Raw genomic sequence first — 62,757 nt, 5'->3', positions numbered from 1 at the left:
TGAGGCCGGTGACTTTGACATATGGCACAAAATGGGGGGGGAAAAACTGTGGGAGGAGATGCGCGGCAAAATAAAGTTTATCTAGAATAAAGTCGGTAGAGTACTATAGTCTGGTTGCCCATTAGGGCAACCACACTAAAAAGGCTTTAATATCATGTAGTTTCAGGATGGCCAAGTTTACAGTTTACTGACTGCTATTTATTTCTTGTTAACTAGCTTGAAACTATGTACTGTACTTGTGTACTAATGCTCTTCCTATTGTTCGACCTCCATCAATTGAAAATGTCTTTCCCTGGATGGACGAACTGACTGACAGACAGACAGATGGATGGACGGACTGAGAAAGATATATCGATAAATGAATGATTGATAGATGTATTATTTAGCTTTGTTGATAAATTCTGTCCGGTTGCATGAAGCATCATCATTTAGGATCTTTCTTTTAAAATGCATTTAAGATTTCTTTAGAAAACATACAAAGTTAACTATCAGAAAAACAAAGGTTTTGTGCACCTGGACTGATCTTTTAGTCCAAGCCCCACCCACATTTAGCAAACTGTATAAATGTTTATTGCTGCTTGAACTTGTGTGAACACCTAAACATCTGGTCACCTTGTAATGCCAATAGGAAGAGGTAGGGTAGCTTGCTGCTAGCAGGCTAATTGTCTCCGCCAGGCCGAAAGGCATGGCGAGAGAGTATGTTTTACCCCCTGTCTGTCCGTCCGTCCGTCCGTCCGTGTGTCCGTCCGTCCGTCCTTGCATTTGTCTGTGAGCAGCTAATCTCCGGCACCATTGGCCCGGCCGCTGCGAAACTGTGCACACACACACTCCCTGGATGCCAATTCAGAACCTCTGCCCCAAATTTTTTACATGGGCCCGTTATAGTGCCACCAGGAGGCAGATTTGTGCAAAAAAAAATGTTTTACTCCTACAGATGTTTGTCCAAACGTCATGCAAATCGGTACACAGTATCTTTATAGTCATGTGATCAACCCGGATCTGTCCGATTTCCCAGATTCTATCCTGATTGGTGGTGGCTTCCAAAGTTTGTATGTTTTGTCCGTTTTGAACAAAATGCCTCAAATCATGAACGCAGCTTGCGATTTCCGTGAAATTTCACACGCGCATTCCCACTAAGCCGAGGAAGAAATGCCACCCTTTTCGCATTGGCCTGTTATAGTGCCACCAGCAGGTCTAATTTAGAAAAACAAATTTTTGGAACAAAATGCCTTAAATCATGAATGCAGTGTCCGATTGCCGTGAAAGGCCTAAGAAGAAATGCCACCCTTTTCACATTGGCCTATTATAGCGCCACCAGGAGGCCACAATAAGTACCTGACCTGGCGGAGGCCTGTGCTCCGAGGAGCACTTTTTATAGTTTACAGATGATTCTCTGCTAGTTTGTTCCGAGGAGAACTGAACCTGTATAGAGCAGTGGTGCTTAGTTATGATCGATGGACATCCAGGCTTTCATTTCACCCAAACACTACAGTAGATCTCACTCATTAAATTAACACAGAGAGGCTGGATAATTAATTGGTTAGATCATCTGCAGTGATATTCTCCAGCTACTCAGGGTGTCATTCTTTTGCTCCGAGGGTCCTATTATGGTTAACGATAGTGTAGGCTTAAGTGTTGGGAGTTAGAGATGGTAGAGAAATTGAGAGAGAGAGAGAAACAGCGTTGCAATTTAAATGAATACAAATTTTGGATAACATTCAATATTCAATCATTTATTTGCCCAAACCAACTTACAGTTGATTTGGAATTAGTTTTATGTGTTTAGACGAGATAACAACACACAAGAAGAATGTGGAAGTAAAGCTTGCCATCAGGTGGACAATAGTTCAGTTCCCTACTGCATATTCAAGCATTAAACCCTCATAATGGGAGGCTTCATAATGGCCTAGTGGTTAAGGCAATTTACACATGCTCTAATTTCTGATCGCTAGTCATGGGTTCAATTACCGAGCCCGACGGTATTTCTGCTGTTTTCCTTTGTGTATGACAATAGTATACTGAATTAGTATCATGTCAATGACAACAACAAAAAATATATTTTAACATTGTTTATCTACAGTGAAAAAATGCTTTTAAATTGTGAAATTAAAATTAATCTCCAAGAGAGGCAGACCAATAGAGGTGACCAGGAGGGGGTGCTGTAGCTGTAGTTGTCACTCCTCGTCTAGAACGTTTTTCAGCTTTAGTACGATGTCTGCCGGCAGCCCCAGTTTGACCAGTTCCTCTCTAAGCTGGAAGTGATAAACGAAAACAAAAAAACACAATGTTTTTGATATGTGATAACTGTTGTGTCGGTTACCTTTCATTTCGTTAATCATTACAGTACCATAACCATTACTGTCCTGTCAAAGAGCTTGCAAGACTTTCTGACAAAATATGTTAAAGATGTTAAAGACAACATGAAATGACAAATATATTCAGGGGCGGACTTAGGGATCTGGAGGCCTTAGGCAAACCGTAGTATGAGGCCCCTGGCTCAGTGTCACTAACCCCGCCCTCAAGCCGGTTGTCTGGGGGGTCCCCCCCCCAGATTTTTTTTAAAGAGAGTATCACTTAGATCAACTGATTATGAACCAGGGACCACCACCCTGACTGAGAATCAACCTGGGGACCACTGTTGTGTTGGGAGTGGGGGTATGGGCGTCGTGTGGGGGGGGGAAGCTTGCAATTAAATAATGACTGTTAAGGGCTTAATTCAATTTGTTAATTTGAGGTGAATTATTACTATTACTTTTATTATTTACTGAGATATGCTAGTGGTCCAGAGCTAAAAAAAAGATTGAGAACCACTGATCTATTCCTTTCCCATGGTTGCCCTTATTCTGTTCTCTTAACCTTCCTTATTAAACTCATGTTAACTGATTCATTGCAACTGTATGAGCAAGCAGAGATTGATTGATTATGGGCACATTTCTTAATAATGGTGACTCAACCAGACAATCCGGTACAGTTTCCTTTGAGATTCTAACTTCGATTTCTGTGGAAGTTCTTGACATCCAACTTCCCAGTAACTGATAACATTGATGCGTCAACTGATAACATTGATGCGTCATCATACATCATACTGTTTCTCAACTAGTGGACGATAAAATAAAATAAAATACAAATCTTCAATTTTTTACATTACTAAATGCATGGTCAGGGACCACATGCAATACCTTCACGGGCCACCAGTGGTCCACGGACCACCAGTTGAAAACCCATGACTTCAGATGCATGGAATGTATGTGTACACTGTTTGTGAGACTGGAGTTTATCCAGACATAATATACATAAAGCGACAGTAAAAGTGTAAAACATTCCCACTCTCTCATTGATGTGAGAGCGAGAGCGAGACAGAGTGTTAGAGAGAGAGAGAGAGAGTCCATTCTCACCTTCCTACAAAAAACTATCAAATACCCTACTGCCATGGCGATTTGCATGTCAAAAACCCAAGGAAATAATTATGCAAATTTACATTCAAGGCTGACTTCACCCATTTTCAACCCATCTTCATATAATTGGTCCTCACTAATGCTGATGATATATGGTACCATTTTTGGTACGGTCTGTGTCTCAGAGGAGGGCTGTGGACAGTTCAGAAACCTGCCTACCAGTGAGCTAATAGAGATGGCAGGCTTTCTATTCCTGGAAGGTTCACATGCTATAATAGAATAGAAGCCATTGTTCTTGTGTAAAAATAAAAATAATAATTGAAATCTTGTTTGAAAAAGAAAAACCTGCCTAACGATGATGTCACTGGTAGGCGGGTTTCTGAAGTGTCCACAGCCCTCCTATGAGACAGACCCAGTAGAATTTTTTAAAACATTTTATCATGATTATTAGTGAGGACCAGATATATGAAGATAGGTTGAAAATGTGTCCAATAAATATCTCTCTATCTCTCACTTTCTCTGTCTTTCTTGTCCCCTAACCTTGCCTAGTGCAAAGACCGCCCCTGAATATATTGTTCACACTCCTAGAACGTATCCATGGTCCCAATGGAGATATAATTAAAATACACAACATGTTTGTGTATTTTTACATCAGCAAGCCCCTATGAATAATCATGAATCATGATTTCATTCACTTATGTGCTTCGCATAGCTCAGTGTTATTTTTTCAATAAAAGAGTACAGGACAAGTCATATCCAGGAATCAAAAGTGCTGCCATCTAGCCTTTAAGTTATCTATTCTACTTAACAAGAAGAACGACAAAGAGTAGACTGCATAGCCATTTTACACTGCCTCATGCCTCGAAGGGTATGCTTGTTTTCTTTGGCAATATGGCAATATAGACTCTCTCTCTCTCTCTCTCTCTCTCTCTCTCTCTCTCTCTCTCTCTCTCTCTCTCTCTCTCTCTCTCTCTCTCTCTCGTCTCCTGCGTGGAAAGCCAACATCCTCACCACTAGCCTAAAGGGGGAATTCACACTGGGGATTCTTTGGCAATATGGCAATATAGACTCTCTCTCTCTCTCTCTCTCTCTCTCTCTCTCTCTCTCTCTCTCTCTCTCTCTCTCTCTCTCTCTCTCTCTCTCTCTCTCTCTCTCTCTCTCTCTCTCTCTCTCTCTCTCTCTCTCTCTCTCTCTCTCTCTCGTCTCCTGCGTGGAAAGCCAACATCCTCACCACTAGCCTAAAGGGGAATTCACACTGGGGAGTACGCTTTTGGTCATCAGGTAGACGCTCTAAGCCACTCTGCTACTGTACACTTATCTGCTAAATTATCATGTCTTAGTTTGATTACAGTAGCCTACCTTCGGCAACACAATATTCTCGATGTCTTCATCGGTTAAAGATGTCTCTGAGGAAATAATATAGGTAAAAAATGAAGGTCAAATATAGGCTATATTTACTAACCACTGCTCTTAACTTAAACTTCATAATGCAATCGTCATATAAAGAAATATAATTTATATAACAGAATTCTTCATACTCACTGTAAGCATAATATGTAACAATCAGTAACATGTAGTAAAGTATTCATTTTGACCAAAACATATATAAACATAAACAGGGGGTACAGTATTTCATTCTCCTAAAATACTTGAACCCCTGCAAACTTATTCTGGGGGAATCTTATCCAACAATTGCCGATCCTCAAGCTCAGAAGTGAACCTGTCGCGTTGCGAGCTTGTAGATCGGCTAGATTGGCTGTTCTTATATCACCAGTATACAACCCAAGGTCTACCAAAGTTCAACATCAACTAATTAGCCTCATTAATCAAAATATTTGCCTCAAGCCTCTACAAGGTCGACGCTGCGTTCACTCTATGCCAAATGCACTGTAGTGTTCTTAGAACCTAGGTAAGATGTCTTCCCCAGTGGCTCTGTGGTGGAAGCTGAATCAGGAACTGAGATGACTTCCACACTAAGTGCTGAATTGAGACTGACACTTTTAACAAAAAAATCACACTTACGAGATCCAGGGTTGTTGGTTGAGACATTTGTTTTGGGTGCCGGTGGGGTTGTTATGGGTGGATATGTTGCTGTAGTAGCTGGTGTAGTGGTAGGTGTAGTAGTTGGTGTAGTAGTAGGTGTAGTGGTAGGTCTAGTAGTTGGTGTAGTAGTAGGTGTAGTGGTAGGTGTAGTAGCTGGTGTAGTGGTAGGTGTAGTAGTTGGTGTAGTAGTAGGTGTAGTGGTAGGTCTAGTAGTTGGTGTAGTAGCTGGTGTAGTGGTAGGTGTAGTAGTTGGTGTAGTAGTTGGTGTAGTGGTAGGTCTAGTAGTTGGTGTAGTAGTAGGTGTAGTGGTAGGTGTAGTAGCTGGTGTAGTGGTAGGTGTAGTAGTTGGTGTAGTAGTTGGTGTAGTGGTAGGTGTAGTAGTTGGTGTAGTAGTAGGTGTAGTAGTTGGTGTAGTAGTTGGTGTTGTAGTAGGTGTAGTAGTTGGTGTAGTAGTAGGTGTAGTAGTTGGTGTAGTAGTAGGTGTAGTAGTTGGTGTTGTAGTAGGTGTAGTAGTTGGTGTAGTAGTAGGTGTAGTAGTAGTAGGTGTAGTAGTAGGTGTAGTAGTTGGTGTAGTAGTAGGTGTAGTAGTTGGTGTAGTAGTAGGTGTAGTAGTAGGTGTAGTAGTTGGTGTAGTGGTGGGTGTAGTAGTTGGTGTGGTAGTAGGTGTAGTAGTAGGTGTAGTAGTTGGTGTAGTAGTAGGTGCAGTAGTTGGTGTAGTAGTAGGTGTAGTAGTAGGTGTAGTAGTTGGTGTAGTAGTAGGTGTAGTAGTTGGTGTAGTAGTAGGTGTAGTAGTTGTTGTAGTAGTAGGTGTAGTGGTTGGTGTAGTGGTAGGTGTAGTAGTAGGTGTAGTAGTTGGTGTAGTGGTAGTTGGTGTTGTAGTTGGTGTTGTAGTTGGTGTTGTAGTAGGTATAGTAGTTGGTGTTGTAGTTGGTGTAGTAGTTGGTGTTGTAGTTGGTGTTGTAGTAGTTTGTGTTGTAGTTGGTGTTGTAGTTGGTGTTGTAGCAGTTGGTGTAGTAGTTGGTATAGTAGTTGGTGTTGTAGTAGGTGTTGTAGTAGTTGGTGTAGTAGTAGGTGTTGTAGTAGTTGGTGTTGTAGTTGGTGTTGTAGTAGGTGTAGTTGCACCAGCAGTAGTTGGACCAGTTGTAGTTGCACTAGCAGTAGGTGTACCGGTTGTAGTTGAAGCAGCAGTAGTTGGACCGGTTGTAGTTGCAGCAGCAGTAGTTGGACCGGCTGTAATTGCAGCGGCAGTAGGTGGACCGGTTGTAGTTGCACTAGCAGTAGGTGGACCGGCTGTAGTTGCACCAGCAGTAGGTGGACCGGCTGTAGTTGCACCAGCAGTAGGTGGACCGGTTGTAGTTGCAGCAGCAGTAGTTGGACCGGCTGTAATTGCAGCGGCAGTAGTTGCACCAGCCGTAGGTGGACCGGTTGTAGTTGAAACAGCAGTAGTTGGACCGGTTGTAGTTGAAGCAGCAGTAGTTGGACCGGCTGTAATTGCAGCGGCAGTAGTTGCACCAGCAGTAGGTGGACGGGTTGTAGTTGCAGCAGCCGTAGGTGGACCGGTTGTAGTTGAAACAGCAGTAGGTGGACCGGTTGTAGTTGCACCAGCAGTAGTTTGACCGGCTGTAGTTTCAGCGGCAGTAGGTGGACCGGTTGTAATTGGACCAGCAGTAGGTGGACCGGCTGTAGTTGCAGCAGCATTAGGTGGACCGGTTGTAATTGCACCAGTAGTAGTTATACCGGTTGTATTTGCAGCAGCAGTAGTTGGAACGTTTGTAGTTGCAGCAGCAGTAGTTGGACCGGCTGTAGTTGCAGCGGCAGTAGTTGGAACGTTTGTAGTTGCACCAGCAGTAGTTGGAACATTTATAGTTGCACCAGCAGTAGTTGGAACATTTGTAGTTGCAGCAGCAGTAGTTGGAACGTTTGTAGTTGCAGCAGCAGTAGTTGGAACGTTTGTAGTTGCAGCAGCAGTAGTTGGAACATTTCTAGTTGCAGCAGCAGTAGTTGGACCGGCTGAAGTTACAGCAGCAGTAGTTGGACCGGCTGTAGTTGCTGCAGCAGTAGTTGGACCGGCTGGAGATGTTGCAGCAGCAGTAGTTGGACCGGCTGTAGTTGTTGCAGCAGCAGTAGTTGGACCGGCTGTAGTTACAGCAGCAATAGTTGGACCGGCTGTAGTTACAGCAGCAATAGTTGGACCGGCTGTAGTTTCAGCAGCAGTAGTTGGACCGGCTGTAGTTGTTGCAGCAGCAGTAGTTGGACCGGCTGTAATTTCAGCAGCAGTAGTTGGACCGGCTGTAGTTGTTGAAGCAGCAGTAGTTGGACCGGCTGTAATTGCAGCGGCAGTAGTTGCACCAGCAGTAGGTGGACCGGTTGTAGTTGCAGCAGCCGTAGGTGGACCGGTTGTAGTTGAAACAGCAGTAGGTGGACCAGTTGTAGTTGCACCAGCAGTAGTTGGACCGGCTGTAGTTTCAGCGGCAGTAGGTGGACCGGTTGTAATTGGACCAGCAGTAGGTGGACCGGCTGTAGTTGCAGCAGCATTAGGTGGACCGGTTGTAATTGCACCAGTATTAGTTGTACCGGTTGTATTTGCAGCAGCAGTAGTTGGAACGTTTGTAGTTGCAGCAGCAGTAGTTGGACCGGCTGTAGTTGCAGTGGCAGTAGTTGGACCGGTTGTAGTTGCACCAGCAGTAGTTGGAACGTTTGTAGTTGCAGCAGCAGTAGTTGGACCGGCTGTAGTTGCAGCGGCAGTAGTTGGAACGTTTGTAGTTGCACCAGCAGTAGTTGGAACATTTGTAGTTGTACCAGCAGTAGTTGGAACATTTGTAGTTGCAGCAGCAGTAGTTGGAACGTTTGTAGTTGCAGCAGCAGTAGTTGGAACGTTTGTAGTTGCAGCAGCAGTAGTTGGAACATTTCTAGTTGCAGCAGCAGTAGTTGGACCGGCTGAAGTTACAGCAGCAGTAGTTGGACCGGCTGTAGTTGCAGCAGCAGTAGTTGGACCGGCTGGAGATGTTGCAGCAGCAGTAGTTGGACCGGCTGTAGTTGTTGCAGCAGCAGTAGTTGGACCGGCTGTAGTTACAGCAGCAGTAGTTGGACCGGCTGTAGTTACAGCAGCAATAGTTGGACCGGCTGTAGTTTCAGCAGCAGTAGTTGGACCGGCTGTAGTTGTTGCAGCAGCAGTAGTTGGACCGGCTGTAATTTCAGCAGCAGTAGTTGGACCGGCTGTAGTTGTTGAAGCAGCAGTAGGTGGACCGGCTGTAATTGCAGCGGCAGTAGTTGCACCAGCAGTAGGTGGACCGGTTGTAGTTGCAGCAGCCGTAGGTGGACCGGTTGTAGTTGAAACAGCAGTAGGTGGACCAGTTGTAGTTGCACCAGCAGTAGTTGGACCGGCTGTAGTTTCAGCGGCAGTAGGTGGACCGGTTGTAATTGGACCAGCAGTAGGTGGACCGGCTGTAGTTGCAGCAGCATTAGGTGGACCGGTTGTAATTGCACCAGTATTAGTTGTACCGGTTGTATTTGCAGCAGCAGTAGTTGGAACGTTTGTAGTTGCAGCAGCAGTAGTTGGACCGGCTGTAGTTGCAGTGGCAGTAGTTGGACCAGTTGTAGTTGCACCAGCAGTAGTTGGAACGTTTGTAGTTGCAGCAGCAGTAGTTGGACCGGCTGTAGTTGCAGCGGCAGTAGTTGGAACGTTTGTAGTTGCACCAGCAGTAGTTGGAACATTTGTAGTTGTACCAGCAGTAGTTGGAACATTTGTAGTTGCAGCAGCAGTAGTTGGAACGTTTGTAGTTGCAGCAGCAGTAGTTGGAACGTTTCTAGTTGCAGCAGCAGTAGTTGGAACATTTGTAGTTGCAGCAGCAGTAGTTGGACCGGCTGAAGTTACAGCAGCAGTAGTTGGACCGGCTGTAGTTGCAGCAGCAGTAGTTGGACCGGCTGTAGTTGCAGCAGCAGTAGTTGCAGTAGTAGAAGGTGTAGTAGGCAGGGTTGTCGTAGTGGTCTGTTGGGTGGTTGTGCTTGGTTGTGTTGTGGTTGGGGTAGTGGTTGTAGTTAGTGTTGTCGTAGTGGTCTGTTGTGTAGTAGTAGGTGTAGTAGTTGGTGTAGTAGTTGGTGTAGTAGTAGGTGTAGTAGTTGGTGTAGTAGTAGGTGTAGTAGTAGGTGTAGTAGTAGGTGTAGTAGTTGGTGTAGTAGTTGGTGTAGTAGTTGGTGTAGTAGTTGGTGTAGTAGTTGGTGTAGTAGTAGGTGTAGTAGTGGGTGTAGTAGTTGGTGTAGTAGTAGGTGTAGTAGTTGGCAGTGTGGTCGTCGGGGTTGTGGTTGTAGGTTCTGCAGGTGGAAATAATAAACATACATTTATTGTTAGCCTCCTCACACCAGATCTTCACTGATGGAATGTGAAATATGATACAGTGGTGAACATGTGTGGCTTCACGTACCATTTGAGACACTGACAATGACACAGCGAAGCTCTGAGTCATATCTGGCTCCGCCGAGAAAACAAACACGTTTGAAAAACATGACTTTTGTTGAAAAAAAACAAAAAAAATACATAAATGTTTCTGCAACAGTGACATGTGTCTCATGACTGCAGAGATAAAGTTTATACATTAGAACAGTTTGGACAAAATCTGTAGAAGTACAGTAATAGCAACAGCAATGTTTTGAAGAAAATGTGTAGTTGCATCGTGATCCAAGAAATCCAGGGGAAACATTTTTTTTATCGGTTCAACTATTTATTTTATTTATTTTTGTAAGTGGAAGTTGATTAAGGTTATTTGCTGGGGTGTTGTGGTAATTGTGGAGTGCACTTATGACACACAAGAATGTGTAGCTCCAAGCAGCAGTAACAACCAACAACCAACGTGTGCATAATGACCCCGGGTGATGGAATGGACAGAATCATCATGACATCACCACAACCCAAAAAAATATTTCCGGGTAGATAACACCAGCAACGTTGCACTGGAGCAGTATTATTCATTAACCCTTCCATTGTGTTAAGGTCTTTTTTGACCCGTTTTCAAGTTTGAATAGGTAAAAAGTACCCTTTACATTTCTTTATTGGAACGAGGCTTCATGATATCCTCAGAAATAGCCATTTTAACGCAACAAAATTATTTATCATCATTTTAAATAATTCTGATGGTCTCAAAAAAAATTAAGTGACACTTGTGGTGTTAGGGTCCGAAATGACCCGGCAAAGAAGTGTGGCTCAATTCCCCCCCAAATTGTCAATATTCAATGTTTACATGTTTGAGAGTGAGAAAGACTTGTCCTCAATTAGTATTTGCTATCAGGAGTAAAATAAAGTTTGAGTTTATGAAAAATAAATGACTTTTTACCTTCTATGGTATACGGGTCATTTCGGACACTAACACCACTAGTGTCACTATTTTTAATAATTAAAAAAAAAAATTAAGTTATAGAACAAAAACAAGTATTTTTTTTTTTTTGCAAGTGTGTTCTAATTATTATTCTTAATTATTATATTATAGCTGGATAACATCATTATCCATTGCCTTCATTATAGGAAATTTAATGAGTGAATTTTAACATTTTTATAATAGAAAACGACATATATTGAAAGATGAAACCCGCCTAGCCCTAACCCAACATAATATTTTAAAAAGTGTTTACATGGATATGAATGCATTACATGTCAGCTATGTGGTGGGAGAAAAAAAAAATGAAAATACTTATTTTCGGAGTATTTTGGGCTGATTTAAATCACGGGTCAAATTTGACCCGCTAACACCACAAGTGGATGCAGTTTTCTAACACAATGCAAGGGTTAACCTTATATCTGGAATAACAAGAAACTTATGATATTGTTATTGACTATTGGAAATATTATTTTTAAACTACACAAAGCTAATGCTGGTTACTTTATTATTATTACATTTATATTATTATTTATTTATTATTATATTATTATTATATTTTGAAAATGCCATGATATTCTACACCAGAAATCCCTGTTTGTTTACAAACATTCAAACTTTCAGATCTGGTCTATACAGCAGATAATGTTATGCGGTAAGGTAATGTTGTACTACAGTAGGCTGCATAATTATATACTGTAGAGTGTGTCCAAAATATGACTATGTATGGGGTTGCCACTGCACTGTGGTTGGTTGGGGAAATGAAATACTTCTTATACTGGGTACACCGACGCGTTCCTCCAGGCTTTTATTTTTTAGCAAAACTAAACAATAAAAGTCTGGAGATCGAGGCTAGGTAGGTTATTGTGGGCCAGCAATGTTCGGAATTCGCCAATCAGGATGGAATATAAAAAATCGGACAGATCCATCTTGATCACTTGACTATAGAGATAATGTGTTCCGTTTTGCATGATGTTTGGACAAAATTTGTAGGAGTAATATAAAAAAGAAACATCGGCGTCCTGGTGGCGCTATAATAGGGCAATGTTAAAAGGGTGGCGTTTGTTCTTCAACGTAGTGCGAATGTGCGTGCAAAGTTCCACCGCAATCGGACGCTGTGTTCATGATTTGCGGCATGTTATGCCTTATTGGCAATGTTAGCCAATCAGGATGGAATATGAAAAATCAAACAGATCCATCTTGATCACATGACTATAGAGATCATGTGTACCGATTTGAGTGAAATTTGGATAAAATGTGAAGGCTTATTCTAAAAAAAAAAGTTTTACATAAGTTGGCCTCATGGTGGCGCTATAAAAGGCTGATGTGAAAAATGCAGGGCAGATGTTTTTCCTTGGCCTCTAGGGAGTATGTGTGCAAAGTTTCACGCAGATCGGTGCAGTGATAGTTAAAAACGCAAATCGGCCCTTTATAGCGCCACCATGAGGCTGATTTGAACATTTTCAAGTGGCATTTCTTCCTCGGCCTAGTGGGAACGTGCGTGTGAAATGTCACAGAAATCGCAAGCTGCGTTCATGATTTGAGGCATTTTGTTCAAAACGGCCTCAAATCGGCCTCCTGGTGGCGCTATAACAGGCCCATGTGAAAAATTTGGGGCAGAGGTTCTGAATTGGCATCCAAGGAGTGTGTGTGCACAGTTTCGCTGCAATCCACCCAACGGTGCGGGAGATTAGCTGTTCACAGATGGACACACACACACACACACACGGACACACACACACACACACACACACACACACACACACACACGGACGGACGGACGGACGGACACACGGACGGACACACGGACGGACGGACAGGGGGTAAAACATACTCTCTCGCCATGCCTTTCGGCCTGGCGGAGACAGTAAATAAATACATAAACAAACTAGAAAAAGTGCTCATCGGAGCACAGGTCAGGTACGTTATTGTGGCCTCCTTGTGGCGCTATAATAGGCCAATGTGAAAAGGGTGCCATTTCTTCTTAGGCCTTTCACGTTAATCGGACACTGCATTCATGATTTGAGGCATTTTGTTCCAAAAATATGTTTTGCTAAATTAAACCTGCTGGTGGCGCTATAACAGGCCAATGTGAAATGGGTGGCATTTCTTCCATGGCCTAGTGGGAATGTGAGTGTGAAATTTCTCGGAAATTGCAAGCTGCGTTCATGATTTGAGGCATTTTGTTCAAAACGGACCAATCCTGCAAACTTTGGAAGCCAACCTTAGCCAATCAGGATGGAATATGGGAAATCGGACAGATCCGGGTTGATCACATGACTATATAGATACTGTGTACTAATTTGCATGACGTTTGGATAAAATCTGTAGGAGTAATATTAAAAAATGAGTTTTGCACAAATCAGCCTCCTGGTGGCGCTATAACAGGCCCATGTGAAAAAAAAAAAATTGGCATTGAGGGAGTGTGTGTGCACAGTTTTGCAGCGAGCGGGCCAACGGTGCCGGAGATTAGCTGGTAACACACGGACAGGACAAACACACGGACAGACGGACGGACGGACGGACAGGGGGTAAAACATACTCTCTCGCCATGCCTTTCGGCCTGGCGGAGACAATAAAAAGGTAGCATAGTAACTGAATTCATGACACAGTAATACAGCACAATATAATACATTTTAAAAGGTTATATACTGTCGACACAGACATACCCCAAGGTAGCCTGAGCGACAAAGCAGACAGGGTGATGCTGTCCATTCTCTGACGGCGATGGCGTCCATCTCAGGGTGAACGGTCCCTGTCCTGACCCAGTCAGGTCCATGTTGTGGGGTCCACTGAACCACAGATTAGATACCCTACAAAACCACCAAAGATGGTCTTAATCTACATCTTCAGACTTTCAGAAACATCATAGGACAACAAAACGGCAACTAAATGACTTCAATTAGTAAATCAGATGTTCAGAAACCCTTTCGACTTACACTAAAGGACAACAAAAATTACATAATTTGGCACATTAGAAATTCAGACACCACATGCCAAGAAAAGACAATTCAAATGGCTTCATCTGGATGCTGCAAGAATGAATAAAGAAGTTGCCACAAGAACCGATCCAGGGTTATGGTTCGGGCTCAGTGATGACAAAAAGAATTCCCAAGTCCTGGGAAGGCAAAGTATTCCTGTCTGGCTGCATAGTAGGCTCAAGTGGAAAGAGATACTGTAGACATTCCTGTCATTAGTGAAACTTGAAAGTTGGCAGTGGAATACTGCTTACACACAAAATCACACGCACACGCACGTACCCACCACCAATTACAGGTTTTGCTTACTGTACTTTAGAATGTCAGTGCTGATGGCAAATTTTGTTAGCCACTGTGAAAACACTGTGTTGGGTGGTTCATTGCTGAGTGCTCCAGTTTACTGCCATCAAACTAGAGGCCTCAGTCTTGTTGTGTTCTACTCACGTGGAGGATGTTGCAATTGTGTTGATGGTGATTTCCAGAGTCTGACCAACAGGGGTGTAGAGCTGTGCTCTGTTAGCCGGGGTAGGAGACAGGAACCTGGGTAGATACTGTCCCTCTGTACAGCTGGGTACTGTTCCATCCACTGGGCACAAAGGGGAAATTAAGTTACTGTATGTCATATTATTTATGTTTAATTTAGTTTGGTCATGTATCTATGTTATTTATTAGCAGCTCCTATGAAAATGGACCTGCTTGAGTGTGTTCATGTACATGAACTGAGGATTTAGTTTTGTACCCCTGACAAGAAACTGTAGAGGTATTTTGCTGAGAGCGTTGCTTGCAGTTCTACTGGTCTGAGATCCATCAGTTTGTGTGAGGGTGATAGACTGGTTGGGAAAGTCTTCCATATACAACTGGACGACGTAGCGATGACTGTTGCTGGTGGAGGCAGCATACGACAAAGTGCAAGACTGAATAAAGAGAGAAGGGAGAAGAAAGGACACAAGGCTGGAGAAAAACTGTACAAACTAAATATATCAATAGATTAATTAATTGATTCGTTAATAGATTAATACAAATATATTCAGTTGTTTATTCAAATTAGTATTAATATTAGAGACAGTATTTTAGAGTCTGTCCTTTTCTAAAAAATAAATGTATTAGACTCACGGTTGAGATGCTGAGAACAGAAGGTGGAGTGCAGGGGTTACACTCATTTCCTGTACCAACCCTGCATCTAACCTGGTCTCCATCCGGATCAAATGCCAACAAGTTGAAGTTCCTTGCACAGTTCGAAGGGATTCTGAGAGACAAAGATAGAGAGTGTGAAAGAAAAGAAGGAAGGAAAGAGACAGACAATGGGCCTCATTCACTAAGCTCGGGTCCGCACATATTTGGTACTTTTCCGCAACATTTCCGCAACTCCCCACGTTCAGAGACTGATTCATCAATATTGTTTTGTCCGTGAATTTGGGCAGACATACACTCAAACTTATGTCTGCTCAGAAGCAGACTTATATGCCTCAAACCATATTTTATTAGAATGCCTTATTCTTCATGCAAAATCAATTAAAATAGTGCCCAACCTCAGATAAAATATGTATGTGCCCAACATTACTCAACAAAAGAAAAAATATGTCAAACAATCTAATATTGCTTGGATGTATATTATAGACATGATGCAAATTCAACAGATTTTTATGTATTTTCAATTGATGCATTTAGACCTGTAATTAGATCACTCGCCGTGTTTGCCACAAGCATCATGTTGCAGGAAGTAACAGGCACACCTCCAATGTCTGCGATCTGGTCCATAATCTATCGGATCTCGGTGTTCCTGGATTCCAGCGTCTTAATGTTACCTCTTTACTTCCTTCTACAGGTGTGCGGTGGAGAGCATCCTTTCATCCTGCATCACAATGTGGCAAGGAAACTGCTCTGCTGCGCATAGGAAGGCTCTGTACAGAAAATCACTGGAAACGGCCTACCCGCCATCAGTACAATTTTCACCAGCAGGTGCAGGAAAAAGGCTACTAGCATCATGAGAGATGCCCCGCCCCACCCAGCACACGGTCTGTTTGCCCCTTCTCCCTTTGGGCAGGAGGCTGCATAGTATTAAAGCCAGAATCACAGGCTAAAGAATAGCTTCTTCCCTGTAGCTGTTTATTTACTCTAGACCATGAACTGTGATCATTGCACTAGTGATCTGATCTGTAAGATTACTCATGAACTATGCACTATGAACTGAACTGTGACACATGTTTTTTTTTATGTTGCTGTTTTTTAATACAGTTTTTTAGGGGGCAAGTTTTATGGAGTGTTTAGATGTCATTTATTCTGCCCTGACCAGGACCTGTGTAACACATTTTGTTCTGTACCTGCATGGAATGACAATACAACTCCTTGAAAAGGCTTCTATAATATCCTTTCCACATTTTCTTAGCCTATTATTTGGTGGTGGGGTAAACTTTGTTAACTTCTTATTCTCATCATTACACATGAGAGCATTACTTTATTAACGTTCAGTTGATCCATCATGCTATCGAGCGACTCACTTCCAGACCAGGATATGTAGGCTACGGTATTTACGACCAGGCCCAATGAGAGAGAGTGAGATTCATAAATAGGCAAGGCTATAAATGCTATTACTGAGTATAAGAACAAAAGGGAAGAGTTCTACGTTACCGTAGTGACGGTATGATGGTGGTCTGAGGAGACCTGTTGGCTTTCCCAGTGTCAGATCTGGTCCTGAGGTCCACCAGCGTTACAGCTCTCCAGTTCCCAATGCCATTTATGTTAGTCATCCAGCTGCCACCTGCTAATCTGTGGAAGATAAGGTTATAGTTGTGGTTTGGTTTAAAAACCAAAGTTGTAGCCTACTGTAGGCTATTTAAAAAGTATATATATATATATTTATATTTTGGTTTTTCTTATGACTTTATTGATATATATATATTGAATGGGGAGATGGGGAGTGACATGCAGCAAAGGCCATCAGGCTCGGGACTCAAACCTGCGACGCGCTGTCGGGCTACATTGAGCCTAGGTGCCTGGACCGCTATGCCAGCCGTCCAGGTCAATTCTTATATTCTTATACTGACTCAGATAAAGTATTTGAGAAACAAAACTTAAACCTAAATAATATTTAGGTTTAAGTTTATGAACAAATTTGTACATTATATAACACAGGATATAAGTTACCACATGACACATCAATGGACAAACTGCCTGTTTCAGGGATTGAACCTACATAGAGCTTTAATCTGGCCTGAAAGGTTGAGCTACTGTGTAAAAGATGAAAATCCTGTTTAATTATTTTTTGCTGTGTCATGCATCCCTCTTCACTCACTCCATCTGGAAGGGAGCGTTGCTGTTAAGCAGTCGTTTCATGATTCCTTCTCGTTGACACCACTCTGTGGCGCTCTGCACCGTGTTCACCTCCAGGGTCTCACTGCCACACAACGACCCGCTACTGCATCCCCATGAGTCTGCGTCTGAGCATGAATGAAAGCTTGTCTTATACCGCAGGACCACCTGTAATTATAATAATAATTACCATGATGACATAAACTTTATATATTACATGATGAACACTCCACTGTTCTATCTGTTTACAGTAAGTTGTTAGGACACATAAGTAATACATTTAGGAAGTTTCCCTCATTCAGTAAAACACTGAGAAGAAGAGAGAATGTCAGATCAGCGATTCCCAACCTGTGGGGGCGGGGCGCTGTTCTGCAGCCTGTGAATGATCCAAGCACCAAGTCACATAAAGTGATATACAAGGTGTCAGATATAGACGAATCCACAGACACGCTGCCTGTAGCTGCCTGTAGGCGGCCATTGCTGCGGTGTCGAGTCCGCGGAGTGTTGACACCGCAGCAATGGCTGCGCGCAGGGCAGCGCTCCGTGGATTTGTGTATAGTATAACTTACTAAACAACACTTAGGACCTAAATACTGTAGGCTACTTACATAGTTTCATGAACGCACAAATCAAGATATTAAGGAACAAGTGATCAGAAACACACAGAGCTTGCTGTGTCTGACGTGCTGACCTGCGTGTGTCAGCACGCTACTGACTAAATAGGCTTGTCAGTGGGTAATACGATGCCAGGCCACCAGGCGTCGCTGGCGGGCTTTCTTGCACAGCCGCCCCCGAATGTCTATCGGACATTTGCAACCACCGAAGAAGAGTACACCCAGAAATCACTTGATCACAACAACAAAAAAGATTGCCTGCTTCCATGTTAAAGGGTTTCCAAAAGTACATTTTTCTCGGATTTCTGTTGTTTTAAAGTGTTTTTAAAAAAACATTCAAACGGCCAAAGGTCTGGAATGGAGGATCGCGGCCGGCTATTATTTTTCCCCCGACGCTACCGGATCCCTGTGCGTGCAACGAGACGATTTTTGCTGGCAAGGGTACAGTAGACAGAAAAAAATATGAATTCATTCATGGCAGTGAAAGAATTAAGATTTTCACGTGGCCTCTGATCCAGAAAAGGTTGGAAACCAATGAATTACAAAATAGCATGCAATTTTCCCACTAGGCTGAGGAAATGCCACTTGAAACTTTTCAAATCAGCCTCATGGTGGCGCTATAACAGGCCAATTCGCATTTTCACCTGCACCGATCTGCGTGAAACTTTGCACGCACACTCCCTAGAGGCCAAGGAAAAACCATTGCACTGCTTTTTTTTTTACATCTGCCTTTTAGAGCACCACCAGGAAGCTGACTTCTGTAAAACAGTACTTCCAGCCAAATTCCACCTTTCATTCTTATCCACCCAGGCAAGCAAATATACTACATGTCCCACTATGTACCACCACCAGGGGGCAGTTTGCCATAAAATATAATGGTGTTTCACTATGGAATGCCCACTTCCATTAGCCTGACACTTTAGCCTGACACGAATTTTCATTTCGTTTCACTCCATTATTCAGTCTGAAAGCCCTCTCAATGCAGCGGAGTTCTGAGATGGGGGCGTGGCCAAAGTGGGACTCCACTATGAACCAACGCGATTGGTTCATACTGGATTGTCCCGATCCCGATTCGTCGTACAGATTTTCAACCGAGAAACACCCGCCTTCGAAAGCGTCACCAGACCCTGAATGCTAGGCAAAGGATTCAGGGGGTGGAGCCAGGCTACACTTCCATCTTAGTAGCTACCACATCCTCCCTACCTACCTACCTACAAAAGAAGCCTAATACGTAAATTGAATACCTGAATGGGTAACTAGATGATAGGCATCCATATTGTCACGCATAGATTTTCTAATTATCTTAATTTCAATTTTTTTGCTTTGTCTTTTCTGCTCAGTATGTACTTTATATTTATTGTTTGTCCTATTTTCTTTATCACATGTTTTTATATTTTTATTTTTTTTATTTTATATCAAACAATTCATTTGTACGTAATGTAAAACGGTGAGGTATTCCCCTAGGTTTTCTTACCTCACCGGCACATCAAACAATTCTTTTGCTATTACACCTTCAGATTCTGTCTAAAAATCCTGCAAATGGTACACAGTATCTCCAGTTATGTGATCAAGACGGATGTGTTCGATATTTCATATTCCATCCTAATTGGCTAACATTGGCTTCCAAAGTTTACAGGATAGGTCTGTTTTGAACAAAATGCCTCAAATCATGAACGCAGTGTGCGATTGCCGTGAAAGGTCTAAGAGGAAATGGGACCCTTTTCACATTGGCCTATTATAGTGCCACCATTCGGCCACAATAACCTACATGACCTGGCGGAGAACTGTGCTCCGAGGAGCACTTTTTCTAGTTTGTACAATGAAGTCACAAAATAAACACATTTACAGTAGTGTGAAATAATGAAAACATTAATTACAGAAGGGATTTAGTATGGAGAATTGCAAATTAGATCAATATTAATATAGTAGATATTAAAGTTAGTTGAAAAAGACACCCTGTACCTACCGAGACAGATCCATCTGGGTTTGGGTCCTCTGGGTCAAAGGTTATGACCGTTCCATAAAAGTGGGTCGCCTGAGCTCCACAGAGCAACAGCAACAGGAATAGTGTTGAAAAGAGACACATGATTTGGTGAGTGAGTGTAGTGAGTGAATGTAGCTGTGTTGTCTGTGTTGTAGCCCCAACACAGACGTTTTTTGTAATATAGCCTGCAGCTGGTATGAGGAAATTTCTGTTGAAGGACAGAACACCCAAGCCACAAACCATTGCGGTAACGGGGAACACCTGAGATACCTAACAGCAAAGGGCTCTTGTTTCCGGCCAATGATAGAGCACTAAATGTGGACGTGGCCTTAACCCATTAAGACCGGGAACGCATGTGTCATTTTAGATTTGAGCTATAACCATTATTTTATACTTTGGTTATTAAAAAATAGCAGATCTACAAGCTCATACTAGCGTGACACCGAGTGCCGCGCTATGAGCTTGTAGATCTGCTATTTTTAAAAAAATCCTGAACATTTGTGCGAATCTTTGAATATATATATATATTTTTTTTAAAGCGAAAACTTTTAACTCAAATCTTTGCTTCTGGGGATTCTACAAAATGTCTTTTTTTTGAAAAACGTATGTTTCTATATCAGTGGTTCTCAAAGTTTTTCATGTCAATGCCCAATATTATATGTATTTTGCCAGGGACCCCCAGAGATTTGAGTCAAAAATGTTCCCTTTAAAATAATGTATTCAAATATTTTCACACATTTTCACGATAAAAAAAAAAAATGCAGATCTACAAGTTCATAGCGCTGCACTCGGTGCCGCGCTATGAGCTTGTAGATCTGCTATTTTTAAATAGCCAAAGAAATCTTGAAATGAAACACAGATGCGTTCCCGGTCTTAGGTCAATAAGTGTCAGATAAGACATTGTCTCTGTGCTTGATCACTTGTTCTTCGTTTGAGAAATGCTGCACATGCTATGTAAATGTGACCTGGGGTGGCAAGGAATATACTTTTACATACTAGATGATGTCCGCCGCCACCTTGAAGATGTTATATCAAGGAAGAGCATTTCTATAAATTGGGTTCTCCAAAAACACAGTTAAGATAATGAGACTTTGTGACCAATAACATAGAAATACAATTCATCTAAGTTTAAATTAGCTGACATCTTATCTTTAGACAGCAGAAGGAGAATACCGTACACTAAAAAAATTGCGTTTACACCTCAAAATCTGTTTTTTGTTGAAAACTTCTGCTGAGATGAAATGATCATTCTATCCTTCCATAGGCAGAAAGAGGACCCTACTGAGCATGTGCACAAGAAGTCTCACCCCTCTAGCTTATTTCTAATTAGAATTATTGAGTGTGTTACTTTTGCCCCCTGTTACTTTTGTCCCGGTCTCAAGCCCTCCAAACCAATAACAAAGAACATTTTCAAGTGGCATTTGTTTCTTGGCCTAGTGGGAATGTGCATGTGAAATTTCACGGAAATCGCAAGCTGCGTTCATGATTTGAGGCAATTAGTTCAAAACGGACCAATCCTGCAAACTTTGGAAGCCAACCTTAGCCAATCAGGATGGAATATGGAAAATCGGACAGATCCGTGTTGATCACATGACTATAGAGATTCTAGCCCTCATTTATCAACGCGGTGCAGACCAAATAATGGGCGTACGGCGAGATCACCGCAACTTTCGGCATTTATCAATATATCCTGCATGATGTTGGCTTCATCCTACCGTACGCTGAAATCTCACGTCTGGTAGAGAGCAGTTGTTGACTTTGCCTGCGCCCGTTTATTCCATTCTAGACCTGCGGAGCAGCATTGTCTGACTGTCTGACAGGCATCTGGACACATAATCCACTCCTAAACGTATATCTACACTAATAAATAATCCCTGTGAAAATATAACATTTTATAAAGTAATGTAAACAAACTGCTTTAACAGTCATTCGGTTAAGCTTGCAGATCTGGCTGCATTGGCTATTTTAAAATAGCAGATCTGCAAGCTCACAACGGGTCGCATCGCGACGCATTGTGAGCTTGTAGATCTGCTATTTCAAAATATACGAGCGCTTCTGCGAGCGCATTTTCGGGACTCCCGAACATCTTTTCATGGACAGTGAGGTGTACAAACTTGTCCTATGGTATGGAGTTATGTCATAGAGAGTTATGAAGACTACAACCTGGCTGGGTTAAGGATATAAACCCGACGCTCCAATCTCTTATTACAGTTTTTCACAATTGTTAACACACAAAAAGCGGCACAATTTTCACAACCTTAACTTCATGTACTAATCGCTCGACCCAATTTGGCACTACTTCACACTCCCTTATCTGCATTACACTCTGACTTTCCTTCTTTACACTCTGATGTCAATTAAATTATCACCTTGTTGTCCAAACACTACACACAATGTTCAGTTGTTGCACACACTTCTCACATAAAATCTCAAAGCATCAATCTACAACACACCTTGTTGTCCAAACACTACACACAATGTTCAGTTGTTGCACACACTTCTCACGTAAAATCTCAAAGCATCAACCTACAACACACATAGTCAAATCTCTAAACATTCAGGTCTGGTGAGCAATTTGCACCACCGGGCTGCTCCAGTGCGTGAGTGGTTCCAGGACCACCCACATTTTTATTCTCCTTTCCTGAATCCCATTGAGGAGTTCTTTTGAGCTTGGAGGTGGAAGGTATATGAACGGAACCCACAGAGCCGGGTCCCACTGCTCCAGGCCATGGAGGAGGCTTGTGGCGACGTCACTGTTAGGGTGTGAATCTTCTGCTATCTCACGATTCGATTCGATTCCGATTCTTGGGGTCACGATTCCGATTTTTTCCCGATTTTTTTCAAAAAAACGATTCTCGATTAGTAAAATAAGATTTTTTTCCAATTACAGTAAAAGTCGAAAAATGTCATTATACAAAAATCGTGAAAATCGATTGCAGCCCTAGTCACTGTGGCTTCATGCGCCACTCGAGGCGTTTCTTCCAACGCTGCTTGGACAGGGAGAACATTGCCTATGATGTGGATGAGGCCCTATGGCCAGACATGAACCGGAGGCATGATACCTAAATCATGTAGAGAAATAAAACATTTTTGGCTGCATATTTGTGTTTTGTTTTATGTTTGACTATGAAAAAAGTAGGCCTACACTGAGTCATTTTACAAAATGAGAAATGGCTCATTCTCCAGAGTCATTGTCATTCATATGGTGTGTTCCATTTATATGAATGTGTTTAAAGTTTTGCCCTGCAGTGTGCTGTAAATGCTTGGTAGTGTGCAGCACATGCTTAGTTGTGTGTACTGTAATGAATGATTTGTGTGTCATTTGAAAATATGGCTGTGTGTACCAAATGAAAACACAAGTTCCATTTTGTGAACAGTTAAGAGATTTGATGGCAAAGAGTAATCTTGCGAAGGGAGTGTAGGGTTTAGCATTTTGTGTGTGAGGTTTTCAGTTTTGTGTGTGCAGTTTTGAGAAAGCCGTTATTGTTTTGAGAAACGTGTGTTAACAATTGTGAAAAACTGTAACGTGGCGTGACGGAATCACTGAGCCTGCCCAAGTCTGACTGCTTTACTTTAGTGTAACTTGAACGCACACTGCTCGGTATGGGGTAAATAAATTAATATGCAAACGTATTCCATTCATGGCGATGTGATTGGTATCATAATATGTCATTCATGTAGGCTACAAGCCTACGTGACAAAGATTGTGCCGCTACGGATTACATGAAAGACACAGTTGGGTGTGTGTGTGTGTGTGTGTGTGTGTGTGTGTGTGTGTGTGTGAGAGAGAGAGAGAGAGAGAGAGGAGAGATTGAGAGAGAGAGGAGAGAGAGAGAGGAGAGAGAGAGAGAGAGAGAGAGAGAGAGAGAGGCGTGTGCGTGTGTGTGTGTGTGTGTGCGCGTGTGTTTGACTTGACAGGCAGCGAGGTGAGCCGGCGAAACTCTTTTCTTTTCGGTTCTTCATGTCGTAAAATCGGGGTGTTTCCAGAATATTTAAGGGCGTGTTATTTAAATGACGCTCGGTTTCAGCCGTGACATTTATCAAGGCTGGGACCAAATGTACGCTCGGATCGGCTGTGTAGGATTCGTTGATAAATGTGACTTTGACGTTGGCGTACGGCCGAATATATGGAAAAATATACGGCGGTTTATACACTCCGTTGATAAATGAGGGCCACTGTACTGGTTTGTGTGATGTTTGGATAAAATCTGTAGGAGTAATATGAAAAAATGGGTCTTGCACAAATCGGCCTCCTTTGATATCATGTAGCTTCAGGATGACCAAGTTTACAGTTGACTGACTGCTATTTATTAATTAATTAGCATGGAACTGGGTACTGTACTTGTGTATTATTCCTATTAATATTGCTCGGCCTCCATCAACTGGAAATAAAACTGAACATGTCTTATAAATAAAGTACTGGGTGATCTATTTCCCTGGATGGACAGACGGACGGAATATATAGATAAACTAGAAAAAGTGCTCCTCGGAGCACAGGTCTCCGCCAGGTCAGGTAGGTTATTGTGGCCTCATGGTGGCGCTATAATAGGCCAACGTGAAAAGGGTGCCATTTGTTCTTAGGCCTTTCACGGCAATCGGACACTGCATTCATGATTTGAGGCATTTTGTTCCAAAAATATGTTTTGCTAAATTAGACCTGCTGGTGGCGCTATAACAGGCCAATGTGAAAAGGGTGGCATTTCTTCTTCTGCCTAGTGGGTATGTGTGTGTAAAAATTCACGGAAATCGCACACTGCACGCATGATTTGAGGCATTTTGTTGTAAACGGACCTCTCCTGCAAACTTTGGAAGCCAATGTTAGCCAATCAGGATGGAATATGAAATATCAGACACATCCGTCTTGATCACATGACTATAGACATCATGTTTACTGATTTGCGTGAAATTTGGATAAAATCGGAAGGGATAATATATAAGTCGGCCTCCTGGTGACGCTATAACACGCAGATGTGAAAGATGCAGGGCAAAGGTTGTTCCTTGACCTCTAGGGAGTGCGCATACAAGTTTTACACAGATCGGTGCAGTTATAGGTAAAAACACGAATCGGCCTGTTATAGCGCCACCATGAGGCTGATTTGAAAATGTTCAAGTGGCATTTCTTCCTCAGCCTAATGGGAATGTGCATGCAAAATATCACGGAAATTGCATGCTGTGTTCATGATTTGAGGCATTTTGTTCAAAACGGAGCTAGACTGCCCCAACGCTCCTGATTTCGTGTATAGAGGGGCGGGTGTATAGAGCCGGCGAGAGATTGCGGCTGATCCCATTGGTTCACCGATCTGTCCGTCAACCCCCGCCCCGTTAACACAACATTACGAGCGACGCCCACTGCACTCTGGTTGGTTGGGAAATGAAACACTTCCTCATACCGAGTACACCGACTCGCTGGGCCAGGCTTTTATTTTTTAGCAAAACTAAACAATAAAAGCCTGGAGATCGAGGCTAAAACGGAGCACTCCTGCAAACTTTGGAAGCCATTTTTAGCCAATCAGGATGAAATATGAAAAATCTGAAAGACCTGTTTCGTTTAATGACTATAGAGATACTGTGTACCGATTTGTAGGAGTACTGTCAAAAAATATGTTTTGCACAAAGCGGCCTCCTGGTGGCGCTTTATGGCCCATGTGAAAAATTTGGGGCAGAGGTTCTGCTTTGGCATCCAGGGAGTGTGTGTGCTCAGTTTCGCTGCGATCAAGCCAACGGTGCCGGAGATTAGCTGTACACAGACAGAATGACACACACACACACACACGGACGGACACACGGACGGACGGACAGGGGGCAAAACATATACTCTCTCGCCATGCCTTTCGGCCTGGCGGAGACAATAATGTTTTATTGTGTTTTAATTTGTCTGTCCGTGTGTCCGTCCGTGTGTCCGTCCGTGTGTCCTGTCCTGTCTGTGTGTTACCAGCTAATCTCCGGCACCGTTGGCCCGGTCGCTGCGAAACTGTGCACACACACTCCCTGGATGCCAATTCAGAACATCTGCCCCAAAATGTTCACATGGGCCTGTTATAGTGCCACCAGGTGGCCACAATAACCTACCTGACCTGGCTCCGAGGAGCACTTTTTCTAGTTTTAAATGATTCTTAAATGTTTTACAATGTTATTATAAATGATTTCATAATCATTAACCAATGTATATACATAGTTTGTCTATGATTAGTTCTTTATCTACAAATAGCTTGTATTATATAACATCAGATACAAATGATTTAATAATCATTTACAGATGTATATAAATGGCTTATTCATGAATAGTTTACTACTTACTGTAATACCTTATAAATGATTTGTAACCATAGTTGTACATGCTTTAGTAATCATTTACAAATGTCAGCAAATTGGTTGCTAATGATTTATTAATAGTCTACAAACTGCTTATAAACGTTTATAAATGCTGTATAACGGGTCATTATTGTAAAGTGCTACCACACTTTGTTTTCAATTGCTAAAGCATTTTTTAAATCATCATGATATGTTTAGTAAATTATTTTAAATGAATGGTAAAGTAGTTTGTTTCTAGGGTTTCTACTGGTTCTACCGAGTGAAGAAGACCCGCCCTCGCTGCGGTTGCAGCCAATAGCATTAATTTCCGGTAGCATTTCAAACCGGATATAGAAAGATGGCGGATTTGAAATCGCTGAGAAACAGGCTTTAAAACAGGTCTGGGGAAACCAATGGCTTCACTTTGTCCATTCTTTTTTACAGTCTATGGTTGGAATGCTACTGGCTGAAACATTTGAAAATGGTGTGAAGGTCAACTGTGTGTCTATTTTTATTTTTTACAAATCTTCATTTATAATAATCATGATTATACAATACTATAACTCAATACAAACACAAACAACAAACACAAACAAATACATTATTAATACATCAATACAACAACATCAGAGCCAGGGGGATTTACAGAAAACATTAAAGAGTGAACACAAAAGGACAGTTCTTGCAGCTTTCTTATTTTTTGAGTATTAGAGTGTGTCTAGTTAGACAATAACTAGCCTCGATCTCCAGGCTTTTATTTTTTAGTTTTGCTAATGTAATCCTGAAGGATACTTGCTTAACTTATTATTTAAGACATAGTGAAAATGAGACACGGAGACAGGAATTTCATTCAACTCTCTTTGTTGATCAAAGCATTCCCTCCATTTCAGTCTACACGTCACAACTGGTGTCACCTCCTCAAAGGTCTGACTATATCCCAAAACCAAAATATATGTTCCCCCTTATCCCTTACAGTGTGAGGTAATGCCCAAATCATTCCCATTATTACCCAAACCTCCAACAAAGATAAATCTCCTTACACTAACTTATAATCCACTATAATTATTTGAAAACCTTATTTACTATACTATACTACTACCTGTTGATTTGGATTATTATTATAAAACATGCATTAACCACTTCAGCCTTATATACATTTCGGCCATTTGAAAAAGGCCGATCTACAAGCTCACAATGTGGCGCGAATGCGACACATTGTGATCTTGTAGATCTGCTATTTTCAAATGATTTGTATTCATTTAGAAATGGGACATTCTGCATAATGAGTACTTTCTACTTTTGGTACTTTAAGTACATTTTGATACCAATACCTTTGTACTTTTACTCAAGCATTTTTTTTATACTTTAACTTGTAACAGAATATTTCAACATTGCAGTATTGATACTTTTACTTAAGTAAAACATTTGAGTACTTTTTCCACCACTGCTCGTGTGTGTGGCATTGTTGTGAACCCCATTTTGTGTGATTCCGGTTCTACCTGAGACATTGGTGCCCCCCAGGCCAATCAAAGGCCACAGCATTCTCTTCATATCATTTCTAGCTAGAGCATGGATCCTGTTAAGCTGGAAGAAGGCTGTGGCTGTGATGACATACCTAAAAGCATGATGCACAACCAAATCAGGCGTATGATGCTTTTTGCATCCCGATTCACTGTCAACCCTGGCTGTGGACGAGGACCTATAGATGGTTGTCACTCGTTTTCCAACATGCTGGATGTCTGCAACTCCAGAATGTGTGGACATCAGGTCAGACTGGATAATCTTGGTGGTGTAGGTCCCTCATTCTCAACGTAGGGAACCTATTTGACCAGGAGCACGCGCAGGCACACGCATAGATTTAAAACAACTTTAAATTCACACTTCAACAAAGTTTACAAAGGCTCCCGACTCACACCAGGTGGATTAACATAGGAATGAGCCTAGATGCATAACAATTACCATTGTGTGACCTGTAGTGTACAGTGGTTAGCACTTGATAACGGCAGTAATACCATCTGAGTGTGGTGCCAATTTTTTTTTAGGTGTAGTGTGGCTGATCGGCCACGATGTGGCGCATGTGAGTCCATGAACCCTACAGTACATTATTAGCAACAGGGGAAGGGTGAATGCATTTCAAAGTGATTGTTATTTTTATTTTTTGTAAACATAGAAAATAATACAGTCCTTAGGATGAATTCAAAAGCAATTGTTTCTTTAAACACAACTGTGTTTCATGGTAGAAGAAGTACACAGACATTTTACTTAAGTAAAAGTAGCAATACCACAATATAAAAATACTCTATTACAACTAAAAGGCCTGTGTTCAAAATGTTACTTGAGTAAAAGTACAAAAGTATTGGCATCAAAATATACTTAAAGTACCAAAAGTAAAAGTACTAAAATGTTTGAAAGTAGCCGTTCTACAAGCTTGTAGATCGGCTATTTTCTAATGGCCGTGGTATAATAGGGCTAAAGTGGTTAATGTATATGTTTTATAATATAATCATTTATATCTACAAAGTAGCCTAACTAGTAACTAAAGTTTTCAAATAATTGTAGTGGAGTAAAAGTACAATATTTGCCTCTGCAGATGTAGTGGAGTAGAAGTAAAAGTACAGTAATACCCCAGTAAAGTAAAAATCACCTCAACATTATTCACTGAGTTCTAGGCGCCGCAATCTGGAATCAAACCCTGTTCTGCAACTTGAAAGGCCACTCTCTACTCCACTACACTACTGGTGCAGTGATAAGTGTGTGGGGTCAGGACGTGTGTCGTTCTCTATGTTCTGTGCACTACTCCAAGTCAGAGATAAAAAAGCGTGCAGCTCCCAAAGCTGCTACTGTCTGAGAGCAGTAACTAGTAACTATAGTAGTCAACTAAAAGTAACATTTCAATAAAATGCATTATAAACTACTGTCCGGCACAATTATATTGTTGTAGAATGTGAAACAGAGTTAAATGAACACAGGAGAGTATAATGTACTAACTAACTAAGGACCCCAATTTAAACAAGCCATATGGCTTTCTTATTCCTATTTAGCAGCCAGCTTCCTATTTAGTCGACCTTGGATTTGAACTGTACTTTCATGTGCTTTTTGTCTGCAAACCTCTAAATAAAGTATTCAATCAATCATTCAAAAAACTTTTCATGGTTGGAAAAACAGAGAGAGAATGAGAGAGTTTTCATCTGAAGAATTGCTGGGGATCCACAGAAAATCTCTGATATCAGTCTGTCTGTCAACGACATGCAATGACATGCAAATTAACTGGTTTAACACCTTGGCCAGGGTCTTTTGTTTGTCTCTAGCCAAAATCCCAATGGACTCAGGAGCCCAGGAGTCGTGCCCTCCCCCCCACACACACAAGCACACTTTTATTTTTTACTACATGTTTTTTTTTTGCCGTTTGTTTTCATTTGATTTTTAAGTGGATTTGCTAGTTTAGTTTTTAGTTGTGAAAAGGCTTAGTTTTAGTTGAGTTTTTAAATTAGTTTCAGTGTTAATTTTAGTTGTATTATTGTAAGGGTAGTCAGGGGCAATATTCGACAAGCTCAGAATAGTGAAAATGGCAGATCTACAAGCTCACAACACGTTGCATTGCTACAACTGCTGTTGTCATCGGCTGCCTGGAGACAGATTTGAAAACTGATTCTGAATTTTTGCTTAATCATTCTGAATCAGCTTTGCTTAATCATTCATCAAAAGTTATGAAAGTTCTAATGAAGGAACGGGACTCAAGCATCAGAAAGATTCATCAGACTTACAAACATCCCATCAGAGAGAATTAGATGCATTTGGGGTTGACCTTAAAAAGGCAGTCAATGCCCAGTTAGTACTGAAGAGAGAAAAACTCACTAAAAATGTAACTAAAAAACATGTAGTCAAAACAAAAATACAAATGTGTGCGTGTGTGAGGATAAAATTCTCTGTTGATTTATCTCTGAGAGTGTAGCCTAAAGATGTATGTATCCACTAGTAAAGTTACTCTGGTTTGGTAACAAAACTCGCAGTCAAGAGTCCATTGTGGCCTAGGTCTGGCTAGAGACAAACAAAAGCCAAGGTGTTAAACCAGTTAGGGCGGCTTCACACTGGATCTGTTTGCATTCGAACCGTTCCCGAGAACGAATGCTGGCCTGCATTCACATTGGCCAAGATCCTTGCGCACCAGAGAACACTTGCATATATACCCCCGATCCTATAGGTGGCGGCATGCACATAGTGGTTCCGGCTGTGGACACAGACGTCATCAACTATGCGACAATGTTTGTGCTGGTCGCGCATAAATATAGGGTTGCGGCTGGGGATGAGTCAATGCACTGAGCGCTCAGCGCAGTGAGCGCACAGAAGTCAAGGCACAGACTGCTGTGTTGTTGACGGACAACGGATGTACGCTTATGAGAAACAACACAAATAAAACCTGGTGAAACACTTGTGTGCAAGATGAGGATGAGGATACAGGAAACATTCAGTATAAATGTCCAGTTTGCTAACCTTCACAACTACTACTACTTTTGCATTTGAAACTTTACATTTCTCTAAATATTATAAACTTTCACGACAGCTTAAGTACAAAAATATATCATTTATGAAAAGGCAACTATAGTAGCCTATACAGTGAAGTCGGACTGAATGATATATATATATATATATATATATGCGCCCTGTGCTCTTCTTTTTCTCTATGAAGAAAAGTACAAGTACAGTTGACACAAACGCATTCCGCAACGCTGCCTGTCTGTTGTTTAATCTGCGCATCCATGCATCACGTGCAGATCTCATCCTCTGGACTGCAAAGCCATAGCTGGTAATGTAGGAAGGTGTGCGATAGGATCGCGCTTGCCATAGTCTCCAAAGTAATAATAATAATAAGAGAAAGTTCACTTTTGGTTATTTAAAAAGAGTCTCCTTATTTTATGTATTCATTTATTAGCCCTACATGGGAGAAACATTAACTTTAGAGCTTTTGGTTATAATTTAAAAAGACTGTAGAGCAGTTTGTGTGCAGACTCACCTTTTTATTTTTATTTATTTATGATTTGTGGGTCCAGCACTGTGTGTAAAAAAGAACTGTGGGGACGTGCATCTCCTGCCTTTGTTCATATTTAAAATAAAAATTATATTTTCCAATGCAAGATCAGTGTGGTTATCTGCTCTATATTGTAATATCAAAAATAGCAGATCAACAAGCTCAATGTGTCGCATTGCGCCGCATTTTCAGCTTGTAGCTTGGCTATTTTTGCTACTTTTGTGTGACACTGCATGACAATAGGGCATTCATTTATGATGAAAAAGCATTAAAAGTTGCAATATGGGATACAGGGTTTCTTCCTAACAGCAAAGATATGTAGTAGAGATGCGCGGATGGCCTCTCATGGTCATCCGAATCCGCATGTACAAATTAATTATCCACCCGTTATCCAACCGCAATAATTATTTCATCCATTTAAATATCCGCACCAACCGTTTCTCCCGTATGTCAAAATATTATTATTTTCTGGTATTCCCCGTTAGTTTTAGTAGGCTATTAGTTGTGCGATGCGATCACAAAATGCATTGATTTAGCCTATGGAATGTCGGTGCGTCTTTTTTCTTTTTTTCAAACCGGTGCTGCGCTGACAGACTCTGTGCGGCATCCAACATACAGGCATCCAACATACATGCGGCATCCAACATACATGCGGCATCCAACATACAGAGCGCACTGCTCTGCTGTGCTACTGCTTGGTGTGGATATGTTACGGCCATGGTTGAACCCCTGTGGATTGATCTGCGACGTGTTTTTGTTGGCTGTTTTTGTCGAGTTTATATACCATCACCTATTCCAAATAGTGGGCCACTTCCGTCTAACGGTACGCTTGCTTTCACATTGCAGCGTACCATACCCGAAAACGCATGATCCGGATCCGAGACTGCCTCCGGAGGTGGTTTCGGGTACGATACGGTTATCCGTTTCGGGGAACGATACGCAACATTCACACTAGCGCGACACCTGCCAAGCGGTCTGGAGTGCGCACCCGGGACCATAGTGTGAAAGCGCCCTTAATTTGCATGTCATTGCATGTCGTTGACAGACAGACTGATATCAGAGATTTTCTGTGGATCCCCAGCAATTCTTCAGATGAAAACTCTCTCATTCTCTCTGTTTTTCCAACCATGAAAAGTTTTTTGAATGATTGATTGAATACTTTATTTAGAGGTTTGCAGACAAAAAGCACATGAAAGTACAGTTCAAATCCAAGGTCGACTAAATAGGAAGCTGGCTGCTAAATAGGAATAAGAAAGCCATATGGCTTGTTTAAATTGGGGTCCTTAGTTAGTTAGTACATTATACTCTCCTGTGTTCATTTAACTCTGTTTCACATTCTACACCAATATAATTGTGCCGGACAGTAGTTTATAATGCATTTTATTGAAATGTTACTTTTAGTTGACTACTATAGTTACTACTCTTTGGTTTGATTTGAGATTTGTAGCACTTTGAGATTTCTTGCAAATGTAAAGTGCGTTATAAATAAAACCCATTATTACGGGGCCAGAGCTCAGCTCTGGACCTGTCTTATTATTGTAGGTATTCTGTTTCCGCCACTTTTCGCAGTTCTGGCTGAACCGTGCTGTCGCTTTTTACGAAACTCGGCCATATGGTAGATGGTCATGAAAAACTATCAAGAAATAATTCTCACAATCTTTCGTCAAAAGGTGGCGCTATAGCAAAATGCCAACTTTGAACAGGTACAACTCATGCCCTGTTTGACCTACAGCCATGAAACTTCAATATACATATGCGTCACCTCATGATCAACAACTTTCACACTCTGACTTTTGACCTCTGACCTTTAGATCTCCCACCATTTTGAATTATATGAAAAACAGTTAAAACCTATCTCCTCCTGGGATTTTTGAGTAATCTGCACGAAACGTTTTACACATGAACTTTGGACCTATGCCGACAAACTGATGCAAAAGATTTTCCATAAGTGAAAAAATGAAGCTTTAATGAGCCAATGAATATTGCAGTTTTATGACAATTATTCATCTGCCCCTAACACATACATGCAGACTCACATTTCTTTGAAACTTTGCGTTAATGTTGAGGGTCATTCCAAATATTACTGAAACCAATCTTACTCCAATTGGTCAAAGGGGGGCGCTATAGCGATTTTTTGAAAGTGCAAACTTTAAACAGGCAAAAGTCATGCCTCGTTTGGCCGACAGCCATTAAACCTGTTTACACATGTGCCTTGACTCATGAGGAACACATGTATCACGTTGACCAGTAAGCTCCGCCCTTAGATTGTCCGCAATTTTGAGCAGTTTGAAAAACACTTAAACCCAGGATTTTTCAGCTATTTGCGTGAAACTGTATCATCTGTGTGATCTCCTTTTTCACGGGTTCTTGTCTGTTGGTCCAATGGCTTCTCCCTTAAACGTGTGCCTCACAACCTGAAGGTTGCCAGTTCAAGCCTCACTTGATGCGGACTTCATTAAAGTTGCATTGCACACAACATGATTGTGTCAATTAGTACATGTGCAATTGTTAAACATAACCTGAAATACTTATTTGAGAGGGTATGTTTTTGCAATGTATGACATACTTCATTCTGAAAATAGCCGTTCTACAATCTCAAAACTTTTCAGATAGCAACGTGTTTCTGAGCTTGTAGATCGGCTGCTTTCACTGGTTCACTTTTATCTTCAACAGACAACCTCAGCCTGGACAAAGCTATAGCACTATAGGTAATGTTGCAGCCTGTCAATCCAAAGGTTGAGGGTTCGATTCCTGTTAATGGCAATAGGTTGACACGTCCAGTCAATCCATTCTGCTTCCATCCTTCTCTGTCTTCAATCTATTGTTTCCATGTCTCTCTCTCTTCAATCTATTCCGTTTCCATGTCTCTCTCTCCGCCCTTAGATTGTCTGCAATTTTGAGCAGTTTGAAAAAACACTTAAACCCAGGATTTTTCAGTTATTTGCGTGAAATGGTATCATCTGTCTGACCTCCGTTTTCACTGGATCAGGTCTGTTGGTCCAATGGCTTCCCGCTTAAGTGAATGTTTCACAACATCAAGGTTGCCGGTTCAAGCCTCACTTGGTGGAGACTTCATTTAAAGTGCATTGCAAACAACAAGACTGCATTAATGAATACATATGCAATTGATAAAGATAACATGAAATGCTTATCTGAGAAGGTCTGTTTTTGCAATGTATGACATACTTCATTCTGAAAATAGCCGATCTACAATCTCAAAACTTTTCAGATAGCAACGTGTTTCTGAGCTTGTAGATCGGCTGCTTTCACTGGTTCACTTTTATCTTCAACAGACAACCTCAGCCTGGTCGAAGCTATAGCACTATAGGTAGTGTTGCAGCCTGTCAATCCAAAGGTTGAGGGTTCGATTCCTGTTAATGGCAATAGGTTGACACGTCCAATCAATCCATTCTGCTTCCATCTGTCTCTCTCTTCAATCTATTGTTTCCATGTCTCTCTCTCTTCAATCTATTCCGTTTCCATGTCTCTCTCTCCGCCCTTAGATTGTCCGCAATTTTGAGCAGTTTGAAAAACACTTAAACCCAGGATTTTTAAATTATTTGCGTGAAATGGTATCATCTGTCTGACCTCCGTTTTCACTGGACCAGGTCTGTTGGTCCAATGGCTTCCCGCTTAAGTGAATGTTTCATAACATCAAGGTTGCCGGTTCAAGCCTCACTTGGTGGAGACTTCATTTAAAGTGCATTGCAAACAACAAGACTGTATTAATGAACACATATGCAATTGATAAAGATAACATGAAATGCTTATCTGAGAAGGTATGTTTTTGCAATGTATGACATACTTCATTCTGAAAATAGCCGATCTACAATCTCAAAACTTTTCAGATAGCAACGTGTTTCTGAGCTTGTAGATCGGCTGCTTTCACTGGTTCACTTTTATCTTCAACAGACAACCTCAGCCTGGTCAAAGCTATAGCACTATAGGTAGTGTTGCAGCCTGTCAATCCGAAGGTTGAGGGTTCGATTCCTGTTAATGGCAATAGGTTGAGATGTCCAATCAATCCATTCTGCTTCCATCTCTCTCTCTCTCTTCAATCTATTATGTTTCCATGTCTCTCTCTCTCAATTAATGCATGTGCAACTGTTAAAGGTAACATGAAATGCTTCTTGGAGAGAGTATGTTTTTGCAATGTATGACAAACTTCATTGTGAAAATAGCCGATCTACAATCTCACAACTTTTCAGATAGCAACGTTTTATGAGCTTGTAGATCGGCTACTTTCACTAGTTTTCGTTCCGAGGAGACACAAAAATGCCTTTATTGGTAAATGGTTTGTGAACCAGTGATCTAGAGTAGTTCGGGACACAGAGGCTTGGTTCATAATGGACGGAAATACTTATAAATATCAACAGACACTACCAGTAATTGTGTCAATTAATACATATGCAATTGATAAAGATAACCTGAAATACTTATTTGAGAGGGTATGAAGTATGTATGACATACTTCATTCTGAAAATAGCCGATCTACAATCTCAAAACCTTTCAGATAGCAACGTTCTTTCTGAGCTTGTAGATCGGCTGCTTTCACTGGTTCACTTTTATCTTCAACAGACAACCTCAGCCTGGACAAAGCTATAGCACTATAGGTAGTGTTGCAGCCTGTCAATTCGAAGGTTGATGGTTCGATTCCTGTTAATGGCAATAGATTGAGATGTCCAATCAATCCATTCTGCTTCCATCTCTCTCTCTCTTCAATCTATTGTTTCCGTGTCTCTCTCTCTTCAATCTATTCTCTCTCTCTCTCTCTCTCTCTCTCTCTCTCTCTCTCTCTCTCTCTCTCTCTCTCTCTCTCTCTCTCTCTCTCTCTCTCTCTCTCTCTCTCTCTCTCTCTCTCTCTCTCTCTCTCATTCACCAGGTCAGGTCTGTTGTTCCAATGGCTTCTCGCTTAAGTGTGTGCCTTAAAACCTCAAGGTTGCCAGTTCAAGCCTCGCTTGATGCAGACTTCATTTAAGTTGCATTGCACACAACATGATTGTTGCGAACGCGGAAGGAGGCCTCCGACCAAGTGGAGCTTACTATATCACCGTGCTTGGGTTGTGTGTCTGTCCCTTATTTATGGTCTTTCCGTGTGTGTTCACGCTCTCATTGGCTCGCGCCCCCATGTGACTCGAAAATCCGTGCTGAAATGCCAGCAGCTGCACTGCCTGTATACAGCGTGTGTTCACGCTCTCATTGGCTCGCGCCCCCATGTGACTCGAAACTCCGTGCTGAAATGCCAGCAGCTGCACTGCCTGTATACAGCCGGCAGAGTGCGGCAGAGTGCACTACTACAGTGTGGTTGAAATATAGCAGCCTCAGTCAATCTGCGTTCGCTTCCAGCCTTCGCGCGTCTTACTTGTGTCAATTAATGCAAGTGCAATTGTTAAAGATAACCTGAAATGCTTATTTGAGAGTATGTCTTTTCAATGTATGACATACTTCATTCTGAAAATAGCCGATCTACAATCTCAAAACTTTTCAGATAGCAACGTGTTTCTGAGCTTGTAGATCGGCTGCTTTCACTGGTTCAATTTTATCTTCAACAGACAACCTCAGCCTAGACAAAGCTATAGCACTATAGGTAGTGTTGCAGCCTGTCAATCCGAAAGTTGAGGGATCGATTCCTGTTAATGCCAATAGGTAGAGACGGCCAATCAATCCATTCTGCTACCATCTTTCTCTCTCTTCAATCTATTATGTTTCCATGTCTCTCTCTCTTCAATCTATTCCTTTTCCATGTCTCTCTCTCCGCCCTTAGATTGTCCGCAATTTTGAGCAGTTTGAAAAACACTTAAACCTAGGATTTTTCAGTTATTTGCGTGAAATGGTATCATCTGTTTGACCTCCGTTTTCACTGGATCAGGTCTGTTGGTCCAATGGCTTCCCGCTTAAGTGAATGTTTCACAACATCAAGGTTGCCGGTTCAAGCCTCACTTCGTGGAGACTTCATTTAAAGTGCATTGCAAACAACAAGACTGTATTAATGAATACATATGCAATTGATAAAGATAACATGAAATGCTTATCTGAGAAGGTATGTTTTTGAAATGTATGACATAGTTCATTCTGAAAATAGCCGATCTACAATCTCAAAACTTTTCAGATAGCAACGTGTTTCTGAGCTTGTAGATCGGCTGCTTTCACTGGTTCAATTTTATCTTCAACAGACAACCTTAGCCTGGACAAAGCTATAGCACTATAGGTAGTGTTGCAGCCTGTCAATCCGAAGGTTGAGGGTTCGATTCCTGTTAATGGCAATAGGTTGAGATCTCCATTCAATCCGTTCTGCTTCCATCTCTCTCTGTCTTCAGTCTATTATGTTTCCATGTCTCTCTCTCTCTTCAATCTATTCCGTTTCCATGTCTCTCTCGCTCTCTCTCTCTTCAATCTATTCCGTTTCCATGTCTCTCTCTCTTCAATCTATTCCGTTTCCAAGTCTCTCTCTCTCTCTCTCTTTCTCTTCAATCTATTCAGTTTATCTCTTTCTCTCTCTCTCTCTCTTTTACTCCACTACAATTATTTGAAAACTTTAGTTACTTTGCAGATATGAATTGTTATATTATAAAACATACATATTAACCACTTTAGCCCTATTTTATACCACAGCCATTTGAAAATAGCCGATCTACGAGCTAGATCGGCTACTTTCAAACATTTTAGTACTTTTACTTTTGGTACTTTAAGTATAGTAATCCTGTTTACCAATTTAAATACTGTAGGCCCATCTTTAAAGTGGCAATATGCATACAGTACATCCATAAAATGCAGGTTTACAAGTGCCAAAAAGTGATTACAACTTCTAATTGTTGACTGAAAGAGTTTCTTCCTGTCCTGGGAACTTGTTTCCACAGAAAGTTATATTTGACTACTTTTCAATATCTATGAAATTCAAAGATTACAGCTCACTCAATGTACCCATTGAAATAACTTTAAAGGGCTAATCTAACACATGCTTTTAAAAAAATGTTTCATTCCTGGGGGTTATATTTAATAGCCCACTGAGTGCAATTTACCAAAAAACATCTTGATAATATAACCCATACAATTATTTGTTTCACTTCTCAACAAGTTCAGCTTCAATTGCAGCTTCTCTCTGTTGACTGAAAGCAGCCCTGTCTCAAATAGACACAACATGCCTGTGTCTGGGCATTAGTTGCTCTCTACCGCCATCTAGTGGCACCACATAGAAAAAAGCGGTACCACAAAAATAGGTGGTACCACAGGGGCACCAGAGGGGTACCACCCCTGACATTATCAAGGTACAACCACTGTAGGTGTTAAGCGACGTGCGCGTCACGTCTTTAAAATACAGTGCAACCACGTTCCAATTCAGCATTGCAACACTGGTGGGACCTTTATGGGTCTGTAACTCTGAGAGTGTACAAATGGAACCAAATTGACCCCTTAGGCCTTACAGGTCCACCTGGTTCCATTTGTACACTAATTACTGAGGAGTTGACGGTGTAGAGTGGGGTCACAGAGATAAAACACACAAATCAAATGGGGGTCTGTGGCCTAATAATGCATATCAAACTGGGGTCCTTTATATTCAAAAGATTGAGGTCAGTCAACCTGTAGGTTCACTGCTGTAGGCCTACCTGTACCAACTGTACTGAAATCAACCCACCTCTAGAGGGAATGCTGCCAGAAACGCCATTGGAAGATGTGACAGCAGGATCACATAATTGTGCTTCTGTTATTTGATTAAAAAGGAGGAAAGACAAGCACTTCCACACCCGAAGTTGAGCAGGTGCTGAGCGAAAAAATATAAAACCATTTTATAAACCCTGTCTTCTGTGATTGGAGACGGGTGTAAATAATAGGGGTGCCAAAAATGTCTATCTGTGTGAAACATGAGTGCAAGTGCAGGTTGTATTATGGATATAAATAAGTAAACACAGTGATGCTCTGGCATAAAACATGGACATTGTATTTGAACACATAACTGACAAACTCACACCTTGACTAGAACACAGAGATTACACACATTTATGGACAGACCAAGTGTAGCGATATGGAGTGGATAAGTAATCAAACCCCACTGATAAATACAACTCATAAGTTCTTATCGATACAATGGATTATCTGCATTGCAAACGATTTTAGATCGATACAAGTCACCGATATGTTGTTGATTCCATATCGATGTAGTTGGATCGCTGGAATTCAAAATCGATACAACTACTGTATCATTGCAACCCTAATCAATAATGAACCACGATGGCACTGGATGACTCACAAGACATAGACAATGACAATGTACCATACAGTACATGCATGTGTAGTGATTTAGACCCGAGCTGGGACCAAACACCAGTCTCTTACTCGGCAAACTACAACCTATACCGTGCCAATAGAGCTGAGCTCCATTGGTAGAGTTGTTGTGGCCGGGTCTTGTCTGGGGCACTACACATGCATGCTGCCTACAGCATACGTTAGGGAGCATCCTTTGGATAAGTATCATGGCAAGGTACACTTAGCATCTCTGTCGGGTGGAAACCTCACATGTCCAAAACTGTTACTTTTCAGGATTAAAATTAAAAAAATAGCAAAAGTACTAGATCTACAAGCTAAATAGAACTTGCAGAAAGTTACATAACAAAATTATAGCGTGTTTCCTTAACACTGTATTGTATGTACACACCACACACATACTGTACATACATTAGAACACCTAGAGAAAGGACTGAAATGTATTTCCTCATTTAATCCTGGATATACAGTGGCCTGCATTTGATAGACGTATATAGAAAGTTTCTCTCTGAAATAATAGTTTAAGTCGATGTATAAAAGGGGTCAATTGTTTGTTGAGGGTTTTACACTCTGAAGAAGGCAGTGGGACTGGGTCGCTATACGTGGGTTGTATGTATCCTTGTCACCATGCACAGTTTTTAATTTATTTTGATTAAATAGCCATTAAATAAAGGCTTTGTAAACGTTATTGCCAGAAGAGTGCAATTTGTCTTTTGTTGTAAATAAGATATTTCTCCTCCACGGGCGAAACCACAAATTAGGTTGGGTCACACACACACACACACGCACGCACGCACGCTCGCACACACACACACACACACACACACACACACACACACACACACACACACACACACACACACACACACACACACACACACACACACACACAGCATAAAACATAGGTACCTAAATAGGTCAAATTATGTTGATAAAGCAATATCTCATGTTTTAGGTAACTTTTAGTTGAAAAATTACCCTGGCCAAGCGCACACATACCTACAGGTATCTATCACGCTATCGCGTGAAACCCCAAATGCAATTAAATGTTCCCACTAAATATCAATTAAAGGGATATTTCACTTTCAAATAAAATAAACATTAAAACATAATATTTAAGATAAATGATATAAATAATAAATATTTTACTTTTACTCAAGTACATTTCTAGGAAGGCTGTACAGTACTGAGTACTTTTAGATTGGTATCACTTTCTTTTTTCTTCCCTAAAATACAATTTTAGGGAAGGCCACACTTCTGCTCTCATACGAGCCGTGTTTCTGGCTTCCCGCTCTGCTCACCTCTTTGTTACATCTTGTATTGGTGTATAGGTGTCAAAGTATTTAGTTCTGGGTTGTATGTATCCTTGTCACCATGCACAATTTTTAATTTATTTCAATTAAATAGCCATTGAATAAAGGCTTTGTAAACGTTATTGCCAGAAGAGCGGCATTTTTCTTTTGTTGTAAATAAGATATTTCTCCTCCATGGGCGAAACCACACATTAGGGTTGGGTCACACGCACGCACGCACGCACGCACACAACGCACGCACGCACGCACGCACGCACGCACACACACACACACACACACACACACACACACACTACTGAGAAAATGGCAATCTGTCACCCAATATGCAGTAGTAGAAATGCTGAATAAACTGGATCCCCTTTTAAGGAAGGCTTTCCACTTGGTTTCACCCACGTGTGAACTGGTGTCAAGTTTGTCAATACTCTCAGTCAGTCATTGGAGGGGAAAATGGGAGGAAAAGAAGCATAAAACATAGGTGGCCTACCTAAATAGGTCAAATTATGCTGATAAAGCAATATCTCATGTTTTAGGTAACTGAAGAGCTGTCAACTTAGTTGAAAAATTACCCTGGCCAAGCGCACACATACCTACAGGTATCTATCACGCTATCGCGTGAAACCCCAAATGCAATTAAATGTTCCCACTAAATATCAATTAAAGGGATATTTCACTTTCAAATAAAATAAACATTAAAAAATAATGTTTAAGATAAATGATATAAATAATAAATATTTTACTTTTACTCAAGTACATTTCTAGGAAGGCTGTACAGTACTGAGTACTTTTAGATTGGTATCACTTTCTTTTTTCTTCCCTAAAATACAATTTTAGGGAAGGCCACACTTCTGCTCTCACACGAGCCGTGTTTCTGGCTTCCCGCTCTGCTCACCTCTTTGTTACATCTTGTATTGGTGTATAGGTGTCAAAGTATTTAGTTCTGGGTTGTATGTATCCTTGTCACCATGCACAGTTTTTAATTTATTTCAATTAAATAGCCATTGAATAAAGGCTTTGTAAACGTTATTGCCAGAAGAGCGGCATTTTTCTTTTGTTGTAAATGTAAAAAATGTGGGTGGTCCTGGAACCACTCACGCACTGGAGCAGCCCGGTGGTGCAAATTGCTCACCAGACCTGAATGTTTAGAGATTTGACTATTTGTGTGTTGTAGGTTGATGCTTTGAGATTTTACGTGAGAAGTGTGTGCAACAACTGAACATTGTGTGTAGTGTTTGGACAAAAAGGTGTGTTGTAGATTGATGCTTTGAGATTTTATGTGAGAAGTGTGTGCAACAACTGAACATTGTGTGTAGTGTTTAGACAACAAGGTGATAATGTAATGATAGTGATGAGTGTAAAGAAGGAAAGTCAGAGTCTAATGCAGATAAGGGAGTGTGAAGTAGTGCCAAATTGGGTCGAGCGATTAGTACATGAAGTTAAGGTTGTGAAAATTGTGCCGAATTTTCGCTTTTTGTGTGTTAACAATTGTGAAAAACTGTAATGTATAATATGAAGAAGAGAGGGTCTAGAATGCTGCCTTGAGGGACTCTGCATGTTAATAGTTAAGGTGAGGACACTGTGCCATTTACTCTCACCACTTCTTCTCTGTCATCCAGGTAAGACCTTACCCATTTAATAGCTGTGGTGTTGAAGCCTAAGGCCCCAAGCTTACCCAGTAGGATGCTATGATTTACAGTGTCAAATGCCTTCTGTAAATCAAGCATAACCATGCCACACTTCTTTCTTTATGATCTGTAAGATATAGTAAACAGGTGTCTGTTGAATGTGATTTCCTGAAACCGGATTTAAATTCATAGAATAACTTGTGTGATGTTATGTAATTTTCTATCTGTTTGTATATAAGTCTCTCGATTACCTTTGATAGTGTGTATAGGATTGCAATTTGTTTCCCTTTTTGTACAATGGGGTTATTGTCGCCAATTTGAATTCCTGTGGGAAGTGACCTTGGTTGATAGACCAAGTTTATTATGTGGGTTATGCAGAAAGTGATGACTTCTGCTGCATCTCGCAAATATCTGGCTGGGATATTATCGTGACCTGTTGCTTTTGAAAAATGTTGGGTTTTTCGCTATAATCTTGTAATCGTGACCTGGATCAAGAAGTTATGAATGTGTAAGACAGACGGACGGACGGACGGACGGACGGACAGACAGACAGACAGACAGACAGACCTCTGTGGGGAAATGCAGGTGTTGTAGCAGCAATGGAGCAGGCATGAAACACTTGATAGATGTAGAGTAGAGAGATATAACTAAGAATAAATGAAATAAAATACAAATTTAGTTAACACCTTGGGTGCCAAAACCTGGAATCTATGGTTTTGCATGAAGTGACGTTGAGTGCCAAAACCAGGAATCTCCGTGAAATCAATCTTTTTGTTTTAATTTGTTTTTTTCCACAAGGGGGGGGGGGGGGCTAGCGCAGCTCTGGAATCACCCACGGTGACTCTGAGAAGGAAGGGATAGATGGATCACCGTGTTGAGCTGAGTTTGATTTGGAGTTCCACACACTGGTCATGCCGTTCAGAGCTCTCCATGCAAGTGCCTTCCTCACTTTAAGATCTTGCTCGGATGAGTTGACCCATGAGCCCAGGTACCGAAGTCCTTGACTTCCTTCAGCACAGTGCCTCCTGTTGTTGTCAGAGGTGGATGTTCTGATGGGATGTTATAGGTGATAACCTCAGTTTTTTTGGCATTTAGCCTAAGGCCAACCTTGGCACACACTACCTCCACTCTGTTCAGGAGCTCCTGTGCCTGTTCCACGTTGTCGGAGAGCAGGCTGATGTCGTCCGCATAGTCCAGGTCTGTCAGGACTACTGTGGGGTGTCGTTTCGACCTCCTTGGGGTTAGAGTGAAGCCAAGATCCTGCTCTCGTCCACTGCTGGCCTTCCTAAGTGCATAATGCAGGACTATGACGAAGAGGAAGGGGGCTAGTGTGTCCCCTTGCATTACCCCAGCCAGGATGTCAAACTCCTTGCCATCTGGGTCACCACCTTGGCCCTTGTTCCTGCGTACATGGTCTCAATTTCCCGGAACAAGTTGGGAGGGACACAGTACGCCTCCAGGATCTTCACCATCGTGTCTCTGTGGATGGAATCAAATGCCTTTTTAAAGTCTATGAAGCATAATACGGCAGTCAGGTTATCCTTCTTCACCTCCTCTATCAATCTCCTAACGGCCAAGATCTGGGCTACGGTACTTCTCCCCTCCCGAAAGCCATTTTGGTTCTCCCTTAGGTGAGGGTCGATGGCCTGCCGAATCCTGTTTAGCATCATTCTCTTGTAAACCTTTGCGGTGATACATGTCAGGCTGTCGGTAGTTGTCTGGCTTTGAGAGGTCTCCAGCTTTAGGCACCGGGATGATGTTGGAGAGAGACCATATTCCAGGCTGCTTGTTGTGCAGTAGGGCAAGGTTGCAAAACTCTAGGATGAGGTCATCGAGATCACAGTTCTTTAAGACCTCTCTGCCTCACTGTGGCTTTCGCCCTGACAAGCTCACTGGCTGTGAAGGGACCATCATTGATGTGCAGGTTCTGGAGGAATGCTGGTATATTTTCCTCAGCTCCTTCCGCTGTTGTGCCCAGTAGCCTTTGGAAGTGGTTGAACCAGGTCGTCACCCTCTCCTCAGGGCTGTGTCCCTCGACCTGTCCCTCCTTTGTCCTCTTCCGCCCAGTCATATCATTGATGACCCCCCAGGCCTCCCCATACTGCCTTTCACCCTGCGCTGCCTGCACTCTACACACACTCTCCATCAGTTCCTCCCCTTTGATGGTGTCGTAAGTACTGAAGAGAAACTGTTTGGCTTTGTTCAGTACCCCACGTCTCTCCACGGTTGGCTCACGCACAAAGTTGAGGCGTGCTTCCTCCACCCTGCCCCGTGCCGCTACGACCTCCGGATGTCTGGACCGCAGGGAGGTTCTGGCTCTGTCCAACACAGCCACACACAGCCTGGTCGCCTCCTCATTCTCAACAACGAATCTACTGTATTCGCTGCTGGGCTTCGCTCCCTTATCCAGCTGCCGAAAGTGCTTCCTAACCTCCTCCGTATACCTGGTTTGAAGGCCAGGGTAGGTCGTGAAGGCCTTCCAGTCATGCCGAATCTTGGGGCTTGGCTTGGGGACCCTGAAGCTCAGTCGCACCCTCATGGAGACCACGCAGTGATCAGAGCCCACAGAGCTGAACGTGCTGTATGGTTCAGAATTCAGGATGGAGTTCCTCCACTTTTGCCTCACAAGTATGTAGTCCAACTGATGAGGCATACCTGTGGCTCGATCTTAGAACGTCCATCTCTTGCCTGTTATTTTCCGGAACATGTTTTTCTCTCACTGTACATATGTTGAAGGTTCCCATTACAAATGGTCTCCGACAGCGCAAGAGTGCATCGGACGGGGTGCTGTGATCGGACAGGACCCTCCCTTGTGGGTTTGGGGTCCTGTCGTCATGTTGTCCTCCAGGAGGAGGACCAGCACCACCATCCGCTGCGATGTTCCTGCAGACTCCCGCCGCTGGAAGTATAGGATTTGGGATGGCTTTGTTCTCCATGGTTGACTTTACTATGCTGATTAAGGACTGTGGGGCGCAACTCCTCGCAGTCCTGGTTTTAGTTCACTGTGTCCTTCTCCTAGATGGGTTGCCTTCCATGGCTAATTGGCTATGAGCCCCATCTACCCATGCTATTTGCCCATAGCTGGGACAGTGGTTGGCAGGCGCCAGGGCGTGTCCACACACCGGTGGGCCTGCGCGCCTTGCCTCTGGGGCCCACTGTTGCTCCGAGATCCCCTACAGTTTAGCCTGGGACCTCAAGGTACCCAGTTACCGTGTGTGGCCACGAGGAGGCACTGCAGAAGTCTTGGCGGTGGAGTGGCTTTGTACCAGCAGGAGGAGACTTACGCACTCGGCTCCTCTTTTCACCCTCTGCGAGGAGGGCTAGCCGGCGGTAGTAGCTGAAAGCAGAGTAGCAAGCAGAAGCAACATGCAACATGCACTAACTACAAGCACTACTACCACATATCTACTGCACTACGCATCACACAACCCTGCATATAAGCACACACACAATATGTTCGTAGTCCATGAACACATGATGTGTCAGGGAAGATATGGGTCATTAATCCAATAACAGAACAGAGCATACTTGGTGGTTATGGAGCTTGGTGACTATGGGCGGTAGAGAGGCCATCTTGGAATCGGAGGGTTCCCGTTTGATTCCCGGCTCCTCCTGGCTTCGTGTCGGAGTGTCCTTGAGGCTTGAGCAAAGCACTTAACCCTTAACTGCTCCCAATGAGCAGGTTGGTGCCTTGCATGGTTTCCTCCGCTGTTGGTGTATGTATGTATGTGTGAATGGTAAATACATTGTAAAGCCCTTTGGAGAAAGGTGCTATATAGCAGTGGTTCTCAAACTTTTTCGTGCCAAGGACCTCCAAATTGATTTAGCCACGGACCCCCATCTGAAAATGTTTTGTGCCAGGGACCTCCAGAAGCTCCATAGCTTCAAATTGGATAACATTGCATAACAAATTGGCGCGTTATGAGCTTAGATCTGCTATTTTTGAATACGTTGTAGACTTTCATAAAATGACGCGTAATCTGATTGGTTGGCAAGATAACAAACTCTGCCATGGAGATGCGCGAGACCATCTTCTTTCTTCCTTGTTTACATTGTCTGGGGAGGCTGTTGGCATGTCACAGACAGTATGAATGCTCAAATCTCAGAAGGTTGTTAGACACGTAGTGCGATGCATTGCTCGACACTTGTCACTTCCTGACTATATTGGCCGTAACTCGTTATAGAGGTTGTTGGGGTTCACCAGTAGCGTCCGCCTTCATCTGCCACCTCTTACAGAGTTCAGTTTAACTCCAACTACAGAGCTAGTCTTCTTCACCAGATTGTTAATGTTCCTTGTGTTGTTCCCCACCCCCAACAAACCACGGCAAAGAGGGCACTGGCTACTACACACTGGTAAAATATCTGCAGCATTGGTAGAGTTGCACTGCAACATTGCACACATTGAACTTCCTGAGCCTCCTCAGGAAGAACAGCTTTCTTTGTCTTGTAGACTAGAGGGCCTCAGAGCTGTAGGTCCAGTCCAGTTCATGTGTTCTTTCAGAAACGTGTAGGTACCCACCAGCCTAGCTGGAGCCTAGCTCTTCTTGCTTTTATTTTTAGTTATTTTTAAACGTTAATTTACGTTAAATGTTCATTTATTTATTTTACATACTCACATGTCATATGTTATTAAGCAAATAAACAAGGTATCTCAAAACAGTCAAGAAAATGAGTGGGTATAGGATAGACAAATAATAATTAAGTAAGAAAAAATATTAATTTAATAAGGTATAAACAACAGCAAAAACAAAGCAAAAACAACACACACAAAGAAAACAAAATCAAAACAAATACACAACGTAAAATCTCCAATAAAATTAATATATAAAACCGTCCACGGTCTATAAACGCCACATTGAGTTAAGCATAGGCATGTGAGTGAGGTGATAAGCTCCTCTCTTGCTTCAACGGTAGTCTTACTTTTGTTGAGCTGAAGGTGACCCTGGGACAGCCAGTCATGTCTTACGATGACAAACTCATCGCTACAGAGCTATTTTCAGTGAAGATATGTATGGGGCCATTTTAAACCCCTGGGGGACCTCGGTCAACGAAGGGTTTAAGTAACGAATAGGGTTTAGGTGGCTAAAGCAACTAATATGGGATTTAAGACTAGGTAAGGGGCGTCCCCCCGCAAAAGTTGCTATTTTGGGACACCTGCCTTACAGACTGCACTACCCGTTATATTATGCATAGGTGTGGTTTGGGTGTTACAATAATAAAGCCAATCACCGTGCCAGATGCCATTGCCTTAAAGAGAAGATGCGCAAGCCATTATCCCCAATGCAGTATCACACACTCCTTTCTCTCTGTTTGTCGTGTTGCCAGGTATGCTTATTATAAGCCACCTTGGGCTTGTTTTTCTGAAGTTGCTTGTAAATTATGGTAGAACGGTTGTGAGCTTGTAGATAGTCTATTTTCAAATAGCCAACATATATAAATACGCACATTGTTTAATGGACGACATATATAGGTTTGAAGTGCTCATGTGGCCTATTATAGTTGCTTCTTTTGGGCTTGTTTTCATAGACCTGGTTGCTTATTTCTCTCGCAAATTCTGGCAACAAAGCTCCTGTTGCAGCAGCGCACTGTGAGGATTTTACATGGAAACATTCACCCGACGTTTGGTTTCTAAGCTCTAGCCTTTGATTGCCTTTCAATAAAACTACATTTGATAGCATAATTATGTATCACCTACATGTTACTGATTAGAGAGAATTTTCTATTTTGTATTATTTCCTGCGTAATCGATGAATAAAACTGACGTGTGTAATTTGGAGAGCATTGCATTAGGCCACGCACAAATTGTCTTCTTTGAATAGACTATCATATTATATAAACACAATTGACATAAGGCAGGGGTCTTCAACGTTTTCAGGCCAAGGACCCCCTAGCTGAGAGAGAGATGAAGCAGGGACCCCTCTATATTGTATAAAATTGTGTTTCAGATTAAACTATTTTTTTACTTGGTCTGCTCTTTTTTTCCCTCTACACCTATACTTCTTTGCCAAAAATAGCTGATCTGCGAGGCGTTGTGAGCTTGTAGATCGGCTATTTTGGGCTAAAGTTCTCCTCAGAAAAGGGAAGTAGGCTTCAAGTGGTTAAGGTAAAAAAAAAACATATCACACAAAGATTTGGCGGACCCCCTGTAGTAACTCTGAGGACCCCCTAGGGGTCCTGGACCCCCTGTTGAAGACCCCTGACATAAGGAATTGACACTCTCCCTTCTGCTGATTATAGGAAAATTAGAATCACAGAGATTTGTTGACAATTAGCCTAGTAGAGAGAGGTGCCACGCTGTGCGCCCTGGCCATCTCGAGACATCCAGTGCAGGTGTGCTCTATCAAACCAAGTTGGCATTGCGGGCAGTTTTAGATGCCGCTATACACTTTCCCAAACGTGTGTAGTCAAAATAGCAATTTTGGGGATAATGCAACAACACGCCCACGGCCACACCTCTAGGCACAGATAGTGGAGTCGGCATAATGAATAGTGGGTATAACGGGCGCAAAATAGCATTTAGGACAGTGCCAGCTCCCTTATCCCTAATTCACGGATAATGGGCCAAAATTCACAGCTAGTGGTCAGCGGGTGCGGGTTTAACAGTGCCAAAATTAGGGCCCCGTTATATAGAACTCTATTTCCCAAACAGTTTGGGTCGCGGACCAATTTTTATGGATTTCCAAAAATAAAATAAAAGTTTAAGCAAAAAATGTAAGCGACTCGTTATGAGCTTGAAGATCTGCAATTTTCACTAGTTTGGGTCCCGGGCAAATAATTTTAGAGTCATCTTACTTTTATAAACACTGTTCTTTGTTTGTTTGTTTGTTTGTTTGTTTGTTTGTTTCTCCTTTCTTTCGTTCTGTAACTGTTTCCCCTGAACAGTCTAGATTGCTGTCTTTCTGTACACAGATGATGCAACATCATCTGATTGGCTGATTAAACTAAACTACAGAACAAGCCTTCATTACTTCTCTTTCAGACTCCAGCTTCTCTTGAAGTCAACACCTGTTTGTTACAGATCTGTTTATTCTGATCTGTTTATTATGATTCATTCAGTTTAGCTAGATTTAGTCCGATTTTATCTGTGATGATGAAGATCACAGCGACACTCCTCATCCTCTCCTCTGTACTTGGTGTCAAAGCTTACCCAGGCTGTAAGTACAAATACATATTTTCATATTTCTACTGGTGGTATAGAAAATATGTTTATACTACACTGTTTTGTAAAATATACAATATATATAGTATATATATATAGTTATATTTTGACCATTACGTTACATACTGATTTACACACACACAAACGCACGCACTCACACATAAGCGTGCGCGCGTGTGTGTGTGTGTGTGTGTGTGTGTGTGTGTGTGTGTGTGTGTGTGTGTGTGTGTGTGCGTGTGCGTGCGTGTGTGTGGTCTGACTTCTCCTGCCTTAATGTATCGGTTTCACAATAAATTTACATTTTAAAAATAAAACCTGTGTGAATAAAATGTTTCAGTACCTCTGTTCCACAAGAAGCTGCTTCTAACATTCAACCTTTCACTTCATATTCACAACAGATCACAAACACCTGATGTGTCAGTGTCACTTGTGTAGTTTAATTTAGTGTTAACTCTGTTTTCTTTCCAGTCATGCATAAGGATATTAGTATCATTGGCTGTTCAGACACAGATGGAGAGGACATGTATGGAGTGGATGGTGAAGTGTTGTGGTACGCAGATTTCATCAAAGGGAATGGGGTGGAGCCTCAGCCTAAGTTCATGGATCCAATCACCTATGGAGAAGGAGCTTATCAAAAGGCTTTTTCTGAGCAGCTGACCTGCCAATTCAACCTGAAGGCACATCGCTTTGCCTTGAAGAACCCTCCACTGGAACAAGGTACAGAAATATTAACAAAACTAGTAACACAACAATAATGGCTAACTACACAACTGTTGAACATATTTTGCATAAATGACAGCATTCCTTTTTATAAGATGTGCGTAAAAAGGTAAGAATCAACAATATTGGCCACCGTTCGCCGGTGTCGCACTCTGCAGGCACCCTCCCAGTGGAACCTCATCTCGGAGCTGTACAGCGGAGGGAGAGGTTCTGATTGGAGCTAGTGTTCAAAAGTGCCTTATTGTCACATGCAAGCACAGGCAGTAGAGAGAGTGAGTGAGTGAGTGAGTGAGTGAGTGAGTGAGTGAGTGAGTGAGTGAGTGAGTATGAGTATGAGTGTGAGTGTGAGTGTGAGTGTGTGTGTGTGTGTGTGTGTGTGTGTGTGTGTGTGTGTGTGTGTGCGTGTGTGTGTGTGTGTGTGCGCGCGCGCACGCAGGAGATGATGAGGTTTGATGACTTCATCATAATGAGTTCTGTCTCTCAAAGGGGAACATTACTGGACCGATTGGCATCACATTTTGCACACACACTCTCAGTAGGCCAAGGAAGACACTCCACTCAAATATGTCAAATCGGCCTCATGGTGGCGCTATAAAAGGCCACTTCATGTTTTGGCTTATAACTCTTGAAACACAGGTTGTACAATCAAAACATTCTACCCCTGGATTCCTTGGATCATGAGTGTGTGTGTGTGTGTGTGTGTGTGTGTGTGTGTGTGTGTGTGTGTGTGTGTGTGTGTGTGTGTGTGTGTGTGTGTGTGTGTGTGTGTGTGTGTGTGTGTCTGTGTGTGTGTGTGTGTGTGTGTGTGTGTGTGTGTGTGTGTGTGTTGTGTGTGTGTGTGTGTGTGTGTGTGTGTGTGTGTGTGTGTGTGTGTGTGCACACGTGCGGGTGTGTGTGAGAGTCTGCTTGCGAGCGGCTTTGTGTGTGTTTGTGAATGTTTGTATATAGTTTATTTAATATTTGTTATTTTGTGAGTATGTGGATGGCACACACCCATGTGTATTTTTATTTATCATATCCTATCCTATTTAAAAACCACAACATTTAAAATGACAGTATGATGTGGTGCTGACCCTGCTGGGTCTTCTGGATGATCTACAGTAATGTCTCTGCATCTTTGTGTATTTTATGTGTCTTCAGATGAACCTCGCAGCTCCATCTACCCCAGAGATGATGTTGAACTGGGAGTGGACAACTCTCTCGTCTGTCATGTGACTGGTTTCTATCCTGCTCCAGTTCACATCACATGGACCAGAAACAACCACAACGTGACCAGTAACATCACTGTCACCGTACCGTACCCCAACGAAGATGGAACCTTCTACCAGTTCTCCAGGCTGAAGTTCACACCTGAGCAGGGAGACATCTACAGTTGTACAGTGAACCACCTGTCACTGACTGAACCTGAGACCAGAGTGTGGGGTAAGAACACTGTCACCTCCCCCACCCCAACAGAGTAGTCAGTAACAGACAAACTAAATTGAGACATGAGAACAGCGTGTATTGCAACAGACAGAGAACGTTTTCGCTGAGTTTATACGCCCGTCCCTGCAGATAATGACCATAAACATGCTTCACACAGATGATGTTTCAACTTGCATCTTCCTGGTGGCTTTGTTTGCGTTTCACCTCGCTAAAAAGCACTTGAGAGAGGGGCACGGTATTCCCCAAATTCTGTACTTTTACTTCTACTCCACTACATCTCAGAGGCAAATATTATACTTTTACTCCACTACAATTATTTGAAAACTTTAACTAAAACTACAAGTTGCTTTGTAGATTTGGATTATTATTATAGAGCATACACTAACCACTTCAGCCCTATATACATTTCTGCCATTTAAAAATAGCAGATCTACAAGCTCACAATGAGCTTGTAGATTAGCTATTTTCAAAGGATTTGTTAACATTTGAAAACTTGAAATGGGACATTCTGCATAATGAGTGCTTTTACTTTTGGTACTTTAAGTACATTTTGATGCCCATACTCTTACTCAAGTATATTTTGAATTCCGGACATTTACTTGTGACAGAGTATTTCTGTATTGCGGTATTGATACTTTTACTTAAGTAAAAAGTTTGAGTACTTTTTCCACCACTGATTACTAGCAATAAGCAATAACTTGGATAACAATGACACAATTGCAAAATGTCGTCTATTTATTACCTACATAACTAACGCAGTTGGTGGCGCTGTCGCCTCACAGCTAGAAGGTCCTGGGTTCGATTCCCGCAGGGGACTTTGTGGGCGCTGGGGCCTGTTCTCTCCTCCGCGTCCTCAGTCCCCATACCCTAGGTGGGGTTGGCGAAAGGGCCTCTCTGTGTGGAGTCTGCTTGTTCTCCCCGTGTCTCCTAGGGTAGATACCCTCACAAAAACATGCAGTAATCCTGGTCACTATACTGCCTCCCCCTGGCCAGCCGAGGCGCCTGATGGAGGGGAAAGGAACTGGTTGGAATAACGTGTTCCTTCCACGCGCTACGTCCAACCAGGGAAACTCTCCCCTGTCAGGTGATAAGAAGGTCAGTTGGCTCTCATGCATTGAAGGAGGCATGAGCTCGGCCCTGGCCTCCCTAGGTTGGCAGAGGGAAGGTAGTACCAGATAGACCGGTGCTACCTTTACTCTGTAGTGATTCTAATTTGTGTATTAATGAATGTTGTGTTCATGATATTGCATTTTTGTAATGGCAAAATAAAAATAAGGCCATTACAGACATACCCATAGTATGGAGTATCAAAACCCTGTTTGGTGGTTTGTTTGTTTGTTTGATTGATTGATTGATTGATTGATTTATTGATTTATTGATTGATTGATTGAATACTTTATGAACAAGTTGCAAACTAAATTACGCGAACAATGCTACAAAAAGCCTTGTTTCCCATTGTGGTCATTGTCACATAAATCACAAGACCATTTGTGCCTAATTTGGTGGTGGGATCACCAGTAACCTTTGTAGCATTTGTCACACGCCCCTATGAGTAGAATGAAATCACTTTTGGCTGTGTGTTATTTTAGAGTCCCCTCCATGTGTGATTCAAATTTGGGGTAGATTGTTGATCATTGTGGCATTTCTTAGCAAAACGGGCCCCTCCAGCTAATTTTGGAAAGCGAATGGTGGCCAATCGGCCAATCGGAGTAGAATATGAAAAATCTGGATGATGTTGATCACAGAGATATGGTGTATCAAGTTGTGTGAATTTTGAAAACATTCTCCGGCCTTCGGCTGTCTGGCCTAGTGGAGACGACAAACAAACAAACTAACAGACATGGCTGGACAGGGATGAAAACATAATCTCCCGCCCCTGGCCGTCTCACCTGACTGGAAAAATAATGCCCCCTACGGCTTGTCTCAATGAAACAACTCCTGATTTTCTGAAAATCTGATTCAAATGTGTGCTCCATTTTTATGGAAACACAACTGTCCATAAATAAACAATGTCCTGATAAAAAAAGTCTTGATGATTAATAACATACTCTGCGTGTGTGTGTGTGTGTGTGTGTGTGTGTGTGTGTGTGTGTGTGTGTGTGTGTGTGTGTGTGTGTGTGTGTGTGTGTGTGTGTGTGTGTGTGTGTGTGTGTGTGTGTGTGTGTGTGTGTGTGTGTGTGTGTGTGTGTGTGTGTGTGTGTGTGTGTGTGTGTTCCTCTCCAGATGTGGATCAGATCCAGATCCAGTCCAGTGTGGGTCCTGCTGTGTTCTGTGGTATGGGGCTGACCCTGGGTCTGCTGGGGGTTGCTATGGGAACCTTCTTCCTCATCAAAGGAAATGAATGCAACTGAAACAACGTTATGAGATATGAATTTAACAAATACTTCAAACAGAGATGCTCTTATAGTAAATAATGATGCCTTCATCAAACCATTTAGCAGTGGTGGAAAAAGTACTAAATTTTTTTACTTAAGTAAAAATATCAATACTGCAATAAAGAAATACTCTGTTACTGTCACGATTTACAAAACTGGCAGACCCAAATGCAGACACGACACTTAAAGATAGTCCAAGGGTTTTTATTGAACAAAGAGGAAGGTGTTGTCGTCTGGAGTGAAGGTGGTAGGCAGGCTGAGGTGAAGGCAACAGGTGAGCAGGTAGGCAGGCAAGCAGGCTGGCAACTGAAGAAGAGGAAAACAGGAGTGAGTCAAAAACCAAAAACACTGGGAGCAAAAACAAGGACTCAGTAGAGCTAGAGTGCTAGAATGCTAGAATGCTAGGAAGCTAGAATGCACTCATAATACTCAGAAATAACTGGCTAGAAGCGTTACCGCACGGAGACTGAGAAAACGATCTGGCAGCGCATCGGCAGAAGACCAGGGCTTTTATAGAGTGGAGGTTGATGAGCAGATGGCAGGCAGGTGCGTGAGATGAGATGACCAGAGCCAGGTGCGTCAATCTGGGAAGCCAGGAAGCCTACGCCCACACATGCCCAAACACAGACAGACAGACAAACACATAGGGTGCGTTCGGATATTGCACACCGGAGCGCACTCGCCTATTAGTTTGTATTGGCCAGTGCGCTCAGTGCTGTATTTCCGAACGCACCCATAGACACACACAGGACACAGGCAGGGACCATGACAGTTACAAGTAAAAGTCTAGAATTCAAAATGTACTTAGTAAAAGTACAAAAGTATTGGCATCAAAATGTACTTAAAGTACCAAAACTAAAATTACTTATTATGCAGAACGCATTGTGAGCTTGTAGATTGGCTATTTTCAAATGGCCGAAATGTATACAGGGCTGAAGTGGTTAATGTATGTTTTGTAATAATAATGAAAACCTACAAAGTAACTAACAAACGTTTTCAAATACACGTAGTGGAGTAAAAGTACAATATTTGGATCCAAGATGTAGTGGAGTAGAAGTAAAAGTATTGGAAATTGGAAATACTCAAGTAAAGTACAAATACCAAAAAAAATTACTTAAGTACAGTACTTAAGTAAATGTACTTTCCACCACTGCCATTTAGTCTTGTGCGACAGGCTTCGAATGCTATCAATGCTTGTTATGTATTTAATTTACATCTTCAGTGTTTCGCATTGTCTGAACATGTTATCTTTTTTTTCCGGCTAAATCCCATTGGGGTCGCCACAGCGGATCATCAGGTTCCATCTGGTTCTGTTTTCTGCGTCTTCCTCTGTGACTCGTGTCACCTGCATGTCTGAACACATACAGATAGATCATTATAACTTTATCATAACTAATTCAGTTGGAATAATATTGTTGATTTGATTTTTCATTGATATTAAATAGGTTTTTATTGGGTGATTGGGTGAGAGTTATAAAGATAAACTATATCTGTTTATTATCAGTTATTTGTAGATACAATCATTTTGGAGTATAAAAAAAAACGTAATAAAATATTCTATGACTTCAATAAAACGTACTGCATCCCCATGTTGTGATTGTGAGATAACATAAGATAGTGTTCACCTGCGTGTAATTAGTTTTCCTGTTCATGTACAGTATATACTGTACCTGGTCCTTAAAGAGGTGGTGCCATGGTTTTGCACTTTTTCTGTTTTTCATGTGTCTATGAGGTTGATAGAACTTCATTAAGCCCCCTGGTGGTGTTTTTATGGTGTTTTATGTCTTCTCTGACTATTTTGAGTTTCTACCTGGAGGCTGAAACCTTGAGGGTCAAACGTGAAAATAGAAAAACAGCCCTTTAGTGACATAGTAAAAATATACCCTCCCCCCATTATCATAACACAACAGGTGTGGGCATGAGGAGGAGGAGGGACTAGGACAGGTGGGTGGTGCTAAGGTGGTGGAGGAGGTGCTAAGGTGAGAACCAGGTATACTTAATGAACTGGAGGCGTGTCCACATAAAAACATAATTTTTACAATTTCTGTATACTTTTTTGAAAAAAATCTTCCTCCTAGTATAACCATAAAACCTGATTATTATGTTTTAGGGGGGGGGGGGGGGGGTGGAAATCACTGAAAATCACGGCACCCCGTCTTTAAGTGTTTGGTTTGCTGAATTGTACGTTTTAGTTCCACTATCACACTGTTGGTGTGAATTCAGCATTAGGGGTTCAGGGCCCAATAGACCAATTATTTGTTTACCAACATTGAGACTGGATGCACAGGTGATTGTTTCATGCAATCAATTCTCAACCTGTTGTTTCGGGGTGCGCTGGTTTCAGCGCACCCCAACCCCCTCTTGTGTGTTGGCTAGTGCTGTGCGCCCTAGCGAGACCTGACAGAATGGGTTGCATTTGCAACCAGTATCACGCTTGAAACCAGTGTGACAGCCATATTGTGAAGACATTCACAGGTGCTACCAATGATACAAATTACAATGATACACATTCTGGTCAAACAGAGTCAGGGTGCTGATATTGTGCAGGTTGGCTCACTGGAAACACTCTGCTACACCAGTGGGTGTCAAAGTGTGGTCCAGGGACCCTCATGGTTCCTTAAGGGGTTTCCAAATGGCCCCTTACGGGTGTGTAACTCTGAGAGTGTACAAATGGAACCAAATGGACCCGTAATCCATTTGGTTCCTTTTGTACACTCTCAGAGTTATGGGGTCGTAGAAATCGTGGAAAATATGGCTAATGTGCATAGAGCCTGCCTTGTCCCCTATTTAACTGACAGCGCAGCGCCACTGCCCAACAATATCTTCCTGGTATATGGTCCTAAGTTTGACCCACGTGACGGACAGTATTATATGTGATATTTTTGGGCCATGTCATAGTCCCAGGTTTAATGTCTGCCTGGTAATAAGTGATGAGAGGGAAGAGTGTTTTTTTCATTGGTTGTTGTAGAGCAGAGACTGTTTGAGAAGTCTGTCAGTGTTCAGTTCCACATCAGAATCTCAACTAATCAACACTTCAACTAAACTCTGAAACATCTCAATTCATCAACATGACTTCAACTAAACTCTGGATCTGTGTTTCACTGTGTTTCATCTGTTTCCATGCAGCAGGTAAACTTTAATGACTTGCTTTATTAACAATTAAACTACAATTAACAGTCAGTAACAATTCAGACTTTCATGACATTACAATACAAATCTGAATATTCATGACGTTTTTACTTTTCTATTTCCAGATGGATATCCATACTATTGGGTTAATGAGTGTGTGTTTAACTCCACTGAGCTACAGGATATACAGTTCATTAGATCATTGTATTTCAATAAACAAGTATTTGCCAGGTTTGACAGCAGGGTGGGGGAGTGGGTTGGTTACACTGAGCGTGGTGTGAAGAATGCAGAGTACTGGAATAAACTACCTGGATTCCTGACTAGGTTGAGAGCACAACGAGAGGCAGTCTGCAAACACAACGTGGAGATAGAGTACTCCAATGTTCTGGATAGGAGAGGTGAGCTGATCTCAGAACAGTACACCTCATCACCTCATCATAAACAATAACATGAAACAATCATAAATTCCCTGATTAATGGTGTTAACACTGATATGCTAATGGAGCTACTGACAAATTCCACATTCCCATAACTTACTTAGACGATCTACAAGCTCACAACATTTTGAGATGCCAGCTTGTAGATCTGCAATTTCATGATTTGTGTGTGTGTGTGTGTGTGTGTGTGTGTGTCTGTGTGTGTGTGTGTGTGTGTGTGTGTGTGTGTGTGTGTGTGTGTGTGTGTGTGTGTGTGTGTGTGTGTGTGTGTGTGTGTGTGTGTGTGCGTGCGTGCGTGTGTTATTATTATGTTGATGATGATGATGATGATAATAGTAATAATAATAAAGCGTAGAATTGTGTAAGAGCTACAGCATTGAAATACAAATTGGTAAAATATTTCAATATTCTCTGGCAAATATTGACATAATAATAATAATAATAATAATAATAATAATAATAATAATAATAAGGGTAATAATAATAATAATAATAATAAAATACAATAATAATAATGTTCTTGTCATTCCAGTGGAGCCCTATGTGATGCTGAGCTCAGTGACGCCCCCTGGTGGCAGCAGACATACAGTCATGCTGAAGTGCAGCATCTATGGCTTCTATCCTAAACTGATCCTGGTCACATGGCTGAGAGACAGACAGCCAATCACCTCTGATGTGTCCTCCTCTGATGAGCTGGGAGATGGAGACTGGTACTACCAGTACCACGCCTTCCTGGAGTACACACCCAGGTACACACCTAATAGACACCAATACATAGAAATACACACCTCTACTACCAGCACCACTCCTTCCTGGAGTACACACCCAGGTACACATCTAATTGACACCAATACATAGAAATACACATCTCTACTACCAGTAGGCTACCACTCCTTCCTGGAGTACACACCCAGCTACTCAAATGTTTAATTTAAGTAAAATTATAAATTCCACAATGCAGAAATACTCTGTTACAAGTAAAAGTCAGGAATTAAACATTTACTTGAGTAAAAGTACAAAAAATATTGGTATCAAAATGTACTCTAAAGTACCAAAAGTAGAAGTACTCATTATGCAGAATGTTCCATTTCACAACTTTTCAAATGTATAAAATGTATAAAAATCTTTCAAAAATAACTGAAATGTATATAGGGCTGAAGTGGTTAAGTTTTGTAATAATAATCAAAATCTACAAAGTAACTATTAACTAAAGTTTTCAAATAATTGTAGTGGAGTAAAAGTACAATATTTGCCTCTGAGATGTAGTGGAGTAGAAGTAAAAGTACTGAAAATTGGAAATACTCCAGTGAAGTAAGAAATACCTCAAAATCGTAGCCTACTTAAGTACAGTACTTGAGTAATTGTATTTAGTTGCTTTCCACCACTGGGTCACCAGTATAGATGAGTACAGACCAATACACAGCAATAAACACCAGTACAGACCAGTTAGACATGGGCTGTGGGTGAATATTCATACTGAATGAGGTGATTTGAATGTAAAAGTTGTTGAGTAAGCAGAAAGTTTCCACTATGTGGTATGGTTTGCTTACTTCCCGGTTTTGTTGAGTACATATTTTATGGCATTAACACTGATCCTTCCCATAAATGCATTACAACATACATGCCAAGGCATTGAAGGCAAGTTTATTTGCATTTACAACAAGGCAATTCAATGTGTTTACTTAACACATTAAGCAAAGGAAACACATTATAAAAGGATATTTGAATTCAGTAAAAAGTGAGAGAAGAAAATAAGTTAAATCTCCTTAACAGGAAACACCGTATAGTATACAGTCATTCATTAAAAGTCTACAAAGTTCATAAAGGTATTATTTTTATTTATAGTGATTCTTTAGAATAAATGTTGAATATCAAAAATAATCCTCAGAGTAGAACAGATGGTTGTCATGACAACCTTAAATTCATAACATTACACAGTAGAGATGATTATTTTTCATTTCACTCAAAACATATTAGATTATTATTTCAAAAACACATATTACTATATTCTAGGAGATTGTGAGCAAAAACGGTGCATTGTTCGATAAAGTAATATATGATTATGATTATGCAGACAATATCATTTGCAGACAATATCATTTAATAATGATTTTCTATAATTCATAATATTTAATATTGCACAAAATAACATGAAAACGCGATAGAAACATAGAAAGTAAACGTGTGTGTGTGTGTGTGTGTGTGTGTGTGTGTGTGTGTGTGTGTGTGTGTGTGTGTGTGTGTGTGTGTGTGTGTGTGTGTGTGTGTGTGTGTGTGTCTGTTGTAATCTGTGATTATTGCACTCTTTTTTAATGTACCTGTTCACTGGACTCTGTTTTACTTATTACAATAACATAACATAAACGTAACGTAACATATTATATAATATAATATTATAATAGTGTTTGGTTGTTTGTTGTATTGTCAGATGATTCCATGCCAGAGGCAGATAAGAACAGGATCGCCATCGGAGCATCTGGTCTGGTTCTGGGTCTGGTCTTGTTCCTGTCTGGATTCATCTACTACCAGTGGAAGAAACAAGGTCATTAACATGTTTAATTAACATGTTTAATTCATTATTTTACTACTAGTGGAAGAAACAAGGTCATTAACATGTTTTGTTAACATGTTTAATTCATTATTTTACTACTAGTGGAAGAAACAAGGTCATAAACACGTTATGTTTATTTTTAATTAATTCACCTACTAGCAGTGGAAGAAACAAGGTCTGATCTAGAGTTCTCTATTTCTGGCCGAGCTCGACCCGGCAGGCCGAAAATGTATGCTAATTGATTGGGAAAATATATTTTTTTAAATCATGAACATCAGAGCTGCCCATGCAGTTCTGTGCTGACAGTGATGCTGATGACTGGGTATTAATGGAGGCTACAGATACAGACAGGCAGCAGAGGAAGGTTGTTGTTGCCACTGGCCTGGCTGGAGTGGCTGCTGCTTGTAAATGGATCCTGATTTATGCTGAGTTGCACGCTGGTGTTGTGCACCGAATAGCCATTCGATCTACAAGCTCACTGAAGCTCACAATGCATTGCGATCTAACGCGTCCTGAACTTGTAGATCGGTTACTTAAATGAGCCATAAATGAGCCTGATGGCGGTGTTACACACCAAACAGCAGAATGCCACGCGGATGCCACGCGTTGTGGTTTGTTCTGCAGCTGTGTTTGGTGCGCGACCGTTGTAGGACGAAGTATAAATTACAGGTATCAGCAGCCAGCGAGACAGTCAGGGAGAGAGAGAGAGAGAGAGAGAGAGAGAGAGAGAGAGAGAGAGAGAGAGAGAGAGAGAGAGAGAGAAAAAGAGAGAGATTGCAGAGTAGGCTTCTGGTGTGACGACGAGGATTTAACTTTATTTAGTGTGCAACTTTGCATGTTTTGTATGAACAATTGAACATGTGAAATTGCCATTTCACCAACTATAAGTCTGTTCTCTAAAGCAGTCTAAAGCAGTTAAAGGATTCTTTACTGATCTACAAGTTCACATTTTCGGCCCCTGCCGGGTCGAGCTCAGGCAGAAATGGAGAACTCTACATTAGATTAGATGTTTTTATTATCCACAAGGGAAACAAATAGTTTTGCTCAGGTCAATGCATACATTCAAGACAAGACAAACAATACATAAATATACACCACAATTAAAACACCCAGCAAAGTACTTAAATTCTATAAAAGATAACATTCTAAATTCAAAAGAAAGCAAGTTAATATTAATACATATTAATGTGATATTACAGTAGGTTGAGTTTAGACTGATAATGTAACTGACTGGGTTCAACTAAATGTTCAGAAACACTCTGAACTAACTCTGGATCAGAGATGTAAAACCAGGGGCGGACTTACCGTTGGGCCAGGGTGGGCTGCAGCCCAGGGGCCTCCAACTGGGGGGGCCTCCGATTTTTTGGTGAAAAAAAATATATATATACATTTTTTTTTACGAACCCTAAAACCGAAATAAATAAACCAAAAAAAAAAAAAAAAAAAAACAATCCGCCCAAAACCGCATTTTTTTTGCGGGGGGGACACATGCACGCGCGCGCGTGCATGTGTCCCGCGAATGGGGGCCTCGAAAATTACTCTAGCCCATGGGCCTCAACTCCTATAAATCCGGCACTGTGTAAAACTGATTATAATTGAATGTATAACTAGACCTGTCTGTCTGTCTGTCTGTCTGTCTGTCTGTCTGTCACCTGTTTTAATCATCTCTCTTCTTCTATCAGGACGTATTCTGGTGCCGACTGGTGAGAGTCTCTGGTGAGAATCTTTAGACTCCTCCCACTCATCCACATTGACTTCCTCTTCCTGTTAGACACAAACACATGTTTATAAAACTTTTATTCATAACATTTAGAATTTATGAAACTAATGAAAATGTTCATTACCTGGAATTAAACCAGATTATCATTACATGGCCAAATAAATGTAAAAACAGTTTGCTTATAGTTCTGTTTCCTGTGATTAAGATAGAGTCAGATAAAGGTGTCAGCATGACAGTTGTAACAGTCAGACTACTGCTGTACATTTATCTGGTTCACATTGGTATGAATTAGAATTCATCCAATCAACTTGAACTTTAACTGGTTTAATTTTTCACACAGTTAATACAGTCTAATTCAGTATGTGGACCCTCAGGGGTCCTTGAGGGGACCCTCGCAGGTCTGTAACTCTGAGAGTGTACAAATGGAACCAAATGGACCCTTACAGGTCTGTAACTCTGAGAGTGTAGGCCTACAAATGGAACCAAATGGACCAGGTCTGTAACTCTGAGAGTGTACAAATGGAACCAAATGGACTCCTAAGGGTCCATTTGGTTCCTTTTGTTCACTCTCAGAGTTATGGGGGTTCTTGAAATTAAAAGGTGAATGTTTTCACTTAGACAGAATGTTGTAGGTAATACCATCTAAATGGAAGAGGTAGTAAGTTGGCCTTGTTTGTGAAAAAGATCTATCAAAAAGATCGGTAGCACTTTATAATAACTATACACTATAAAGCATTAGTTAAGCATTAGTAAATGCTTAATTCATCATGAACTCATCATTAGTAAAGCATTATTCATACATTACTAAGCATTAGTAAACACAGTTATAAATGTTTCAACTATACACTATTAAGTATTATTTAAGCATTAGTAAAATACTTAATTCATCTATAATTCATCATTTGTATAGCATTATTCATACATTACTAAGCATTAGTAAACAAAGTTATAAACCTTTCAACTATACACTATTTACAATTAGTTAAGCATTAGTAAGTACTTAATTCATCATGAATTCATCATTTATATAGCATTACTAAT

General features: G+C 41.5%; 3 protein-coding genes across 3 annotated transcripts; 2 read left to right on the top strand and 1 right to left on the bottom strand.

Annotated features, from left to right (window-relative positions):
- Nucleotides 1–2,174: 2,174 nt before the first annotated feature.
- Nucleotides 2,175–19,801, bottom strand: LOC308081269 (uncharacterized protein; the record flags this gene model as incomplete). Its single annotated transcript, XM_080457656.1, has 10 exons — nucleotides 19,672–19,801; nucleotides 17,075–17,259; nucleotides 16,411–16,548; nucleotides 14,896–15,028; nucleotides 14,522–14,696; nucleotides 14,227–14,368; nucleotides 13,474–13,617; nucleotides 5,418–5,716; nucleotides 4,755–4,801; nucleotides 2,175–2,252 (listed from the first exon to the last, which is right to left on the bottom strand). Exons 1-10 carry the CDS (start codon nucleotides 19,789–19,791, stop codon nucleotides 2,175–2,177), a joined length of 1,461 nt encoding a protein of 486 aa, XP_080313782.1. The 5' UTR covers nucleotides 19,792–19,801.
- Nucleotides 19,802–49,219: 29,418 nt separating this feature from the next.
- On the top strand, nucleotides 49,220–53,922 carry LOC308081272 (H-2 class II histocompatibility antigen, A-U alpha chain-like). The gene is made up of 4 exons (XM_080457658.1): nucleotides 49,220–49,354; nucleotides 49,828–50,076; nucleotides 51,220–51,501; nucleotides 53,728–53,922. The coding sequence occupies exons 1-4, from the start codon at nucleotides 49,288–49,290 to the stop codon at nucleotides 53,853–53,855; spliced, it is 726 nt and encodes a 241-aa protein (XP_080313784.1). The 5' UTR covers nucleotides 49,220–49,287; the 3' UTR covers nucleotides 53,856–53,922.
- A 2,967-nt stretch (nucleotides 53,923–56,889) lies between these two features.
- Nucleotides 56,890–61,716, top strand: LOC308081268 (HLA class II histocompatibility antigen, DQ beta 1 chain-like; the record flags this gene model as incomplete). The annotated part of the gene is made up of 5 exons (XM_080457655.1): nucleotides 56,890–57,008; nucleotides 57,134–57,406; nucleotides 57,978–58,274; nucleotides 59,874–59,936; nucleotides 61,679–61,716. Exons 1-5 carry the CDS (start codon nucleotides 56,948–56,950, stop codon nucleotides 61,714–61,716), a joined length of 732 nt encoding a protein of 243 aa, XP_080313781.1. The 5' UTR covers nucleotides 56,890–56,947.
- Between the last annotated feature and the right edge of the window lie 1,041 nt (nucleotides 61,717–62,757).

This window comes from Gymnoscopelus braueri, assembly GCF_963280865.1.
Source record: "Gymnoscopelus braueri genome assembly, contig: SCAFFOLD_133, whole genome shotgun sequence".
Classification (NCBI taxonomy): Eukaryota; Metazoa; Chordata; class Actinopteri; order Myctophiformes; family Myctophidae; genus Gymnoscopelus; species Gymnoscopelus braueri.
Note: the sequence above shows the minus strand (reverse complement) of the source record. Positions and strands in the feature narration are given on the sequence as shown.

What these genes read in the sequence shown, in the direction of transcription:
- LOC308081272 (XM_080457658.1), top strand. Translation starts at nt 49,288, where the DNA reads ATGATGAAGATCACAGCGACACTCCTCATCCTCTCCTCTGTACTTGGT. An exon ending in GAACCCTCCACTGGAACAAG is followed by an intron (nt 50,077 to 51,219) that starts GTACAGAAATAT and finishes ATGTGTCTTCAG; the next exon opens with ATGAACCTCGCAGCTCCATC. An exon ending in ACCTGAGACCAGAGTGTGGG is followed by an intron (nt 51,502 to 53,727) that starts GTAAGAACACTG and finishes GTTCCTCTCCAG; the next exon opens with ATGTGGATCAGATCCAGATC.